The following is a 71,793-nucleotide window of genomic DNA, read 5'->3' on the forward strand; positions in this document are numbered from 1 at the left end:
CACATTCAGCTGTATTGTTTACAGCAAACAGTTCAACATGTGCTGGCACAAGTGGAGAAAATAAAACAAGACAAATGAATGGACTGGAACAGGAACTGCAGCCCTGACCCTGTGGCAGTGTGATACAATCCGTCCCGCGGTGTGTTTTTGCTGGATGGTTGTTGCCTCATTTTTGCCATCCTCGGTGGGACGTGCGAAGACCAAGCCACAGCAGCACTGAAGTCTCTTTTAACTCCAGAAATAAAAAAAAAAAAGGCGAGTTGCGGGAGGGCGCTTCTTTTAAAGCAGCATTTCTTGCGGCAAACCTCTCGCAGCATTTTACGCTGCCAGAAATCCTGTTCCGAGCGGCAGAAAAACGTGTACACGAAGGCACGGGGAGAGGCTATGGGGCCGGCCCCGGGGACCCGCGGGCAGGAGGGCAGACACCTCGCTTTCCTAAACACGTATTTTCTGCGGGAGAAGCCCCCGCTGGAGGTGACCGGGAGCTAGGAAGGTTGCCCCGGGTGCGGGGCCACCGGGGAGCGCTCCCGCCCCTCTCTCCGCAGCGGCGCCGGCGGGGGACGGCCGAGCGCCCCGGGCTTTTCCCACAGTGAAACGGGAAGGGAGGGCTTTTAACACTATTATTATTATTATTATTATTATTTTGAATTATTATTTTTAGCGAGAGGGAAGGAAGCTCGGCGGGAGCAATGCCGCTGCCAGAGAGGAAATCTGGGAATGCAGTGGAAGGGAAGCAGCAGCGGCCGGGGAGCGGGGGAGAGCGGCCGGGGAGGGGGCACCGGCGCAGGTACGGCGGCGGCAGGAAGCGGGGGCGGGCGGTGGGGCAGGGCGTGCCGGCCGGGCCGGGCTGGGGCTGGGGCTGGGGAGCCGAGGGGAGGGGAGGGGAGCGGAGGCGGGGCCGGCCGGGGGGTGGCCGTAAGGTGAAGGTTGTTGCAGTGGGTTCATTAAAAGACAGAGTTCAACCCCTCGCCATCGCAGAGCGCTGCTGGGAGGGTAGTTCGGCTGCGTGCGAAGGGGAAAAAGGAGGGGGAATTAAAAAAAAAAAAAAAAAAAATCAAGAAAGAGAGCAAACCCGCAGCTACTTAAAACAATTCTACGAGGAGCGGAGCAAGAGCGGCGTTGGAGACGGCGGGAATCAGGGGCAGGCTGCGCGCTCCCGAGGCCCGGCGAGGAGGAAGGATGATAAACGTGGTGGCCGTGTGGCTGGTGGCCCTTTGCTTCCAGGCTGCTGTCCCGGTGAGCCGAGCGGAGCGCGGCGGGAGCGGCGCACGTGGGGCGGCGGGGCCCGGGTGCGATGGGGGCCGGGGCGGCGGGGCAGGGTGGGCCGGGGCAGGGTGGGCTGGGGGGACCGCCCGGCTCTCCGCTTCCACGGGCTCCCGTAGGGGAGCGCAGCGGTGCCCAGCCCTGCCCGGGGTGCAGGGCTGCGGTGGCCTTTGTGCTGGCGGCGGGCTCCAGCCCGGCTTCTCCGGCAGCCTTAATTCAAACCAGACCCGCCGTGGCGGCTCCCGACCTGCCGGCGGCTCCGCCCCAGGGCGCCGCGGGGCGGGCGGGCGGCGCTCCCCGCACCCCCCGCCGGCCGCGGGACCCCTCGGGAGGGCCGGGGGGGGGCTGGATGCTGCCGCCGTCCCTCCGGTGTGTCGCGCCCCGGAGGCGGTGAGCGGCGGCTCCGGGCGAGCGCTGGCATGTCGCCTTTTGTGGTTCGGCTGTGGCCGAAGTCACGGGTGACTCTGAAGCGGGGCCGCTCCTGCCGTGCCCCGGCACGGCCCCGGGGAGCGCGGGTGGGCAGCTCCCCGCCGCCTTTGTGCCTGAGAGCCCCAGCCCTGTGCAGGGTGCGCCCGGCCTCTGCTTTCTGCCCGCCGAAGGAAAGGTGCCGGTGCTGCCCGGCTGGGGGCACGGCCGCCCCGGTGCCGGCGCTCGGAGCGCTCCCCGGAGCGCGGTGACCCCGCGGCAGCGAGGCCTGTCCCGGTGCCGTGTCCCGGTGCCGTGTCCCGGGAGCAGCTCTCGGGGCAGCCCGGGGCCGTGGGGCGCGCTGGTCCCGCAGCAGCAGCAGCCGCCAGGTGTCCTCCGCGGACAGGCCATGGCTCTGCTCCCGCCCAGCCTGCGGGCGCCTTGCCGCGGAAACCTGGCCCCGGAGTGCTGTGCTCGCTGCTTCAGGTCTGTGCTGGCAGCCTGGGCGCCGTCGAGCCCCGTGTGCGGTCGGAGGGTGCGGGGCAGGAGGCCTTGTGGCCGCCCCTGGAGGGGCACAAAGCCCCAGTCCCATCCCTTTCTTCTGAGAGGAGGGACGCGCTTCTTTGCTTCCCGTGTGCCCCGCGCCGGACCTGAGCGTGCACCGCTTGTGGAGTCCTCCCCTTTGGATGAGTTAGGAGGAAAAAGTGGGGCATGAGGCAGTTTGAGCAGGCAGGGCCATCAAAGTAAAACTGGCAGGTTTTTTTCTTTCTGAAACGATTGATTTAGAACTTGCCTAGGGATGAACTGCAGCACCAGTCGGATAAGGAGTGGCAGAACAAAGTGCACGGTGGGATCTGAGCTGCTCGAAATACCTCTGTTTTTGCTGTAGCATTCTGTCTGTGAACTTTGCCTGTAGCTCTGGACATAGACCCTCCTAGTCCACATGGCAGTGAGTCGTTATGAGATGGCTAAAAATTACGAACATGTGAGTGTAGTCAGCACTGTTCCATGGGAGGAGGGCTCTGCTCTCTACTTCTGAGTAAGCTTCTGCTTAATGAAGTGGGAAAACTGCAGTAAATTTGCAGCCTCTGCACTGTATTTGGATAAAATTCCCCTGTGATAAATATTCCTTACTAGAAATTATAAGGACATGAAGTAAATGCTTGTCTGGAGTTCTCCAGTGCCTGTGAGACACTCAGGCCTGGGTGGCACTGCAGATCGAGGGGTTTCAAGGGTGAGCACTCGGAGGGGCAGAAGTCCTCGGGGCTCTCCAGGGTGACTCAGCATTGAAGCCTTTTCCCTTCTGGTGATCACATGGCTTTTTTCCCCATGTCAGAATGTCAGTGACAGGGACTAATCTGCCTTTCCCACCCATCTGGAATAATTATGATTTTGCACTGAGTGGCTGAAAACCCCTTGTGTTGGACACAGAAGCAGACTGACTTTGCACAGTACTTTGAATCTGCTGGGCTGCAGTGCTGTGGGCATTGCCATGGTTGTGTTGGGTTCTTGGTGCTCTGATCATTGGGATGGATGCCACTGCTGCTGGCACATGGCTGGGCCCTTGGCTCTTGCTGTGTAACTTGACTCATCTATGCATATTGTCATTGGAATAATAAACAGGAGCAAGAAAGTGGCCAAACAATAGTTGTTTTCTTCCTGAGTACTCTTACCTGCAGGGATGATTGAGGAGGTTCCTGGTGTCCTTCAAGGTGACACTTTATTGCTTAAAACACTCTTTATAAGAGTAGTTGCCCTTTGTTATGGCGGGTGCATGGACTTCCTTGAAATAAGAAGTCTGATACATCTTACCATTCTAACAGTTTAACCTTGTTATTCTCTCAAATGGAAACTTTTGCTCTGTAGCACTGCCAGGAAGCCAACTGAGCCAAGATGCACATCCTGCTGCAGGGGGGCAGTGTCAATCCAGCCCGTATGGTGAGAGGAGGGTTCTGGCTGTTTCATCTGGTGTAGGTGCATACTGGTGGTTGACACAAACTTAGCAGAGCAGGCCAAACCTTTTTCCAAGGGTGATGTAATTCCTATCTGAATGTAAACTAATTAGAAGAAATTAGGTAGTCCAGCTTGCTTGTTAAACACGCAGGCAGAGCATAAGGAGGAGACACGTTCTTCTATGGTATGCACAGAGCAGTGTGACAATATTCATCTAGCACTGTAAACAGAGCTTCTGCATCTGAACACTGACTTGCTGGTGGCCACCTCCTGGTGAAATGGTGACTGCCGTGTCTGGCCAGCTCTGAGTAGAGCAGCAGCAAAAGAGCTGGAGTTTGTATGGTATAAGGGGGCTCTGCTGCAATTTTGTAGCCTTTGTTCCAGGTTTCTCTCAGTTTCAAGTGGTGAGAAGAGCTAACATTTTTAATGGCAGCACTCTGAAATTTCTGGAAACAAACAATCCTCTCTAACAACCTGAGACAAGTTACAGCAAGTGAAAGAAACCTGTAAGCCTTCTAAAATTAAGTTAGTGCACAAACCTGAAATGTAGGCTGCTGTTTTAGCAGCAAAATCAGTCCATTTTAAGTATGTGTTTTGCATTGCCTGTACTCAGAAGTCTCCAGGTGGCCTGTATACCTGTGCTTTGTCCTAACCTTGTTTGAAGTGATTCCTGTGTCCAAGAACCATACTAATACCCCTGAGACGGACATTCCACATTTGTTTCTGGCATCTGAGGACCTGGGGTTTTAGGCCCTCCTTACAAGGAGGAGGGAGCTTCTTGGGAGAGAGAAGATAGGGTAGAAGATACTTTTCCTGAGTAGGTGCTGCCAATTATAAAATTGCAGTGCTTCAGCACTGCAGCGTTACTGTTTTCATCCTAATAGCTTTGAGATAATACAGAGTAGAAGACGTCTAATACAGCACTCCATGACAGCTGAGGATTGATGGGCTTGCTGTGTTCAAATGGCACTAGTCCCTCAGGACAGCGTTCAGCTGATGCTGAGGCACCTAAATGTAGGTGTCTGTGTGTGCTGGGTGCTTAAGCCCTCATTAGAGTCAAGGCAATGTAATCAGTGGAGCCAAGAGAGTGATTATCTGACCAGTCCCTGCACGTCTACTCCAAGGTGAGTTGCTTTGTCAGGGCTTTTTTGGCTAGATCTCAAGTTGCCTATAAGAGGAGCACAAACACCTTTATTCTGGTGCCTTTATCTGAGAGCGATTTGGCTCAAAGTGATGGACTTTTTATCTGTGGAAATTTATGGTAACTCTTTCCATAAACAAACAGACTGGACAGGTGTTGTTCCTGCCAAGAAAACTAGCGAAGCAGTGGGGAACATCAGCTGCTGGCTAGAACAGCAGCTCTCTCATGTCCTAGTGTGACTGTAGTCTTGCTCTGCTAAAGGTTGTGGAAGAAATTAGGGATTATAGGTGGGTCCTGTATCAGCATTCTGAAGTGAGCAGAATATATACAAAGATAAAGTGTTTGTATTTGTGTGGGGGGGGGATGGTTGTGAGTTGTTCAGTAGGCATCAGAGTGCTGTAATATTTAAAGACACTGTTTATTTGTGGATTAGATGTGAGGAACTTTTGTTACTCCCTAGACTTTGATATAGACAGTGGACTTACAGCAGGGAAGTTTTTTTGACAACAGTGCAAGGACTTGTGATGTTTCTTACAGGTTCATGACTAAGCTGAGAAGATACTCTTAAATGCAGAAGGCATGTGGTGCCTCCTTTGGGGTGCTGAGTGTCAGCTTTGTTAACAGGTCTCTAAGTTAGGGCTGACGAGTGTACTTCACTTGAACTGCTGGCTGCTGGTGTACCACAGCAAGGAGCCTTATCTGGCCTGGCTAGAAACCTGGGAGAGTGCACTTTCTACTGTGGGGATGCTAATGGAAAAGTTACTGCTCTGTGAAGCCTCACCTTAAGGTGAGATAACATTTGGACCTCCTACAAGCAACTCTTGTGGGGCAACATCTGCTAATGTGGTGGTTTCCCAAGCTCTCTGTTTCTCAAGCAGTGCTTGGCTGCAGTTGGCGTTCTGGGTCTTGTGGAACCGGCACGGGTCCAATGGAGTCTGTTAGCTTGGGCTCCTTGCCATGCTCCACTGTAATGTTTGTATCTTGCTGCTGAGACCAGTCTCACCAGTGAGGCTTGCTTTGCTGGATGGGAACCAGTGTGTTAGTGGGATTTGGATGGAGTTGGCAATAGAACTTCCCGTTGAGTCACTGGAGCTGCAGTAATAACTGAGTCATGGAGGTGTTGTAAGCCACGGCTTTCCCTGCTAGGCTTCTAGTTAGAAACTCCTTGGGGTATTATCAGTTGAAGAGCTCATGATGCTTCACCTCTGTGTCTTGTTGCTCTGCTCTCTGGCAGAACTATCTTCTCCATAGCCCATGTTTTTGCAACATGATTCTCTTTAATGTCCACTCATTTTGTGTCATGGCTTGAACACTCATCTTCTTCAGGCTTTTCTGTCTGAAAGGTCTTCTGGATTGGTGTTGCAGAATGACTCCTGACTAAATCAGGGGTGCTGATATAACATAGGAAACTGCCTGTCAACCAGCTAAAAATACTCATGGGTATCCTGCCTTGCATGGGGGCTCTGTATTGTCATACTCCACTGGGTAGCTTTTCTACACTGCCTCTGCAGTAATGTCAATGTTTTGGTTGCCAGTCATAGAAGCAAAGGCTGACAGTCTGGATTTTTGGCTGTGGGCAGTCCCAGGCACACACTCCTGTCAGCCAGCCTTCTTCAAAGTACAGCCAGTTCACACAACAACTCCTCAGAGTGCACTGGCTCATCACCTGAGCACACACAAACCATAGCTGGAGATTGGGGGTTGCTCTTTGTCTGCCTCTGCCATGTGATGAGGAGCTTATTCCTCCTTTTAAATGTAAGGAAACCTGAACTCCATTCCACTTGGAAGGGGAGCATGCTGAATGCTTTCTGGGCAGCATTGCAGACCATGATTGTTCTGTGCTGTACACAGGAAAGCTCTTGCTAATTAGTTTCTAATGCTGGTGGCTGTACACATCCTGGTCAGAGGCAGGCAGCAGCTCTGGTCCAGCCCCTTGCATATGGGGATTACTGGAGGAGCAGACTGTAGATGGAAGCCAGAGGTGGGCAGGGGTGAGTGGAGCCAGTCTGCTTTCTAGAGAGCAAGTGGTGATTAACATAACGAGTTCCAGATGAGAGCTCTTGTGAAGCTCCATGTCGTAGCAGTGGTGCTGCTGTGGCTGTGCTGGTAGGAAGCCTTTGTATGTTCTCTGGGGATCAGAGCTGGCAGCTGCAGTGCTGTAGGAAGAGACTACATGGCTCTTTCCTGTCCCAGAACAGGATCCCATGCTTCTTTTTTCTATGCTTTGAGACCTGAAGAGTGGAGAAATACAAATATAGGTATGTGTGTATTTATAGAGAGAGATGTCTATACCTGTCATGTGCTCCTTGTTATCCAGCTGGCAGCAGAGTTTGGACTCTGTGCCATGCCCTGGCCCTAGCATGGTGATCTGGGAGGTTTGATACCTATGCTCTGCACAGCCACAGGAGCTCAGAGCAGCCTGCTGATCTACCAAAACAGCAGTCTCTGGTAAAAACATCTGCAGAGGAGAGAACCTGTTATCCCATTGACCAGCTTAACAGGGATCTTCTTTAGGGACAGAGTCCAGGCTTTCTTCAGTCAGGAAGCTGATGGGTAAAAGCCCAAACTAGGGGAACAATAAAGCTTGCTTGAATTCGTGTCTAATACAGATGTTAATATAGGTGATATTCTTCACTCACTTGCTGTGCTCTGTTGCTTATGAAGCTGTGATAGAGACTCTCACACCAGCAGATTTGATGGACAAGTGAGATTTGTCCACTTCACTGGCTCCAACAGCATGTAAGTAGCACCTACATGCAGTGGAAAAGTGGTGGTGAGGCTTGCATCGAAACTTGCCTAACAGCCTGCAGCTAGACAGCTTTGACTTCTAAATCTCTTTCTGTCCTAACGGAGGAATCATCTAGATCGTGACTACTTTCCCATCAGTGAACAAAGCACGGAACAAAAGAGGCTGACTCTGGCATGTCTGGGCAGTGGCAAGGAGTGCTGTGCTATCGTGTGCTCACATCGACTGACTCATGGCCTGCAGAAGAAAGCTGCTGGCTTAATCCTGCAGCAGCACCGGCTCCCTCTGAAGTGTGTTTAACCTGCAAAAAGTTCCCCAGTCTGCATCTATAGTTGCAGTGAGCTGTGAAACACTGGTGAGCTTCTTTCTACACAAGCTGGAAGATGTGATTATGAATAATTAGAAGTTATTGCTCTAGTAGCTCAAAAATGCTAAATGCTCAGTGTGCCCTCCCCCCACCCAGCATGCAGCCATAAGGGGTTAAAAATGATTCACTAAATCTTCCTACACTGGTGCTTGTAAGTAAATGTGATGGGTCGACCCTGGCAGGGCACCAGGTACCCACTTAAGTTGCTCTGTCACTGCCCTTGTCAGCTGGGCAGGGAGAGAAAATATAAGAAAACTGGGTTGAGATAAGGACAGGGAGGGATCCCTCACCAGTGACCATCACAGGCAAAATGGACTCAGCTTGGGCAAATTAATTTATTACAAATCAGCTCAGAGTAGGATAATGAGAAGTAAACCAAATCTTAAAAACACCCCATTTTGCCCTCCTTTTTTGGCTTTAATCCAAATTCTGCAGCTTTTCCCCCCAGGAGTTCAAGGAGATGGGGATTGGGGACTGTGGTTGGTTCATCACACGTTGTCTCTGCTGCTCCTTCCTCCTCAGGGTCTCCTCAGTCTTCCCCTGCTCCAGTGTGGGGTCCCTTGCACAAGAGATAGTCTCCACAAACTTCTCCAATGTGAGTCCTTCCCATGGGCTGCAGATCTAAACCAACTGCTCCAGTCTGGATCCCTTCCATGGGGTGCAGTCCTTCAGGAATAGGCTGCTCCAGCTTGAGTCCCCCACAGGGTCGCAGGTCCTGTCAGCAAACCTGGTCTACTGTAGGCTCCTCTCCAATGGGGGGCTGCTGATCCTGCCAGGAGCTTCTTCCAACATGGGGTCACAGCCTCCTTTGGGTATCCCCCTGCTCTGTTGTGGGATCATCCACAGGCTGCAGGAGGATCCCCCATGGACCTCCCTGGGCTGCAGGGGCACAGCTGCCTCAGCAGGGGCTGCAGGGGAATTTCTGCTCTGGGGCCTGGAGTGCCTTCTGCACTGACCTTGGTCTGCAGGGCTGCTACCCTCGCATATTCTCACTCCTCTCTTCTCTGGCTGCAGTTACTCCTGTGCAATAACTTCTTTCCCCTTCTTGACTTGTGTTATCCCAGAGGCACTGCTGCTGTCACTGGTGGTCTCAGCCTTAGCCAGTGGTGGGTCTGTCCTGGCTGGCTGGTGCTGGCTCTGTTGGGCATGGGGGAAGTTCTGTCTTGTCAGAGAAGCCACTCCTGTAGTCCCCCTGCTACCAAAACCGGTACAGTAAAGCCCATTAGACACAAGGTGTCTTGTGACCAACTTAAATGCTGGAGTCACAGTTGTATAGGAAATTGAGTTTTCTGGCCTATTCTGTAAAGCAACCCCCTCACCAGACTGCTAAGAACATTCCTGTGCTTATTTGGGGGCATACTGGTTGGCAAGGCTCAAAACTATGCCATAAATCATTCTAATAATATGATGGTATTGGTTGTGTGCTAGTGCCTGGGGATGTTCTCTGATATTATTTAATTTACTAGTATAATGTAGCCAGTGGGTCTCTGGCTGCAGGCCCAGAATGTTATGAAGTTGAGAAAACTGCAGTATCCAGTAAAAGAAAGTGAAAGTTCACAATAGAGGATCACGATTCTTCTGTTGGAAATGGAACCTGTTTTGGGTACTTCAGAGAGGTGAGCAAGTACAGTTGTGTGAGAAGTCCTGTATAATCCATCAGCTGAGGACTGTGAGGTGAATTCTACACACCTGAGACAGCATTCAGTGTTGTTGTCATAGTTCTGGTACCTGCCAGTGCTTCAGCCTGTGCTTTTAGACTTGGCCCATAAAGTCATCCTTCAGCATTCTGTGCTCTGCTTTATTTAGAGGGACAGTGTGCTGGCTAGAGTTGGTACTCAGTGAGTAGACCCAGAAGTTTATTCAGATGCATGAAATATCTTTGACTTAGTGAGGTTTGAACAGTGTCCTACAAGTTTGGTCTGTTGTTATGTCACATCTTGGCTATGCTGATGGTACCTCTTGACAGGAACTGGTCTGAACTAGGGGACATGCTGTGCTAGGAGTAACTTGGTAGTAAAGCATTCACCTTGCCTTGCAATTTTAGCACTGTTTTATTGACTTGTTGTGGTGCTTGTTGATCTATCAGCAGTGGCATTAGTGGTATCTCTTGTCTCTTCAGTATAGATGTGTAAAACAGGGATGTCCAAATCACAAGTTAAAATGTTACAGTTGCCCATGTGAGGCAGGAGAGCATCCAGAGAGCACAAACGTGGTAGCATCTCCTGCTGAACTCAAACCTCCCTGTCGGATTTGGTGGCTGCTCTGAAAGGAGGCCATGGGGAAGACAGGTGAACCAGCTGTATACCCAAAAATGACAGCATGAGGTGCGACTTGGATAACAGTGAGATCAAAAGGAAGCTCTGCTTTGTCTTGCCTTTGTAACAGTCCCTTTTTGAGGGCTCTGCTGTACAGATGTGGTACCAAACAGTGTAACTGGGTGACTGGGTCAGAGTTCACTTAATCCAGTAGGTGTTTGGTCAAGAAATGCCTGATGTCCATTAATTAAAGGAGTGGAACAATAGGTGACTGGAGCACAATTACAGCAGCAGATTTTTTTAAGACTGTTTCTGATGGGAGGATTTCATTTGGTGCTTCATCACTGAAATGATACTTCAACACCCTCATGACTCAGCATGGAAGTACACCAGTCAGCTCTCATAACCTCACTGAGGCGTTGCATAATTTAGCAGTGAATGGGGCAACTGCTGTCAGTAAGCAACTACTGTGAGAACTTTGTCGTATGTGCAGGATTAGCAGTGCTTTTGTAAACCTGAGCACAGAGACCATTAGTGTCCTAGGAGGAAGCACTGTGAGCTTGATCTGTGCCATTGCATATGGGTAGATCCTGACTGTGTGCTCCAGTGGCTGTGAGCCTGTATGCTTCTCAAAGGGAGCCCGTGCAGTCTGAACTGTGTTCTACCTTAGAATAACTCAGTGAAATGTGGTCGAGCCTGGGCCCAAAGACCACCTGAGTTACTGCTGTATATGCCAAGGAGACCGGTAGCACCCAAAACATGTGATTGCATGATGCTTTTCTTCAGGAGCTGCTAGGATTGTTGTGGAAGGAGGGGGTAATGGTGAAAGTGTCTCTTTGAGAAGACTTGGGATAGGGGAACAGGGTATTCCTGATCTGACATGTTTCAGTCCTTTAGTGAATGGCTTAGTCATGGTGGTGTAACTGCATCTGTTAGCAGGGATGACTTCTGCATTATAAACAACCTTGGCTGAGTTAACACTGAGATCCTGTGGATAAGACAAATGTGATAGCATGCTTCGTAATGTAGGGAAAGACTTGATTTCATCAGATCTAAGCTGGCAATGGTGAGCCATAGAAACAAACATAAAAAGAACACCAAGAACCTTGGAATATACTCAGTTGGAGCTCCACAAGGATCACTGAGTCCACTGTGTGCCGGTGTTAAGACCTGCCAAGATGCAGGAACTGTCCTGCATTGGGTCAAACCCAAAATGTAAATCTGCCTATGTGGTCTGTTTGAGTCCAGCCACTGGCTGTTGACTGAGACTCGTGAGTTCATTCTTAACAGACTGGTGCTGAGTGCTGTGAGCCCTGCTGTGGAAGAACAGAGTCCCGTAGAACTCGTTGGAGCTTAGCTATGACCAAATCAGAAGGGTGTTGTGGAATGCCAACTCTTGGCTCATTTTGCTGTCCAAGTTTTGCTTCTGTAGCTCCCTTGTCAAGGTCTTCTGTACCTTGTCCTATAGTCAAGGTCTTCTGCACCAGACTGACAAGTAACAGCACCAAGGCTCAGGTTTAGGGATGTTCCTGGTCCTGCCATCAGGCATGCACATGTGAGAGAGAGATTGCATTGATGCTTGTTCAAACCAGGCAGCTTCTTCTGGGTGCTTCCAGTCCCCTGATCCATCAGCTCTTCTGTGGGGGTTGTGGTTGAAAGGGCTGGTGGTGATGCTGCAGTGTGAGATTTATAGTGAAATACAGCATTCCAAGGGAACACACATCCAGGATGTGTGTATGGAAAACACAGATTGTGAGCAAAAAATAATTTCACAAGCGTTGAAGACTTCATTGTGCATCCCTCTGAAGAAAATGTGGAATTTCCACAAAAGCAATCAAGAAGACCTTGTCTTGGGTTGTTGAGGCTTGGGCTGTTGTTGTGATATGAAGGACCTGATATAAGTTCTGTAAGTTAGACTGAGCAGATCAGCTGGGAAGATAAAGCAGAGTTTGATAGCAACAGGCCTTGCAGCTGGCAGGTGTTTCTGTCACTGAAGTGTAAGCAAATAGAAGGTAACTTTTGTTGTCTTGTGCATATCCGGTTACTGCAGGATTATATCCTCTTATAAAGCATTATCTGTTCCACTGTAACTGTAATTAACTGGAATACCTGGTCAGCTTTTTTGCTGTTGTAAGTCCAAGTATTTGTAAGTTTAAATAGTCTCACTTAAGTTTACCAATGTCTTTAGCTGAGACCTTTGGTACTCCAGGGTTGCAAGTTTTATCTTTCTGCTGAGGTTTAAACAACATCCTAGCTGCTAGGAGCCACAAGTCCTGCCCTAAGTACAAGCTCTTAGTTTGGTACACTAGGGATTTTTATCTGAAACATGGATTTCACTGATTTAATATAGCACTGCAAGCAATTTGCTCAAATTAGAAACGTGTCTGTATCAGTAACAGACTTAAAATGCTTCTGTGATCCTTCAAGAAATCTTAGAGCTTTGTCTCCTGGCTTCTTGGCATATCTCACATTAGGTAATTGCTGGACTTCATGGTGGAGAAGAGGGAAACTCTTGAGATGAGAACCCAAACATTTTCCTGTTGCATTTACTCTTGTCTGACAGTTGTTCCTAGCTGCATGTTGGTTTCCCTTCCTCAGGTGAAGCAGAACAGCTTCTTTCCCCCTCAGAACAGTGTGTAGCATAGTGATGAGGTGGTTTTTGGCTTCTGGGACCACATCTGCCCAGGTCAGAACACTTGTGCAGCTGTAGCACTGCATGTGGTAGTTTGCTGATGACATAAAAGCTGTCATGGAGCTAATTTGAAATGGGTAGTAGTTCCACCAGCCAAATTGCACAGCATTTCTCTCCAGGAAACAGGCTTCCCTGGGCCAGAGGCACACGTATTCTGGTGCTGCTGAGAGCCATCAGCACCACCCTAACTGGAAGACCTGAGATGCCACAGACCACATCTTTCTTTCCTATGTCATAATTCTGATTTCTGAGCTGGGTCTTCCTGAGCTGAGTGGCTGAAGATGACAAGAGCAAATTGTGCTGCTGTGGGACCAAAGTCCCTGAGCAGTCTGTGCCGTGTCCTGATGCTGGTGTGCTGCAGGTTTGTGCTCTGTCCTGTCTGCCAGGAGGAGCGTGCAGGGTGGCTGAGAGCCCCAGGCTGACCATGTGGAGCTCACAGAGCTGCTGGGAGAAGCCAGTCCCGAATGGAACAAATGGGGGCACTCGCTGCTCACAGCTCTTCCCTCAAACCCAGCCTCAAACTCCTGTCAGCAGCCTCAGGGCTGTAATGCCAACTGGTCCTGCTTCACTGGGAGCTGGCTGGTTTCTTAGGTGTGTGGAGAGAGCAGACTGGTGTCTCCAGCCCACACATGCTGCTAAGGAACAATCAGGCAATCTGAAGCCCACTGTTGCACTTGTCAGAAACTCTAGTTCTGTAGCAAGTTTAACTGCAAGGACAGTCCTCAGTGCTGATCACTAAACAGGGTGAGTGCGTGTCAAGAGATGGGGCAAGGAAAGGAATTTGCCTCCACCACAGGTCAGCTGGTTGGGAATAATTGGCAAAGAATGCTGAAGACATAAGCTCAGTGTGTTTATATGTGCTGGAGGCAACACTGCAAAGTCCAGTCTTTTATTTAAGGAGGCTGTGGCTGCTGATGCCTTGTGTGAGGTGAGTTGCTCTTTCTCACCTGAACTCCACAGCAGAGGCTGCATGTGTGTAGGAGGAGGAGGCAGCAGGTATTTAGATACTGTCACTTCTAATTTCTTCCACTGGCAGGAGGGTCACATTTATCTGTGCTGTAGTTACCAGTATGTGTGGGTAATGTGGTTTGGGTGCTGGAGTCCTCTGCTGGATAGGTTTCCATTTAATAAAGATTTTCTGCCTGCCAGCATGTTTTTAGCCTTATGTTGTCAGGTTTCAGGGATTGATGGCCCACCTTTAGCCTCTGCTGAAACAAAGCAATTCTTGGTCTGTTCCTTTCTAAACAGATGAAGTGGCTTTTGCTGTGAGAATGAATCTTCTCTGCTGGTTTTGCTACATTAGGAAGTGCTGGTGACTTTCAGTCAGAGGCTTTTAAGACAAGCTAGGTTTGCCTAGTCTTGACTTAGGCAGCTCACTGCTCATCTCTCAAGGCAGCTAAAGTAGACTGAAATTAATTTCCCAGGATGGATGGCCTCAGTGAGCTGCACCTACTTTGCAGAATCTTTTGAGTTTATAGATTGGCTGTGGCTTTCTTGTGCTAGCTCAAGAAACAAATGCCTGAACTATCAAGTATGTTAAAGAGCTGCAGGGAAGGATCTTTAAGAAAAAGTGTTTTATAACATAAAATCAAACTGGCTGCTTCTCATGAGATTAGCTGCAGGGAAATGAGCTTTCTCATTAGACTTCATCTTCAAAGCTTGGGCTGCCTGGAAACGTGAGAGACAAAAGGGACTCCACTTTGGCCCTGTTGTGACAGCCTGTCACTGATACACAGTTAAGCTGTGTGCCACCTCTGTGGATGTGTTGGTCTGCGGTGAGATGCAGTTTTGGCCCGGACTGCATTGCTTGAGTGGCAGGAGCAGGTTGGTGTGAGTGAAAGCAGTGTGCACAACTTGTGTGATATATTGTCCAGGTGAAACAGCAGGAGCACAGGCTGTAACTTGCTTCTCTACTGCTGAGGGACTGAGCAGACTTGTAGTGGAGCTGGCTGAGAGGGAGCTGAGGGGCAGCTGAACTCTTCTGCACCAGATGTGGCACGGTGCCCTGTGCCCTCCTGGCACAGCTGGTGTGCTGTCCCTGCTGCCATGTGCACGGCCATGAGCTTGCCCTGCTGAGGAATCCATAGCCCTCTCTGATGAAGGATGTTCAATGTACTCTTTGTCCAGGAATGAATGGCAATTGCACTGGGTCTCCTGTAAAGTTCAGGTGGCCCAGGATGAAAATGGAGCTGTGCTCCCGTTTTAGCAAGACTAAGACTTAAGTAGCAAGTGTAACCTTTGCTACTGCATATTCCTACTCCCAGCAGGACTGGGGGCACTCAAAAGCCCTGCTGTCAGACCTCGGAACAAACACTATCCATCGTGAGCAAACACTGCAGAAGAGAACTCTCCCTACAGCCCCTGTCCTTGCTCATTTTTGTATGAACCTGTGTGGCCCTCTGAGTCAGCCTGTGATTTGTGTGTTGCCTGCAGTCTGGTGATGTGCATTTCCATAATGCATGGCGGGCTGGGGAATGAGTGTCAGCATCCCAGAGCACGGGCTGTGAGTCTGTGTGTGTGCTTAAGCAGCCCTGGCTGCCACGCTCTGCCCTGTGCCAACACAAACACTTGTGCATTCATTCAGGCACCGAGTAGGATTTGGAAACTGGTCCTGCTGGAAAATTCTTTGCATGATATTTTATCCTCTTTCTACTTTCTTTGTTGTTTTTTATTTATTTGTTTTGTTGGGTTTTTTGGTTTGGTTTTAGAGTTTTTTTTGGTTTTTTCTTGGTTTTGTTTTGGTTTTTTTGTTATTTGCTTTTTTTCTTTTTCTTTTTTTTTTTTTTTCTTTTGTTTAGTTTAACAAGACCAGTTCCCTGATCTGGTTCACTATGAGAGTGCACAAACAGACATGGAGGGGATGGTCCAGGAAGCATGAAGTGACATGCTCTTGTGGGAGGTGGGAGTTAAAGAGCCCTGCTGTACAGTGTGAAACTCAACCTGATGGCGACAGGCTGGCTCTTGGCATGTTGATTACTGTGTTTCTGCCCTACTTAATTAAAAAAGTTGCCCTGTCACTCTAAGGAGAAAATGTAAAGCTGATTGGGCAATAGTGTGGAGCCTCTAGAAGCATTGGGACACTGGCTGCTCTGCCTGTGGAGCAGCTGGATGCTCTTCCTTGGCCACTGCATCTTGTGCAAAGGATCAGGGTATGCTCCTGCAGCTTGAAGAAAAGGAGGATCAAAGCCTAGTGAACAGTGGGCAGTCTGCAGTCTGTTTAGTTCTGCCCATAGTGGAATAGATCCTAAGAGCTCTCATCCTGTTTTGAGCAGCTGCTGGAAGGAGTTTTGCTGCCTTTGAGAGCCGAGTGCCAAGAGGAAACTACTGTGTGATGATCAGGGAGTTCAAACACAACCAGGACTTCTTCCTCAAAGACAGTTGTTCTCTCAAGTCACCAGGCAAAAACAGAAGAGGAGGCCAGTAAGAATGCAATTAACCAAGATTTTCCATATTTCTTTACACTAATAACGATCTGATAGACAAGCAGCCAGATTAAGTGGCTTGCTTAACCCTTCCTGCTAAAATGGTGCTTGCCTTGCTGAGCAAAAGAGCAGCCTTTGCTTTCCATTTGCTTCTCGTTGGAAGGAGCACCCTCTGAGCCACTCACCACCCTTGCTGCAGGTGACACAGATTGATGGATGGAAGGGTGGGGATGCTGAAGCTTGTTGACACCCATCAAAAGGTTGTTGAGGCCGCAGGGGAACACCACCATCTGAAACAGGGAGGGCACTAGGAAGTAAGAAGTGGTGGTGACTTAGTTCGTAGAATCATAGAAGGGTTTAGGTTGGAAGGGACCATAAACATCACCTAGTTCCAAAGCTCCTGCCATCAAGGCAGTCCTTGATTGGAGCACTAGCAGGGGATAAAATACTGCTTAAATGTAGACTGCCCAGCCCCTGGGCTGTTTGTGGGGTGGTTTGTAGCTGTCATTGCCCTCCTTGGCCTGTGCTGTTTGTCTGCATCTTTGGCTCCTCTAGGAAGAGAAATATTTCATTACCCCACATGATCACCAAGGAGCACCAGGGTTTATTTTGAGCAGTGGAGTAGCAGGAGAAACAACTGCAGAAGAATTTAGGTGAGGTGGTGCGGCACTGTTGCTGAGTTCAGATGTAACAGACTTGTGTGCAAGCTTCACTCTCGACTTGCTGTAGAAAAGCAGCAGCTCTCTTTCTGCTATATAGAATTTATAGCTGACTGTTAAAGGAGGTGGTCTGCATGGTCAACTTAATTCCAAAGTCTGTATGTCTGTAAAAGAAGGGGGATAGGTGAGGATGCTGGTGGTGGTTTTTATGTTGTTGGTTGATTGGTGGGGGTTTTTTTTTTGGTGATTGGGTGTTTTTCTTTTTAATTTTTTTTCCCCCCTTAGTAATTTAAGCTGTCTCCCGACAATGAACATCTGGGATTGGAGTTAATTGTGCGTGGGCTATTAACTGCAGAATATCAAGGTTTAACAAAGCTAAAGTTTCCTTCAGCAGGTGGTTTTGTCTTCCCCCCACACTAATACCAGTATTACTTTAATGTTAGAAGCTCTTCAGGTTGCTCTGCCTCAGATAGCCTCTCTTCAGTGTATAGGAAAAGGTGAAAGACAAACCTTTCTGTTTGAGTTTATTTAAGAATTAATTGTTCAAATCCTTGTGAAAGTATTCTTCATGATGCTCTATTGTAGCCAAATTAAAGGGCAAATGCTCATCCTGCTCTTGTGTATCTCTTAAACAAGAGCAAACTATTGGTTTTCCTTCCCATGCAGTTGGAGTGCTCTCACAGGATGGTTAGGGAGGTGTTTGAGGTGGGAGAGCTCATTACAGTTCATTCTTTTTCAGCTGAGTAAGAAGGATTTGTTATGAGAAATAAATGTGCAAATTTAACAGCTTTATTCAGATAATGGAGGATTTCAAGTGTTTTTGACACTGCAGATCACTAACTGGATTAATAAGAGTTGGATACAAGTCATCCTTAATCTAGTTAAGGGCTTGTAGCAGCTTGTGGCAAAGCCAGTGGTTTTGCTTACCTCAAAGGGCAATTTGAAAAAAGCTCTTTCGTTTTGCATGTATCAAATTAAATAAATGTGGTTCCCAGTTGGGGCAGGGTTAGATCAACTAATCACCTACAAATCTCCCTCTCATCATGAGAGAGTGCTTCAGATCTCTGCTGTAGCAGGAGGGAGCTCTGTAGCAGCTGATGGGATAAGCCCAGAAAGACTCGTGTTTTGAGACTCTGACCAAGATGAAGACTGAAGAATAGTTAAAAATGATACTTTAAAAAAGGGAAAAAAGTCTGGACTATGTCAGCCTTCTGGATCCAATAATACTGCTAATGAGTTGTGAAAGCCTGGCCCATTGTTGATTAAATTGAAGATGCCACTAAGCAGCTTTCTGGTTGTCCCAGCAGAACTGAATAACTATTGTTCTGCAACAATGCAGTGCTCAGCAAGAGCAGAAGCTAACAGTCACCCCGGGGTTTCCCCTAAACAGGCTGCTTTGATCCCTGCGGAAGAGGGTCTTCCACTGGTTAATGAGAACTGGTTAAAGCATATCAAAAACATGGTTAAAATTTTTACCCCTCATGTGCAACTCTGACAGCAAATCAAAAGGACTGGACAAGTATTTCTAACCAGTTGTCTGAACTGCTAATAAAACCCCAACAAAACCATACAAGTTTCTTAAATGGTGAAAAAGCAACATGTTGTATGTGCTCAGTAAGAATGTAAAGATTTTTTGACTAGGGTACATGAGATACCATCAGAGAGCCTTCAAAGGATCCACTGTCTGACAGGCAGAGTAAGCTTGTTTTAAGCTGGAATTATTTTCAGCTCTTTTGTATGATAGCATAACCCAGTGTTCTGTGCCCCTAATCCTGTTGGCTAATCAAAACCTTTCCCATTGGTGTAAGTCAGCTTCAATAAAAGGTCATGGAAAAACCTTGACCATGAGGTGTTTGTTGTTTGAACAGCATGGTCTGTCTTCCTGATGCAAACCCAAATTAGTTCAGTCCCTTCCAATGCTGTCCTGAGTCACACAGGCTGTGTGACAAGGTTTTCTAACCTTGCTGTGTCTGAAATCCTTCAGCAGCAGATCATTATAGAAGCTTGGCCTTTCTGCAGTACTTATATTTTGTGGGGAGGTTGCCATCTTTAATGCCCATTGAAGCTGTAATTTAAGGAGCAAGAAATGTAGTCTTTATATAACCATAAGGTTACATAAATTGGGCAAATGTTCTTTAATGCTCATGTGTCGTGAAATTGGATGATGTCATGAAATTACAGTACTTTGTGGGTATTCTGACTGCTATCCACATGTGCATAATCCTATACTGTCCCTTGAGTATTTGGGCCAAAGAAAGTCCCTCTCAGATTCCAAGCTGCAAAGTGCCTGGTCAAAGGGAGGTGCCACAATGCCCAGAGGAGCAGCTGGGGACAGGACCCTTTGGGGCATATAACTTCACTGAGTTCTCATACAAAACTCTGGAAAGCAGGCTTTACTGATCCTGATTCATGTTTTCTGTTACTCTCTTAAGTGCAGCAGCCAGCCTCAGGGGACTCAGACTGGTCTGAGTCTGCCGCTGTGTTTGGAGGGAGGGTGCTGAGCAGCTGCTGGACAGCTCTGCCCTGGAAACACCATTGGGTGTCCTCTGCTGTCGCCCTGAAAACTCAGCTTCTGAGCTTGCTGACATGGTTTTCTAAGGACTCTCCCAAGACAGTAACTATAAACATAGATATGTGTACATTCTTTCTGTTACACGTCTTGTGATGGACATCTCTCATGGCCAGTGCTGTGAGAAAGTGTTACCTTGACCATCCAATCCCTGGCTGTGGTCAGGAGCCTATAAATCCTGGGGGGAAAAATAAACTCTGCTCTTCTTTTCACCACACCTTGACCTATGCCCATGTGATCTATTCATCTTCAGCGGTAACACTCTGCCTCAGACCAGGCTGCACTGGGCTTCTCCCCTCTGGGCAGACCCTCACTATCCCTGCTCAGATACAGAGGTCAAGCTAGGAGTCACGGGTATGTAACAAAGGCTGTGGAGAAGCAGAGCTTGCAGCAGCCTGGGAAGAGGCTCAGAGCTCAGGTGTGAGGGAGGGTGGCTGGACACACTCCGAAGGAAGTGTGGCACAACTGAACAAGCCTCACCTATTAACCCCTCAAGGGGAAGGGGTGCAGGCTCAATATTCAAGATCAAGAGTTGCCATTTTATTTCTTGACAATCTGTGATCCTTTCAGGAGGATTGTTGAGGTCTGCAGACAATCAGTCTGTCCAGGTGTTGTTGGAAATCTCTATGAGCTACCCCTGAATATTCAGATTTGGGGGGAAGGTAGCCTCGATCCTAGCTGAAGGTGTATGGTGACTCAACCTTAAGCTGTATTGACAGTCCCTTACTTCAATAAAAAGCTGGAGAATTTGCTTTCTAGCTCCTTCAAGGAAGTCTTCCCACTGAGAGGAGAATGCAACCCCCACCTTCAGCAGCAGGTTCCCCTTTCGCACTCAGCCAGGCTGAGTGAAAGAACAAAGGGTTGTGTTTGCCACTGCTGGTGTGAGAAGTGAGGGAGAGAAATGGTCCCCAACCCCCCATCAACAAAAATGGTGCGATTTCTGAGGCCTCACTTATCTTCTGAACGTACTGGAAAGGGCATGCAAGGGAGCTGAGTTTGGGCAGCCTGGCAGTTCTTTCTTTATTCTTTATGCACCAATAGTTTGTACTCTTTAATATTTGAAGTGTAGTGAGATCAGCCTGTGTGAGTCACCACCCTTCGACACAAGAAGGAAAACACACGGGAAGTACTTATCTGACCTACTTTTCATGGAAGGGTGCAAAAGCACAGTGCAAACAAGCAGGGACAAATCTAAAATTCAAAATTACCTCGTGACTTGCAGTTAAGCAAGAGATCGAAGGGCAATTCACTCTAGAAATATGCTTGCAGAAGCTTAAGGAATAGTGCTTTGGGGGTTTATTTTCAGTAGGGAAGAAAAGAGCTAAAAATATTTATGCCTGTATGAGGCGTTTTTGTTCCTAGTTTCTTGTTATTAAAAAAAAATAAAAAAATCATACAACTACAATAATTGCCTACAAGGAGTATGATCTTGGGGCTGAATAGGCTGGTGGCAGCTCGGTTACTTGTCTTCAGAGAGGTGGAATCTACTGGGCGAGTTAACCACCTTGGAAACTAGTTCTGTGGAAATGTGGAGAATGGATAAAGTATTATGGATGGAAGAGAAAACTGGATAAACCTGATATCTTAAGAATAAGAAGGAGATAGGACCAATAAACACATCCATTGTAGGTAATAAAGTAACAGCTATGGAGCAGAATTGTTTTGACAGTACATACTGGTGCTGGCTAACTTCTTCCTGGGATGAGGATGAATGTTACATAAATTTTTAAGTGGCACTATGTTAATGCAACCTAGAGAAGTACAGTGGGCCTGGCTGCAAATCTGGCAAGAATATGTGTCGTTTTTTTTTTTTACATAATAAAATGAGACTTTGCACTTCTTGGGATCATAGGGATCCCACAGCTTGGATGATGCAATGTGACATCTAAACTTGCAGATGGCAGTGCTGGAAAGGGGTGACAAAGGTGACTTGAGGATGGGATAGAAGTCAAAATTTGTGAAAGCGGGGAAGGTAGTTGGATGTCAAAAAGATGAAATTTGGAAGAAGTGACTTTATAGGGCTTTGGTTTGAAATCTGAGAAGGGAAAATAACTGGTTAGGTAATGGTAGCCCTGCAGAAATTAACCTGAGGCTAGTCATGAGCTGAGAGTCAGGCATGCTGGTGATAGCAGCAGTCAGTGCATACAGCACAGGCCAATGAGATGCATGCAATAATCATTCTGTAATTAGTAAACACTAAAAGAGTGTTGTCATCTTTGGGGATCCTGAATAGCTTTGAGTGTTGTATGCTCTGACAAACAAGTGCCATAGAATGAGGGTTTAGCCTCTTGTTTCAGCAACTGAATTTCAGTGCTGGTTAGTGCACCCCTTGGAGCATAAATGGAAAAATCTCAGGGCTTATTCTCCAACATGAAGGCTGGCTCTGGACTTCTTTTGGGTGCCCACACTTAATAAAAAGGGACTTTGATTCTCCTTCCAGCTGGGTGCTGTAGTTTCAGATATGTGAGCAGTATTTGAGTCAGAAAGGGAAAGAAGACAAAACGACTTTGCCTCCCCTTCTGCTCCTTAGAATTAGTGCAGTGGTTTGCAGATGGAGTGGCTGGTAGATAAGGAAGACACAAACAGCAGCTAAAACAGGCTGGTAAGGACTGAGAATTGCCTGCTACCAGGATACAGCACTGAATGGATTCCTTGCTTTCTTCTTTCCCAAAGCAGCTACAGCCTGGAAGCAGTGCAGAGAAGGGAGACAGCAAGACTGACCTTTCCAACACCAAACTTTCTAACCAGAGCTACTCTTTTGGGAAGGGGAGCTCTAATGAGGGAAGATGAAAAAATGCAATCTGAACAAAACAAGTTTATGTGACCTCTAGGAACCCCTAGAGGATTCTGTGCAAACAGCCTGATCACTTCAATCTCATCACTGACACATCTTTTTGCTCTTCTCTTTAAAGCAAACTACAAATCTGAACCTTCCCCCTGAAGACCTTGATTCTTCTGGTGATGAAGACGATGCGTTCTCAGGTTCAGGTGCAGGTGAGTTATTAGCACTTGTGCTGGCAGTGCTTGATCCTTCCAGGATGTGGCAGCTGAGATCTCAGTGAGCACCCGAGTGAAAGGGAGTAGGGGGAGGAGTCCCCATACACACCTCCACCCCAGAATATGAGAGCTGGGAACTAATCTATTGATCTTGTATTCCTTGAGATACTAACAATTATTAGAAAATGAGCTGTAGGAGACCTGAAAGGGAGCAGAAGCAGAGGAAGGGTCCATGCAACTGCTAATGTGAGATGCTGTGTGAAGAATGTTATGAAACTGGAGTGATTCTTCACTCATGGGGAAGAGAGATCATAACAAGGCTCTTTATGAGCAGGTAGGAGATAATGTTTGAGGGTGTGTAAACCCCAGCCTACCAACCATACCATGTATCAAGTGCAAACTTTATCTGTCATCAGGTGTGCCATGTTACCATGGGCCATAGTTTTTTATAAGTGATAAAGGGGATTTAGGGTAGTGGAAAAATTCCATAAAAATGATTGCTAAACTCCATGAGAGAGATCCTTGGCATTCAGTACTGAAGTTGAGGGGACACTAGAGAGAAAAGAGCAAGCTATTGAAAGCTGAAGCATGTTATCCTTCTGCTTTCTTCCAGACACAAGCTTGTATTTTAGATTAAACTCTGCAGAAATTAAGATCCTGAAATCAGTGCCAAATGTGGTAAAGACTGAAGGTGTGACTGCTCTGAATCAAATAAGAGTGTTTATGGAAAAAGACTCAGATAACCACCCTGAGGAACCAGTGTACTGAAAGCAGATTTCCCTTGTCAACCTCATCACAAACAGACAGGCACTTTTGCCTTGGGGAGAAGCAGATGACTAAAAATTGCTGAGTAGCACATTGCTCTGTCCCTTCCTTATTCCACTGAAAAGGATGAGGAATCACAAGCTGAACTGCTGTTATTATAAGAATTTATTGTGAAGGTTAAGCATCCTCCTTAGACCAGTGTCCTAGAGATACTATTAATGGCCTCTCAACTGGCCAAGGATGAATTTGCTTGTTTGTTTTGCAGGTCCCCTGACCGACCAGTCTCGCACCTGGAGAATCCCAGGAGACTCAACTAATTCCTCAGTACTGGTAGCACCAGTGGATTTCAGTGAACAGCCATTTCCTGGGATTGAGAGCAGAACTGAAAAGGAAGTAATATCTCCTTCTGCAACCAGTAACCTAGTGACAGAGGAACCAGTTGTAGCTGTGAAGGACGAAGTACCCCTCCTGGGCTCGCCTGATGAGAAACCAACAAGCCACGTAGTCACAACAACAGTGAGAAGCCCCACTGCTCACTTCCCTTCTGTGGTTCATGTGACTCCTTCAGAAGCCTCTGCTGTGGTCCATGAACCCAAAATCCCCAGCTCTGATGTGCCAGACACCAAGGATGTGCCTGAGCCCCACTCTACTGTCCATCCTGAGGGAGACAGCGCTGCCACCCCTGCGGCCACAGCTCCAAAGGATGTCGTTCCTACACATGAGGAGGTTTCTGAAGATGGCTCTGGAGACCCGGTGAGGACTAATAGTTCTGACACCCTTTCCAGGGAGATGTCTTTAGCAGCATGTTTAGTTGGTTTGGTGGGAATGGGTGTTAATTTGTCAAAAACAGTGATTGGTTTAAGGGGTTCTGTTGGTGTAAGGTTTTAGATTGGAAAAACAGCGCACTGGAAGGTCTCCAGAATGATGAGAAACATGAATAACCTGCCTTGTATGTCCCAACAGGGAGACTTCATCTTGACTAAAGAAGAGGATTTTGTCCCCACGCAGAACTCAGAAGTACTGCCTGACTCTGAGAGGAATGCCAAAGCAGCAGGAGCCTCGGGAATTATGGACAGAAAAGAAGTTCTTGGAGGTACCAGATATTTTGGATTTCTAGTTGATAAAAGCAGATTCTTGTAGGAGTCTCCAGGCAGTTGTGTGTTCTAAGCAAGGAAGCCAACCTTTTATGTTAGACCTCTGAAATGAGAGTGATGATTCTGTGTTGTCATAACCCTAACAGGGGCAAATATTTGTCTGCTAATAGCAGCTAGCAGTGGCTGCTTTATCTGCAACTTTGTTTAAACCTCTTCCTTCACTCCTCTGAAAAATTACAGTACAATTTCTCTGTTGCTGCCTCAGTCAAATTACCAGGGTTGAACACCATAGGCTTGTGTGCTTTTGCAGCATAGCCCAGTGGGAGATCCATGTCCCTAGGACTGGCTGCTGTATTTGAGCAGGTGCTTGGTTTGGGAGGGGACAGAAGGAGAGATTAATTTGAGTCATTTAGCCAGGGACAAGTAAGGAACAATTTGGAATTTATCATAGTAGCACTATCTGGTATGGCATCTAGAGTAATCTGTGTCTTTTTCTCCCCTTCCAGGTGTTATTGCTGGAGGACTTGTAGGCTTGGTGTTTGCTGTGTTTCTAGTTGCATTTATGCTGTACAGAATGAAGAAAAAAGATGAAGGCAGCTATTCACTGGATGAACCAAAACAGTCTAATGGAGGATACCAAAAACCACACAAACAAGAGGAATTCTATGCATAAACACTGATCTTCAGGACACTTCTTATTCCATCTTTCTTGGACTCTTCTCTCCCTGCACGTGGACCTCCTAGTGTGCTTTGCATTAAACTTAAGCCATATGATCATTGGGTTATTTGCCCTTACCACTTTGCCATTGGAAATTTTATAACTACAAAGTATATCTGGATTCATTGGACATTCCCTGCTTTCTTGCACAACTGTTTTTTTTGTTTGTTTTTTTTTTTTTCTCTCTCTCTCTCAACATAATTGGAACTACAAGTTCCTAAACTCACTTTGGTTTATCTAAAGACTGCTGGGACAGGCGGTGGGGAGAAGATAAGGGAGCACTGTATGTATAAAACTCTTGATATTTAGGGAAAGGGCTAGCAAGAATAACCAATTGTCAGTGCTCAAATTCTGTATAGCAGGGATCCTTCCTATTTAACTCATAGATGTGTTTTGAGTGTAACAAGTGGCTGTGCTGGGCAGACATTTGGTACTACACTGCTATCCTCTAGCTCTTTCTGACAGCTGTATTTGGAGCACTTAATACCTATGAAACATCAAGATGAACTTGATCCCTTGCCAAAAGGAGGTGTGAGGGGCAGGGTAAACAAATGACTGTCACGTGGTTTAAAATAACTTATATTTTGGAAGCATTATCCCATACTCAGAACCAGCTCCTAAGCAGTTGGTACATACACTAGCAAAAAAACAAACCCCAAGAACCCCAAAACTAAGCGGAGAGTTAATTTTACCAATAGTGTTGGGCTGTCCCACTACCATCTCTCTCTTTCTCTCTCTCTCTCTCTAAAGGCTTAGGTAAGAAGTAGATTTTCCAAGCAGTCTCATCTCAGACATTCCCTTTCCTAGGTGCTGTCCTGCTGTAGATGGTCTTACCCCGTGCAGTACCAGCTGACCGGGGGCATGTTGTGGCACCTCCGGTCACCGCGGTTGTCTCGGAACGCGGTCTGCCCTCTGTGCCACAGGGTGCCGTGGCACACAGGGGTGGGAGGTGGCAAGCAGCACATCATGACTGCAGCTAAGGAGTAGAGAAGCATCTGAAATGAGCCTGGGGGAGGCTGAGTGCAAGTGGCCTTAAACAGATGCAACAGTTGGCGTGCTTGACTCTCGCTACTCCAGAGCGGCTCCTCGGGAGCTGTTCCTGCACTTGGGAGAGAAGCCACTCCAGGGATGTCAGTCTAGGGCAGAAAAGCACCTCCCGTGCAAAGTCAGGATGCCTGAAGCTGTGTATGGTCAGTGTGCTGTCAGATGTCAGGCACTGGGGCCTCACTGGGGGTCTGGAGTTCTCCAGACTGTCTCAAAGCGAGCGAACACAAGTGTGGTGTTCTGTACAAGCCTTACTTCTGCTCTGCCTTTGGGTAGCTTCTTGCCACTTCAGTTCCTCGTCACTCAGTGCAGAAGGTATGGGGTGGGTGGAGGAGTGTTTACAACTGATGTAAATATTTGTACTGTTGAGCCGGAGGGAATGATGGGAGTATATTGGACAATATTGCAACAGTTGGTACAAATGTTGCACGTTAAAAGACAAACTTAAAAACCTGTGTAATTTAAATGAAGTATAAAACACTCCTGAGCTGCCATGCAGCTAAAATTGGTGCCTTCTCTTCAAACACTAGAAAAAAAACCCCAAAATGTCTTGATTCCAAACTCTTCTTTATGCACATGGAGAACTTGTGCATATGTGTAGCTGGCTGGTTTTTTAAGTAAAGTTGCAACAACCATTATGTTTTTTTTAGGGTTGTTTTGTTTTCAGTTGGTGTTTGTTTTGTTTTTGTTCTTTTTTGTTTAGATTTTTTTTTAAATGAATAATTTTTATAGGTTAATGCAATGACCAGATGGTGTTAATTTCAGCTGTAATTCTTTGCTTTGTATAGGAATGTAGAAATGTTTGATAGGTCTATCTATGAAAAGGTTCTTGTAAAGCACAGAAAGATAAAGTAGTAAAATTCAGTTGTACCTCACAACCTTGTTAGGGAGAAAGGAAAAAAAACTGTATATTTTGGTAGTCTTAACTGACAGTTTGTGAAACAAACATGACATTCTGTGTTATTTAAGTGGTACAAATGAAATATGAGTTCTGACAGAACATGCAACATTGGGTTATCTGTATGCCATGTAAAGGTATACTGCAATAAATGGCATTTTGGCAAGAATGTGTCTGACACAATCTGTCTGTGAACATTGATGTATATAATACTTCAAAAACTAGATGTTATTTTTAAGACTGCCTAGGTCTTTACAGAATTTGGGTTACAGAACTGTGAATTTCGGGGCTAAAGACACAGAGATTCAGTTCAGCATTTGAAGGGTAAGAGTGGCCTGCCTTCCCTCCCACCCTGCCTTGGGTGTCCTGATTGCAGTGAGCTGCTCTTGCTGGAGGCACTGGTGTGGGATACAAATGGGCTCCAGTGGAGACTTGAATGAAATGGCTTTGTTAGAGCCCTGCAACATTTCATGCTGGTTCTGATTTGGGGACCTCTCCTTGTGCAGAATCCTCAAAACAGTGATAAGAGTTGCAAATCTTCCCCAGGGTTTCCTCTTGTCTTCTGCCCTCAGGAGTTTGAGAGCAGAGAGGGCTGTAGGAGGGCAGCCCCAAGCCTTCTGTTAAGAAGGCTTTCCAAGATGAATTGGAGATTGTGCCCCCAAGGAAGGAGAACAGAGCAGGCTTGTCCTCAGTATTCTGTGCAGCATCAATTACTCTGGGGTGCTATGGCTTTTGTGGGAGGAGATGGAGCAACACAGAGGTAGAGGAAAATGTCCTTCACAAAACAGGGAAGTCAGGATCTGCTGTCTGTCAGGGTAGGTCTTACTGCAGCTTTACAATTATTTTCTTTTGTAAGGTTTTGAACTGCAAGAAATGAATTTTTTATTCTGTAAACTGGCCACTGTATTTTGAGTTTGTTTATGCTGGAACAATGGGGGCTATTTTACAAAAAAAAATACAAAACCATTTGTAGGAATCTTGGTAATCAGAAAGTTTTGAGATCAGGCAAAAGAATTGATGGATTGAATTTAGAGGACTTATTTCCACAGCTAATTACAGCTGAAAAGTGCTTTTTAACTTGATGCCAACTTTGCCAGTCCCTTAAACCTGGTAAAGACTTGTGTAAGAACAGAGTTGGCTGGTTTGCATTGCAGGGCCTTACCAGCTGTGAATTCACTTCCTTAGGGGCCACCAAGACTTTTGCTTCCCCTTTTCCAGTCAGTGATAATGTGTGAAGTTAAGGCAGCAGGGAGGGAATAAAATGAAGTGCTACGGGAAGTGGGAAATTCCTGTGTGAAAATCCTTGCAAGTGCAACACTTGTCTGATCCTCAGTGTGCACTTGAGAGAAATTTTGTTGTACCAAGAGAGAATTATTTACAGGAGGGCCTCTGTACTTTGGCACTGGGTTTTCCTGAGTCACATCTCTGTTCCCTATGCTTCCTGACTTTCTTCTTCATCCATGCTGGAGCAATTATCACATTTGCTCTTGTTCACAAGTAAGATGCAAAGAATGTGGCTGGCAGAAAAATTTGACCTCTTCTTTGTTCTGGGAAAATGAGCTGGAGGGTGTAAATGCACTGAATGTCAAAGAAGGCAAACTATGAGAGAAGGAGGACTTTTCACAATTCTCACTTTGTCAGGTTGTATTAGAGCCTATAAAGGAAGCTAAAGCAAACCTAAAAGGCTGTATAAGCTTGTAATTGAAATAGAGAACAGGAGAAAAAAGAGGGCCACTCTACAGGGGTGCTGAGAAGAAAAACTATGTCAGGCATTTCATAAATGCCTTATCTGAGTCTTCATCAGGACTAGTGTGTATATGGATGAAAATGAGTAGTGGAATGAAGGTGCAGGGTGCAATTCACTCCATTTGAAATAGCTGCAAAACAAAAAACAAAACCCAAGAACTTAAATATGCAAGAGGTGAGGCAGAGGCTCAAAACCAAATAGTCACTTAGCATTCTGGGGTAGTGTTTAGGTCATAAAACTGCAAGCCTGATGGACAGAATTTTTAATAAGTTTGTCAAGTTAGAGGACAGGAATTTTACTGCAGAAAATGAAATACAGTGTCTTCACTAAGGAAAGAGGACAGGAAAAGGTGCAGCCTCAGCAGTATGCAGGGTCTTACAAAAGGATCTGATGGATAGAGAAATTAAAAGGTTGGATGATGATATACAGCACAAAATAGGTTCATCAAAAGTAGATTGTGCCTGACTAATCAGGTATCTTGCTTTTTGATAGCAGTTTTTTTTCAGTCAAAGGCAATCTTTTCTAATTGAACTTCACTAAAGCAGGTTATCAGTGCCACAAAGAAAATGAATAATCAAAATGAGGAAGCTAGGGATTAGTGGAAGAATTGTAAAGTGTGGTGAGGAGTGAGCTAAGGAGCAGCAGGCTCTGCAAGGCAGAGAGTTAGTAGGGAGAGACCTCATTTTGGGGAGATCTTTCTAAGTACTGACTGACATAGAAGGAAATACACAGAATTACATTTGCTATTGGGAATTTGGGCACTCTAGAAAGTTTAGAGTGTGAAGGATACATTGATATTCTGACAAGTAACATTCAGGGTCAACTTCAACACAAGGTCAGGCACAAAAGGGATAGCAAAAGGAATTTCTGCTCCTACCTGGGAATAAAAGGGGAAGAAAAGGCTAAGGTGAATTAGTCAATTTTAGAATAATTATGTGTTGTGTAATTGTAAGAAATTAAAAAATAAGTTAATACAGGATGCAGTAGCCAGCAAATATTTCCAGCAAGTAGAGGGAATTGTTGGCACCATGGGTATCACTATAGAATTAGTGAGCCCTTTGCTTACCATCACCTACATGGTCTAGGGTTAGCTCATGCTGGGAAAGAACAGAGGAAAAACATTAAAATTATGTGGGAGAAGAGAATCTTTTCCCACAGTAAACTAATGGTATTTGGTTTGTCCAGCTGAGGAAAACAGAATGACAGGTTGTACAGTTGCTGTCTGCATGCTTGTCGTGGTACAGGACAGTACCAAGGATGGGGATGAGCAGTTTAGGCAAAAGAAAAATATGGGAACAAGAAAAAAAGAAAAAATAAATTGGCAAGTATAAACATTTAAAAAATTAAAAACTTTGAGAATCATTCCATTAATAGTGATCCAAATGTACTGAACACAAAGCTGGATGCTGAGGATGATTACAGTAAAAAATGTTCCCGAGCCAGTGGGATGTCCTTCAGCCAATAGTCTGTGCAAAGAACACAGAGACCAGTTAAAAACCCTTCCTCTTTCTTACCCAGATGTTTTAGGTTGTTTTGTTGTTGTTGTTTTTGACTGGTTGGCTGGTTTGTTTCATTTTTTTATTTACTCTGGCTTATTGCTCTCCTCCAGTTCCAGTTTAACATGGAAAAGCAGATGGGCAGCCTCTGGAGCATTCTTTGAGATGATTACAAACGGTGACTTGGACCAATGTACTCTGCTTTGTGCACACACTCATGTATACATGGACATGTGATTATGTGTATGCATCTGCATGGACACACTACTATGTGCTAATGAGAAATTAAAATAGGAACAAGGGAAAGGCAATCACTAAATCACTAAACTTTGAAGAGTCAGAAAATATTAGATGCTTTTAAAAGTAGAAAATCCTACTTCAAAATGACATAGAGCAAAAGATAAATAGGTGTGATTTAAAAATAAAGATTAGGATTTGGATAGATACTGGACCCCAGAGCACAGCTGTTCCAGTTTAACCAAAGCCACGTGACACTGTTGTACAAAAATGTCCTCAGCATGAACCCCTACTTGTCTGAGCCAACCATCACAGCATTCCTGGCCCCTGAGAACCTGTGTGGGAGAGAGTGGTATGCTTAAAACGTGCCACAAAGCATGGGGTCCCCAAAGTGTGGCACCCCTCTGATATGCAATGCATTTGAAAATACTGTGCAGAGAAAAAGAATCACAAAACCCCAAGCCTCAAAAAATCCACCACTAAAACCTAACTCACCTGCCCTACCTCTGGAAGTCTTAGGCAGGAGCCAGCTGGATTCCTCTTGTACACAGAGCTGGGGCTACTGCAGGTGACGGAGGTGAGGGCATTGAGGAAAGGAGTGGGGCAGCCTGGAAGAAACTTATGCTGATGCCACCAGTGCATCTCTCTCTCTAAACAAAGCCTGAGAACCTGTGTCTTGGGAGGCTGGACAGCTGCTTCCTTCATGTGGCAAACCTTCTGGAAGGAGGAGGTTTGAGTGCCAGCAGAAACTCAGCAGGAGCTGAGAAATGCAGGTTCTACATGAGACACCTCTCTTTTCTGGCACCTGACTCCCATCAGGTTTGGAAGCAGCACATGCTGAGAGCAAGGGGCTGCTCCTCTGGAGGTGCTCCCTAAACATGAGCACATGCTGTTCATGAACCTACTGCTGTGCTTAGGGGATGTGCTGGGTGCCAGTGTGTGACCTGTGTGTGACCACAAGGAATCACGTAATTTGTTATTCTAGCAGACACACACAGACTGCCTTACACAAAAGCTTAGCTGAGGAAAGCTTATCCGCATTGAAGCTTAGGATGTCTGTGCAAAACAAAATCAAACCAATCAAAATTGAGGCTGAAATGATTTCAAAAGGCCATTAAAGAACGTTGTATTTTAAAAACCCTCCCCCCACCTCAACCAGACTAGAACCCCTCAAAATAAAACAAAAAAAAGAAAGAGTTGGCATGTATCTAAACAAGGGAGCAGCTCATCTAATTGCTTATCTGTCCACACCTGGAGAAGATCTGAAAAGCTGACTTTGCTGGCAATCAAAAATCATCTCATTCATGGTCAGAAGCCTTCAAAGCCCACCTCTGAATGGACACCAGGGCCTGTCCAGCCCTTCAGGGACTGTCACATAGAGAGTAGAACTGTACATGCAGCTACAGGCAGCACATAGCCCTGATGTCATTCCTCATTCAGTACATCCAGGCCTGAAGCTGCCTTCATGAATAACTTGATAAAACAGTTGAGTTTTCAGTCTTCATAACACAGAGCAATGGTTCAAGAACTTCTAGGAGTTTTATTGTTCTCAGGGTGGCACTGAGAAAAAATATGGCTGTTTTGGAGCAACATTACTCGCCTTTTATTCAGACTGAAATTGTGCTTTATTATTATTATTGTTATTAGTGTACTACTGGAGGAAAAGAGAGTTTGCAAATGCTCTTGAAAGTGCTGGTTGAGTCTGCTCTTCCTGCTCAAATAGTGCTGTTAATGTTTGATAGCAGCTGCCTGAGAACACAAGCCTTTGAACTGTTTATTGTTCTCAGAGGTGGTTTGTCTTTTTTGTTATACATATATATATATATATATATACACACTGGAGCCTGGCTGCAAGTTTCTCAGGCATGACATAAATGATTAGAGCCCTGCTCAGAAGTGTTGTCAGTTTTAAGTATTCTGTTCAGATGTTACCATCTCTGCTTCCGACCCAAACCCGCCGTGCGCTCGCGCCGCTCTAAGGAGTGGTTGTGTGGTTACTGCACAGTGAGGATTAGTCACACATTAACCACAGCTGTAAAAACACATCTATGGGGAAATCACAGCAAACACTGAGGCCTTTGAGGCTGCTGCTCATTTCCAAAGAGGTGGGTTTCTCTTCAATTTTGCTCCAGCATTGTGCAACAGATTGTTCACTGGCATGTTCACTTTGCTGTTGAGGGGCATTGTAGCTTTTCCTCTGGCACTCGCCTTCCTTCTCCACTTCCATGGACCAGGGTGGACAGAGGTCTTACAGTAGAGTCGAGTCAGCCAGTGTCTCTAAACCAGCAGGTCCTGGCAGGGTACTCACACTGTTCCAGTGTTAAGCCACATGATTCCAGTGCTACCTGAGGCAAAGCAGGTGATGTCAAAAGATGACTTAGGGCTAGAAACTTTGGGTCTGGGAGGAACAAGGGCACCCTTGCTCATTGCCAAGATGACAACTAAAGGCTGTGGCAAGTTCTCTTGCTTTTTTTTTGCTCAACAGGAAATCCCCATTCATCACTGTTGTCCTTCTCTCAACATGACTCATTCTGCACAGTTCTCAGCAAAGTATAGATCCTGCACTCAGTTTCCAAGTCCTCCTCTTCACATTTTCTCTGAGGTAGAAAAGTTGGAGAGCTTAGAGAAGAAGGAGAAGTAGGACAGCAGCATACCCCCCAGGAACATGTGACTTGTTAGAGCATTCTGCATCGAGCTTTGGCCTTTGAATACTGCTGGTGTCACAGTACACAAGTCGAGGTTTCCAGGAAAGCATCCCAGATCATCATCCACCAACCATGGATTCTGTTATCTCCCACTGTTGTTGGATTCCATGGCAAGAATGACAAACCTTCTTAATAGGAATATTTTTTGAGGGGAACAAAAAGGCAGTGCAAATGAGAAATACATAATTAGGAATGCTTTCTCCAAAGCTGCTTTGGGCAAACAAAGAAAAGCTGCACTCATGGAGAACATGTAATTACCATGTCCTCTGCTCCACCCTTGCCTTCTCAAAAGAAAATTTCTGTATTTACTGATTTGCTTCGGGCCTGTGTCACATGTCCCATTGCAATTCAGCAACCAACAAAGTCCCTTTCACATAAATAAATGAGGTTGCTTTAGATTTTTATTGAGTACATAAAGGACAACAAGGCAGTCCAGCTTCCTGGCGTTTCTGAAAGTGATGTCCCTATGTTTGGGAACTGAAACTGGGAATCCTCAGCCAGTTTCTGTGGTTCCATTAGGATTTCTGAAGCCATGTCCTCACCCTGGCTCCTGCCAGAAGAGGGAATTTAGGCTGAGGTATACATATGGTATAATACCGTAATGTGAGAAGTTGTATTGTTCTGAGAAAGTGTGTGTTTTCTATGCATTGTTTCCCTCCTTACCAAGCACCACTGCCTGCTCCAGTTTGTTTTCCTGTTACCCAGCAGCACATTTCAGACCTTGCCTCCCCTTCTCTACCTGCAGTAATAGAAGTTACCTGGGGCTTCTCTGAATGAGGCAGCGCAAACTCCAACTTTGCTTTGAGCATGGAGGCATTACTATTGATCTAGGACAGAAAAGGAGGATCTGGAATTATTTCATGCAGAGGATTCCTACACTGATCCCCAGTTTCATAAATGGGAAAATAAATCCTGCACAACACAATCCTCTGGCCAATTAGGGCACTTTGCATGTTATTTAGCACTGCCCCTTGAGGAGGTTGCTTGTCTTCCCATCAATTCTCCAGCTCCTTTCCATTGCACTCATCCATGTTAAACGAGGTATGAGCAATGAGAAACACCATGGGACAAACTTCACAGGGCACATTTCCCCTCCAGAGGCGGCTACATAGCCTTCTGTGCTATGTCTCCTTCAGGTACACAAGGACTGAAAGGGGCCTGAAAAGTGTGCTGAAGTTTCAGGAATAAGTGTTTAAACCCTGTCTTCCCTCACCCACTGTAATACTAATGACAATATTGGACTCAAATATTCTCTTGTTTATTACAGAGAACGAATATATGTTTTCAGAAGTTCTTGTACTGCATAGTAAAGAAAGGCATCTGCAGGCTGGTCCCTGCAGCCTGGAGATGGTGGCAGAGCTGGGGCTCTCTAAATCACATACTCCTCTTGCTGCTGCAAGAGAAAGAGCATGGTCATATTCTGAGGGCTGGGCTGCTCCTTGCACTCCCAACTAGCAGCTAGCTTGGGGACAGACTACCCATGGGCAAGAGAAGCTGTTGTCAAAACCTGCAAGAAAGGGTTCTCCAGGTATGTCAACAGCAAGAGGAAACAGAAAGAAAATACTGACATGCTATCCAACAGGAGAGCTGAATTAGTCACCAATAACACTGGAAAGGCAGAGGTTCTCAACACTTTCTTCACTCCTGTCTTTACCAGCTCACAGTCGGTGAGGGAAGAGCTGGTCTGTGAACTACCAGAGGAGCTTGGCCCTGCACACCGATGGGCTCTGACAGCATCCACCCCAGGGTGTCAAGAGCTGATGTCATGGTTGAGGTCACCATCCAGTCACAATCTCTGAGGAGTCATGAAGACTGAAGGACATCCCTGAAGACTGGAAGAAGGTTAAGGTCACCTCCGTCTTCAAGAAAGGCTTAAAGAAGGACCCAGAAAATTATAGACCCATCTCTCTTACTTCATTCCCTGGGAAAGTTGTGGAGTGAATCCTCCTGGAGGCTATCACAAGTCAGATAAAACATATTATTGGGAAAAGCCAGTACAGATTCACCACAGGCAAATTGTGCTTGAAAAACCTGGCTGCCTTCTACAATAAAGTAACCTGCTTGGTTGATGTGGGGTGAGCAGTGGACATTGTTTATCCAGATTTCTCAGAAGCTTTTGATCCAGTTTCCCACAGCCTCCTCCTAGAGGAGCTGGTGTGTTACAGTCTGGACAAGCCTTTGGAATAATCTCCCCAGGAAAGCTGAATTCCTCAGCACTGGACACTTCTGAGATTCAGCTCAACAGGGTAGAGGGCCATCTGGCCTAGACCATGCTTTTGCTAAGAAGGGCTGGACCAGATGAACCTTGAGGTCCCTCCCAACCTGATATTCTACGATTCTCTGATACACAACTTATCTACTTTGGATCTTGTATGTAGCAAAGATGCTCTCCACCAAAGTCATCATCTGTGTTTTAATATCTTTCTCTGTTAAGGGAAAAAAATGTTGCCTCACAGTAGTGATTGAAAAGTTAGTAGAGAGAAGGCTGAAAACTTTTTGTGATCCTACAGCAAAAGTCTGTATATATGCATATAATTGATAAAATAAATTTGTTTGAAAGAATCTGTGCTCAATCCTAAATACAGTCTCAGCAGCTGGCATCACTGCTGAAGCAAAAAAGGGTGTGAGTGCATTTCCACAAGGATTATTCTTCAGTTTCCAGTCCCACATCTGTGGTCAGTGTGAAACCAACAGCTGGGTTTTGGTGGTGTTTTCTTCCTGCCTTTTCTCCTGCCTACAACACTGTGAGGTGCTTGGCCATCCCTAGGGATGGGTGGCTTTGAATGGAATGAGGCATCTTTCAGGTGCCCATCTTGTATGACCTCAGAGCGGGAAAGAGCCTCAGACCTTGAAAATCATATTTATGTTGAAAAAGAAGTTCAGCTAAACCCTGACTGGTGCTTCCATGAGGTACACAGATAATAAGGAAGACCTTATAAATACAGAGATGAAGGTATACACATCAGGACAAAAGTTTCATAGAACTTAATAAACCTGAACCAAATGTCATTTTCTTTTCTTGAGAAATTACCAAATATCAATTGTGATAGGCCATAAGCAAGAGAAAGAAATAACAACACCTGAGATCAGTCATACTCTGCTTGCAGTGCTTTTCCTTTGGCTTCTTTGGATGAAGCCTTGTGCTCTTTCATGCACCCAGTGAGCATCACCTGTGGTGTGAGGTCTGACCCCATTCAGACATAGCTAATGCTCACTTGTTGGGAAACATCACATACCACCAGGATCTGCCAGTTCTTGCTGATTGTGTTGCTAAAAAATGAAGCAGTTTTACAATAATTTTTGCAAAACAGAGGGTGTCTGACTAAAGGGAAAAGAAAAAACAATAACTGAAGTTCAGGATGGAGCTCCTCCTCTGAAACAGCTTACCAGGGCCACCAGGCAGGACAGTGCATGAAGATGTGAGCAGCTGGTGGTGGTGAATCAGAAACAGGCAGGAAGGAATCTGCTGAGGGGGCAGGAGTGCAGCCTCATGCCAGCAGCCACTGTGGTTGGTGGAATTTCCTGTCTGTCTGTCTGTCCTGTGGTCAATGTCACTGTGTGGCTTTTGAAGTCCGGAGAGCTCAGACTGAAGGATCCTGTCCCATGCAGGTTCTCATGTTCCTGTTGTTCTTGCATGGTCTGCTTGTGCAAGGGAGGAAGGCCAAAGGGCTGCCCAAAGTCTTTCAGGAGCAAGAATCCTGGTGAAATTCAACACCAGCTCTGAATGTCTTAATTGCTGAAACCTGGGCCTTTGTATACTTCCCAAGGAACAGAATTCAGGAGGCAAAAGCTGGCTGATGGAGCTTCCTGTGTGCCTGCCTTCCTGATGGAAAGCCAGTCTGGGGGAAAAGCCAGCTGGACTGTAAGCATATCAAAATAACCGGGAAAGAGAGGGCTCTGGGGAGATCTTATAGCACCTTCCAGTACCAAAAAGGGCTTCAAGAGAGCTGAAGAGGGAGCTTTTACAAGGATGTGGAGTGATTGGACATGGGGGAGTGGCTTTAAACTGAGAGAGGGTAGGTTTTGGTTAGATATTAAGAAGAAATTCTTTCCTGTGGGGATAGTGAAACACTGGAACAGGTTGTGCAGAGAAGCTGTGGATGCCCCATGCCTGGAAGTGCTCAAGGCCAGGTTGGATGGGGCTTTGAGGAACCTGGGATAGTGGAAGGTGTCCCTGCCCTCGGCAGGACAGTAACTGTATGTAACTAGATGTCTTTAAGGCCCCTTCCAATCCAAACCATTCTGTGATTTTGTGTGTGCAAAATAGGTTTACATCAACCAAATTTCAGCAGCAATTATTTGCAGGACATCTGTAACCATTTCAGGATTTTAGTACATTTAGCAGCTCTTCTATGCACTCCTGGCTGCTGACATCAGATGAATACTGTGTGTGCTTGTCAGGTACAGGAGCACTTTGAGACATCCTCCTACACTGACCAAGATTAGAAGTATGGTAAAATGGATTAAATTAACACGATTAAACAATACTCCCTTCCTAGGGAAGAGACCCTGACATTTCTGATAACCCAGTGTCGATGAGCTGAGTCAAGTACAACACCTACACAAACCCTGCTCTCACAGGACAGTTGGGATGGTAGGAGGACATTGCAAAGGTCTTTATTTTCCACTGGTTTCACAGAAATACGAAAAGAAAGCCGAGTCCACCAGTGCCTGACTGAGGGAGAGGCTGCAGAGTTCAGCCCACGTTAGATAACTGAATGAAGAGAGAAAGAGCTTTGTAATGAAGGCTCCCCGCACAGGAAACGACCAATTAGTCCCGCTGCTCACAGGGTGACTTGTTTTTCCTGTCAGTGCTCGGAAGACTCCTAACAGGGAGTGACAGGAGCGGTCTGTAAAGGTCAGATAAAACCCGCGGGCATGCTCGGCTCCAGCGCTGCTGCCCACCCGGAGAGGGCAGTCCCCATGGCCCAGGTGAGCCCTGCCCCGTGTCCCCCAGCCCAGAGGTGACATGGCCTCTGACACGGGTACGTGGTGTGTTTGTGGCAGCTTGTGGCAGCACACGGAGCTCCTGAAGCCCCCAGATATTTCTTGACCCTCGGCCTGGAAAGCGGGAGTTTGACAGGGTGTGCGATCCCTGGGGAACCCACCTGGGAAACAGGGGTGGCTCATCGCTCACCTCCTCTGCCAGATGTGGCAGGCCTCATTTGAGCTAATAAATCAAAAGTTTAAAGTTGAATTCTGGGGCTAAAATATTGTCATCTTAGTTCAAACTAGTACGACCAGGCTAGAGATGGTAATTTTTTTCACTGGAACAGGGATGAACAGGTTCAGAATTCAATGGAATACATTGTGAATTACACGAAATGTAATCTGACTCCTCATTGTTTTTGCTAGAAAATTAAATAAAGTACATTAATGCCTGCTTTGCCCCCAGTGTACAATGTATTTGTTCTGTGAGATGACACCCATAATACAACCGTGTAAATTCAATAAAGCCATCTTTCTTTTTGTGAAAGAGAATTATGAAGGTAATGACAGATAATAAATACCTCTCCAAGCTTTCAGCCCTAGCAATTCTTGAGTCCTAAAAATGGTTGCACATAAGAACTAATGGAGACACACTCGAGGCTTCCAGTGCCTGGTGCTTGCCTCGGGAGCAATGCAGCTGCTTAATTGCTTGCCAGGCCACAGGTGACTAAATCCCGTGGAAAAGGTTTTAAACAGAGTAGTGTTTCATTTCTACTTTGCAAAGCTCTTCCTCAGAGCCAGGCAAAAAGCTTTACAGTGCTGTTACCATAGGAACCTGCCCCTGGGCTTTGGCTGAGCAGGGGATGCCTGGAAAACCACCTGTCCACACTCCCATTCACACCATGGCTAAACTATCCAAGACATGAAGGTGTTTAGTGAAGAATAAATAGCAAAGTCATGGTCTTTGTGGACTTTATTTCTTCCTGAAAATGTATCAAGTTTATCTAGTCCTGTTAAAGAAATCCTTGTGATCCTTGACCACTGAAGGATGAAAATTAACTTTCGTGTTCTCCAGGATGTCGACAGGATCACTTAGGAAACTTAAAAAATTTTGTCTATGATTCTGTTTGGTGAAAGCATGAGTGTCTGTGTGGGTGTTACATTTCAGAATGATTTTTGTTTTGTCAGGTTTTCCTAGACCTTGTACTCTGGGTGTGCTCTGTCCCTGAGCCATCTGCCTGTGTATTTCTTCTGACTTTCTCACCTTAGGAGATGCAGTCTTTAAGCTTTTACAGGCCACGTTTGCAGAGCCTGAGACCCTGCTTGGCCATAGCCATGAAGTTCCTGAGTTGAAAATTAATGAGATAAATAATGGTATAAATTAAGTAAAATTGTCAACTTTTTTTCCATCCATGCTATTTAGGAGCATATGCTACAAATATCTAGAAGGTATCAGGATTTGGAGAACTAAACTGGGATTTATTAATTCTGCTTGGTTTTCCCTCAGCCAGAGCTCACAGGGGCAGGAGCAGAGCTCAGCCTTGTGCATGGGAGCTGCACTGTGCAGCTGTGCCCCAGAGCAAGCAAATGGTCCCTGGCCTATTTTATTTATTAATGAAGATTGAAGAGAGATGTAAAACCTGGATACACTCTGTTAAGTGATTTTAAAATTGAAGAAGCTTGTAAGTGTGTGTCGTGGTTAAAGCTGGAAATTGAGCCCCATGGAGCCGCTCCCTTCCCCCCATCCCATCTAGTGAGAGACAAATTCTGAGCTGAGATGAGGACAATATACTAGAAACAGCAATGAGATAAGAAAACAAGCAGTAACAGCACCAGCAACAATATTAGTAACAAAAGTATACAAAAAGAGGGCGATTTCCATACAAAAATCATTCTCACTGACTCACTGACCTGAGCCGATGCCACACAGCTCCTGAGACAAGAACAAAAATTGTCCCATAGATCCTCTGCATGCACCTTTTCCTTCCTGACTGCAAGCCATCCCCTTTTCCACTTGGAAGTGAGAATTCCATAGTTCTACCCCTTTCAGTGTAGAATAACAACCCAGGCATGCCCACGCTGCTCCAGGCTCCACCTTCCTCACGGCCTTGGCCAAAACTAGGACAATTGGGAAACTGGGAACTTAAAAAATACTAAGTGTGAATTATTTCCACCCTACAGACATGATGAAGGAACTGGGGTGAGCACACTCGTGCCATGTTTTGACAGAGGACAAGCACACCAGGGGTAAATGTTGAGAACACAAAGCTCCCGAGCCATCCTTTCATTTGGTGCCTGGACTCATGAAATCTGAGTCCCTGGCAGAGCAGGTCATGGAGCACTGCAGAGTCCTGTCCCTTGCTGTGATGATGGGGCAGCAGCTGGATGGTGGCACAGTTTCCCTCTGGAGTCCCCACTGCCCCTCCTTCCACTGGGAGCCAGGACAGTTCCATCTTGGCCCAGGAGTTCAGGAGCTATCAAAGGGGCATTGAGTGAATTTTTACAGCAAAGATAGAGTTTTCCTTTTAAAAATATTTTTCCTTCTGTGGTGGCTGTTGAGGGACTTTTTATTTGTACTCCAGCAGCCAGACTGCAGAACACATGCTGGGCTTGCTTATCTGCCCTTGTATCTTCCATAATAAATGCAAGCCTCACCTTTCCAGCAGCATTGTTTGGAAGAGGTTTTTCTTTCACAAAACTCAGTTAAACATCTTTCAACTAAGCATCTTTCAACAGACACAGTTTTGCCCCTCAATATGTGCATGAAGAAAAATATGTGCCTTCAATCTGTGATGTGCCAGCAGATAGACTGGTGTTTAGCATGGAAAAAAACATTAGGTGGGAAGGCTCAGAAAAGAGCGACAACAAGCCTGAGGGCTGATATCTTTGCCCAGACACTTTTAGTAAGGCAGCAAAGAGGAAAGAAAATAATTTATTCTTTTTTATGCACTTCAATCCCTGCACAATTCAGAGGGATTTGAACTTCCAAAGTTCAAGAAGCGTTTGGACAGCTCTCTCAGGCATATGGTGTGACTCTTGTGTTGGTCCTGTGCAGAGCCAGGAGTTGGATTAGATAATCCTTGTGGCTCCTTTTCAACCCAGGTTATTCTGAGATTTTATTCCATCTCTGCAGCACCAGCTTGAGGCATGTCCCAGTGAGGTGCAGTTTTCTGGGACCACTGCTCAACCCCTCCTCATGCTGGGATCTCAGCCATGAGGATGGGTGTTTCCCCAGGGCAGGAGCTGGTTCCCCAGAGGAGTTTCTGTGGTCCAAGGAGTGAGCAACAGGAAGGCTTGGGCAGGCAATGGGCCCTGTGGGTTGCTGCATGTGAAGCTGTGGGCTTGGGACAGAAGGGTACAAATACACAGATGTATTTGTATTTCAGTCCAGCCTGGGGTTCCAAACCACCATGCAGAAGAAAGGAGGGAGATGGCAGACCTGAGATCACATTTTATGCTATTTCCTGTGCCAAATCATGAATCTTCTTCTAATTCCAGTGGGGTTCAGGCCCCTGGGGTGCTTGTGCTGCAGCCAGGCCAGTTTGCAAAAACACAGCCCAAAGGGCTCCCAGAGTGAATGTCAGTAACCATCCAGCCTTGGCGGAACTTTGTTCCCAGGAAGTTGCAAAACCTGCCTGGGAAGACAGGCAAGTAACCAGACTCCAGGCAGTCCAAGTGCTTCCTTAAAAGGCTTCTGGAACTGATCCATGAGTGTTGTCACACATGGGATTTTATGAAGTGCTCATCTCCATCCCTGAGCCTTCCCCTTTTGCAGTCAGTGGTGAGATTTCACTGAGGGTATGGCAAAACCCAGGAGTGAAGCACACACACCCTATGCGTAAAATTTCATGGCCTATGAGCTGTTATTATATGGCCCAGACGTTCCTGCAGCCTGAAGAAGCCTCACGGTTCCCTGGAGGACTCCTTGCCTCAGCACTGGAAGCAGAGCTGGGAGCTCTTTGTCCTCCACCTCTTCTTCCTCCTCGTTTCATGTAACACACTGAGCATTGCAAGGGGTGAACTCTAGAAATTACATCTGCAGTCAAAACAGAAAATAACAGCCTATTCTTTATTATTTATTGCTAGCCTGCTGTTTGTCTGCGTTAGTGGGATAATCAACTGCTGATGGACTTGGTCAGTGACATTCAGTTAGCACAGGTTTGCACAGTGATGTTTTTTAAGACCTCAGAGAGTAAAGGTGCAAGGTGTATCATCAATACAGTTCTGACAATGTATAGACTGCACTATTTTATATATGGTGCAACAGATTATGAAGGATGCTGCATTTTATGGTACCTATGGAGGCAGGATTGAGGCAGGACTTCCAAGCTCACTCTCAGATTTTCACATCAAGAAATCTCTCCTCCACAGCTGCATTGTTTCTAGCTGTGTGTAGAGACTGGCACCAGAGATCATTTTGACCATTAACAAACAGCACCTCTTTTGGAAATGCAGCCAAGTCCTGAACTGAGAAAGCAAACATCAGCAGTGTATAATCAGGCTCCCAGCAGCTCAGGAGAGGAAATAATAAATAACTTGCCTACCTGGAACTGCAGGAGGAACCCAGCAGGTTGCATGCAAGGACCCATCTGGGCATTAGAAAGGAAGCTCAAGTGAGTTCTTCTGGTGCAAGAAATAGGCTTGGGTGCTCCTGTGGACACAACGCCTGGGCAAAACGTTCATGTTTTTTTCCTGAACCTTTCCCTTTGGCAAAACTTTCATGATTTGTCCCTTTGTTACTGACACAGACAAATAATTTCCAGCCAAGCCTGGGTTTCTTAGGTAATTTGTGCTGAAATCAAGCAGATATTTTCCAATCAAGCAGGTGTTTTCCCAGGAATTGGGCACCAAGAAGAGCTGTGATGAGTCCAGGTGTGGAAGAAAACACGTGATGTATGTGTCTGCTTGCCTTTTAGAGTGCAGGGAGAGGCTGGGATCTCTTGCACAGGTGGCACCACGTCTCAGACCTGGAGATGATACTCTGAACTCAGACCAAATCTGCTTTTGGGTAGCTTTGTTTATCTCCAGAAGTCTCACATCCCAGGACTGGGGATCTGAACTACATCTTTTAAAAAGACTTCACTGACTGCCTACTGGGGTAGGAACTCAATGATGGGAGCTTGCCACTCGCAAATGCACATTCCACCTTTATAGTATACAAATGTGCCTGTGCTTAATGTGTTGTGCTTCCTTGTTGCCTCAACTTCAATAAAATATTTATTGCTTATAATAATACTTAATCTGTAACATGAATGAAATTTACATGACTGTTTTATTTCTAACTTAAAATAATGGTGAAACATTTTTAATAAAGTATATATTACATTCTCATATACTATATACACTATACTTACCTTTAAAATTGTTTTGTCATGTTACTATACACACTTTTTTCATTGGAAGTTTTAGCATAGTAAATTATTAAAGATACTGCAAATCCATAGGTGCCACTAATTGGTAGAATCACTTGTGTTCAATATCTCTTAGGACTTAGATTTCAGAGATTATGCAGTACATTTGTGAAATTATTATCAAACATTGGCTTGCTCTTATTCCTTTTAACTTCAATGAAAGTATGACTGACAACTGTATAGTTATGTGTCAATATGTTTCATTGATAAAAAACATTATGTTCAAAATTCCTTCCTTATTTGTAGCTGGGAGCTCAGTTTTTGTATTGTTTGCAGAGCTGAAAAGCAGTGTAGTGTCAGAGTGACTCATGAATGGAAGTTAAATAGATTACAATGGCTGATAATGCAGCCTGCAAAAGGCTGGGTAAATATAACCCCCAGAAGGAAAATTTACTGTATTTTTTCAATGAAAGATCAGCTGAACTTTGTGTTTATCACTCAGGAACGTAACAAGTTCTGGCTAGCTCCCGTGGTTTAGAAACTTTTCACCTTGCAATTTTGATGCTTTATTTCCAAGCTCCATGGGAGAATGTAATTTAAATTTTGACTCTCCATTTAGCTTCTTCAGGTAGAACAAAATCAGATGTTTTATTCCAATGTTCTGAAATTTTGCTTTTGTTTTTTTTTTTTCCATGAAGAAATCACACAATGGAAGTGTAGCTCCAAAGTATTACTTCTCAGAGCTGCACAGTGCTTCACATCTGCCCTGACTTGCATAACCTTCTCTCTGCATTGAATAACCACCTTTAATGAGGGAGCTGTTAAAATGTGCTCTGTTCTGTACTGAGACACGTGGGCAAGGAAAGAAAAGATTTTCAATTGCCATTAAGAGAACTCTGGCTTCCTCTGACTTACTTTTTTTACCTTTTAAATTTTATATAATAAATTACATTGGCTGCTTTTAGGAAAACAGCTCACATACCCATTCCCTGTCATTTTATTTCCATACATCGCTACGACTGCCTGATTAAAAACATCTTCTGTAGGAAGGGAACAAAAGAAACATGTAGATTCTTGCACTAGGGTCACTTTTGGTCAGAGGTTTCTCCCATCCAGAGAACATCCACCACATTTATTTTCCTGCGTGTGCTGTGGTACTCTGTGTGTTTATTCAGGTAGTGTATGTCATCCCCAGAAACCCTCCTCAGGGAAAGTTTTCACTCTTCAGGGGAAAACTACACTTGGATTATCTGTGTGCATCTGTAAAAGCTGTTGCATTTATTTTCCTTTTCTGTTGCAGTCAATCTTCAAACACCCCTTGAATCCTCTGTGAAGGGTGAAGAAACTTAACTTGGAAGCATGGAAGAGGTTGGAAAATTGGTGCTACTTACAGCTTGCCAGACATTATGTGTAAGAAAATATAAAAAGCAAAAGAAACCTCATAATGGATGAATAATTGCATTCATCCTTCCTGGACAGTTAGCTGCAAATAATAAAATTGTCTGTAATCATATCTGGTAAAATGCTACTGTTTGTCCTTCCTCATGTGTTACAATGGGCTTTACAAGAATACTGATGCAAAGGCCACAATTCACATTCCAAGGGGCTTTTCCCCCCTTTTTGGGGAAATAAACCAATCAAAGGTATTTCAGGGTCTTTGTGGTATAACAGAGAACACTTTATATTGAGGCATGACTGCTGTCTTCAGGTGTCAATTTTGGAATCAGAGTTTCAGGGAATTATTGAAAAAACCACTTAGTAACAAGCACTGGAGATTTCAGCCTGAACCCTGCAAAGAGCAGGGTCACCTTCAGAGCTAGATGAGATTGCCTACAGGATTTTTCCAGACAAATTTTCAAAAGTCTCTAAGGATACAGGCTCCACAGAACCTTCACTTACCCAGGTTTTAAGTTCTGGAGACAAAAAAATCCTGTGATTACCACAGAGAAACATTTGGAAAAATATGTACTCTCATGTGTACTGCATATTATGTATGGCATAATGTCTAGTTTTTTTACAGAAATGTGTTGAATTACAGTCTGTTTGCGCTCATAAAGGTAAATGCATGAAAAAACATGAAGAGGTTTGATGTATGGTTGAGATAAGCTGGGAGAACAGGGGGCACCTGTGAACTTCACCCCCACCCAGCAGATGGGTGATGTTTTTCAGGAGAAATCTGTTTCTTCTTCCTTTTCTCTCTGCTGAGCAAGGTTAGATTTAGATCTTACCTAATGCAGGCTCGGTGTGGCTTCAATGACACTGGGTTCTCAGCGCAATTATAAAAAGGGTTTATTTCTTTGTGCATTAAAAATCAGCAGGAAAGGGAGTAACGTCTGCTGCTACATGATAATTTAATACTGGGGATAATACTGGTATATTGATGAAAACCAATCCAAATGTAAATGGCATTATGGAAGCATTACGAAAAGAAATGCTGGATGAGAATGCAGATTTATAATTATTTATTGTAGCAATGCAATCAGATATCTACACTTAATTATTCCATGGTCAAGAGAATAGTTTCAGCCAGAAAGGTTAAGGGAATGTCATTCCAGCTGTACAGGATGATGGTGCATTTACCTGAGGGGAAGAGAGTAGGGTTCAGCTGAACAAAGCCATTTACCTGTGAAATAAGTTTCCATGTTCCTTGAAGAGGAAAACTTCCCTTGTCACTGCACAAGAGGCAGGCACAGCACTGTTTGGAAACTACTTGGGAAAAGTAGTAAAGTGCTGCCACCTCAGCATTCCCATGAAGAGTGCACCTCTAATCCATATATACAGACATACATATAAATAAATAAAAAAATATATTTACATATATATTTGCATGCTCTGTAACCAGACATCACAGCCTCTCTTTCACAGGAGTCCACTAAAGGTTGGAAATAATCTTGATATCTTCCATGATAACAAAAAATTCCATTTGTTCCCAGATGCCAATCCGCTGCAAACACTTCTCACAATCTCTGAGTACTCAAAACCTTTTTGGTACTTTAAGTACATTCCAGCTACTGTAAGTTATCCTCAAATACCACATGCAAATGTTTACATTTATGGAAACTCAAGTTTCTGCTTTTTCTTTCTTCCTATCTTGGTCTCACAACGACCAAATTCTTGTGCAGTTTTTGATAGCACTCATTAACATCAACAGTTTTATTCTGAGCCCACGGCTAGAAAACCTGTGATAAATCCTACACTGGTCCCTGCTGCCTTCTGTGCTTTGACATGGGTAAGAAATGTCAGGTTAAGCTCAGCCCACCAGCCTGAGCTGGGCAGGGCAGCGGTGGTTTCGTGTGGTTATTCATAGCGTGGGGTGCAGCTTCAGTGGGCAGCGTTTTAATAATGTAAGCCAAAAGTGAAAGGGTAATGTTTACCAAACCTGTTTCAAAATGGCTGATTAATCAAATAAATGGGTGTTTATTGAGGCTGTTGCTAGGTACTTACTGTTATTGAGATAATTGTGTGACTCAGCTAAGCCAGACAAAGAGTTCTACTGTTGCTCTAAAGTACCAACTGGCCAAGTTTGCATCTTACACCAGAGTGAGACTTTGCTGTTTCTGCTTAGCTTTTTCACAAAGCTAATCACTTAGTTAATTTATCTGACACATCATCCCCTTTCACAGCCAGCTTAAAATGCCTTCTTCCCGTAAACCCCACAAACACTGACCCTTCTGCAGAACCCCTTCATTTTCATTACTGACACCAAGGTGAGGACAGATTATATTATATTATATTATATTATATTATATTATATTATATTATATTATATTATATTATATTATATTATATTATATTATATTATATTATATTATATTATATTATATTATATTATATTATATTATATTATATTATATTATATTATATTATATTATATTATATTATATTATATTATATTATATTATATTATATTATATTATATTATATTATATTATATTATATTATATTATATTATATTATATTATATTATATTATATTATACTATATTATATTATATTATATCATATCATATCATATCATATCATATCATATCATATCATATCATATCATATATCATTACATTACATTACATTATTATATTTCCTATATCATATCAAATATAGTATTTTTCAATAGTATTTTTCATACCTTTTTCTGGTAAAAAAATGTATAAACCATAAAGTCATCACCATTCAAAGCACTTGTTTACTAAATAAATGAGTATTTGATTAGTCAGGCTGTTAATGGAGATTTTATGATAGAAGTTGCATAATACAACTCATGGCTTATGTTTTTCATCTAAAAAATTGAAACATTTTTTTAAGACAGCTACTAATGAGTATAATGATAGAAAACTCTCCTTGTTTCTCAGAAGACATATCTGTCTTCTCCTTGTTTCTCAGAAGACAGCATGGAGTACACGAAGTCTGAGGTAGAGGAAGAGATTTATACCTCTGATTGGGGGGAACACTAAGAACCTTTACCTGCCCTCCAACTAAATTCTTTTTCACTTATATCTTGGTTTTACTATTTTCATGTAACAGGCCTTTTGTCATTCCAAAGAAGCATGTCTGTGTTCTGCTGATGGTAGTTTGCATTCCTCAGTGAGTGGTAAAGGGCATTTGAAATCACAGGGACATGTTCTTCAAGACATCAGCCTCAAATTTGGAGTAATGTTACCAGCAGTAGTGTTATGATCAGATTTGCATTGATACATCTGAGAGGAGAATTTAACCCTTGCCAGTCATATTCTGTAGAAGATTTGTTTGGTTCTTTTTAATCTTCACCAAGGTAAATGACATATTATAAAGAAGCAGTATATTGCTTGCTCAAGATTGTATTTTGATTAGAAAATTTTCTGGTGTATGTTAGAGACATTGCTGCATTTTAGCAATAAACACTTTCACTTCCTGGAAATGCTAAATATTTATTTAAAATGTTCCACTAACATTTTCTTTACTGTAACGTCCAGGCATAACTGAGAAATTTAGGTCTTGTAACAAATTCTGGAGGTTTATAGATCGAGGTCTGAACCAGGCTTTGAACCAGGAAGCGGGCTCTGTTTGAACCCTTGCTTTTGATTTCTCAAATTAATGTTTTACCAGAAGGGTTTTCACTGGAGGAAGAGAGCAATTCTGCAGCTGATCTAACACTTACTACACTCACAAATATGTTATTGAAAAGAAATGTGTGCCTATGATGGCTCTTTTCCTTTTACTGGTCATGAGCATAAATCACATTGAGCCTGTACTGGAGTCTGGAGCCAGCCTCTGAGATATGACAATTTATTAATGGTCTTTGTGGATATCCAGAGTGGGAAAATCCCCATAGCAAGCCAGTGTACAGAGGCAGGTTAGTGAGAGATTAGTGAGTGTTAAAGGAAAGTACGTGAAGGGTGGAGCAGAAATCCCCTCCAAGTTCTGTACATGGCCCAGGGGAATATGGGCCATGACCCCAACTTTCTCTGTCAACTCCCTCCAACCTCTCAGACATCACCTCTAGCTCTCACACTGGTACAATCAAAAAACACTTTTTCCTCACATCATCGTTCTGAAGGTGGATGGTACTGCCACCCCAACAGGTGGTACAGGATTGTGTCTGCTGGGATTGTTGGTGTCAGCAAGGCAGGAAGCACAGTGGGAAAACTTGAAGAAGGTCTAGATGCAAGGTTCAATCATTTTCTGATTTTCTCCATAGGGCAGAAGCCATTGGCTGAAGTCAGCTTTTTTTCCAGAAACATCTGTCAGGTGGCCACCAGTGGAAGATGATAATGGTGTTAAGTCAGAAAGATATTTTTAATACAAGAAAAGGATAAGAGGCAACAGTTCTTCCTTGGCTGTTCCTTAACATGTCTCAGAATTGGGAAGTTCATTTTCCTGCTGAGAGGGCAGCAAGAGCCTTTTCAGGGTCCCTTATTCCATGTCCCTGCTGTGGGGAACAGCAATGGTGAGCTCCTTTCTCCTTGCAGCTTTGGGCAGGGGAGAAAAACATCAGCCTTTTTGATAACAAATTATTTTGCAGGCTAGATACCAAAGATATGTAACCCACCTACCCAGTGGCTGCTAACAACCTCTTCTGACAATGGAAAATGCAATTTACTAGCAAGTTCAATAGCAACAAACCACCCTTCAAAACACTTCCCCTCAGGTAGAAACCTGGATTTTTAACTCAATTATTCTGAAGGGAGTCTAGATACTGAAAATACTTAGTTTTTCAGTCCCTTGAGGCTTGGAAAAAAATGGCGTACTTCAACTGATAGCTGTTTCCTCTTTTAAATTTCCAAGGTAATTTTTGGTTTTGGGGTTATTTTTTCTTCTTTTATTTCCCTCTGCTTGCAAGCAGAGAGAAAGCAGCTTTAAAAAAAAAAAAAAAAAAAAAAAAATTTAAAAGTTTCAGCTGTCCCAGCTAAATGCTTGCTTTTGCCTTCTATACGGTCCAGCCAGACCCTGCTTACAGACTGCAAATCCTCAAGGGATTAATTCTATCAGAAGACACGATTCCTTTCATTCCTTTTACATTACCCGTTCCTTGGACAATGCTAAACAGAGCTGGGAATGCTGCTCCACCCTTGGTCCTCCTAATGTAACATTTTCCCAAGGGAGAAGCGGCCTGCTGGAAGGTGGCAGCAGCACTGCCACCTCCAACCTGAGCAAGCACGACTGGCTGGACTGGTGAAATGCTTTTGGATTCGGGCGGCCTTGCAGCAGCCTCATTATGCCACACCTAGGTCATGTGCAATATGAACTGTCTTGATGAAGGACAAATCGTTTATTTTTGTTTTAACCCTGTAATTGGTTTATGCATTTGCACAGTTTCAAGCAGTGGGTGGGAAGGAGGGAATGCATGAAGGCAAAGCTGTGTCTGAACTTTGCCGCTGCTGACCGAGTTGTTTGTTGAATCTATTTACCAGAAATTATGGCAGTCATATGAAAACAAAAGCCAAAACATCTGACATTTGGTGCCATCTGATGCATAAGATGAGGCTGGAAAGGTGTTTGTGTGGTTTTCTCTCAAGGTGGTGTATATATGTTGTTTGGACTATATTTGGATCATTAAGCATCTCACCTGGGAAGCAGAGAGCAGCTCTCAGTGGCACCAAGCTGTTCAGACACCTCTGCACTGCAGGGACAGCTGCACACACAGGGCATGGGCTGGGGGCAGGATCAGTGCCTGGGAACAGCCTCGAGAAGGTCGAAGGTTGTGTGCTCAGGGTCTGCCTCGCTCACTCCTGTAGCACCAAACCAGACCCGTGAGTGGAGACCCCCTGACCCTGCCTGAAGAGCCCGTCCAGATCTTCCCCCAGACAGAGCAGATAAGGCAGGGACGTGATCCTGATGCCACTGGAGGGTTTCTTTATCTGCAACAGGACCTCTGCATGTACTCCTCACACTGTAGCACAAAGGGATGCCCTGAGCTAACACAATTTGCAATATGCATGTCCTTCACTGGGACAGTGTCTTTGTTTACGGCTCTAAACTTCTCTCTCTGGCTGGATCCTCATGTCTCCCTGCAGTTGCATCAGTTTGTCTTTGTTAACCCTCACCTATGAATAACAGTCTGAGCTGCTGTGCAGAGTACATAGCACAGTGAACTGTGGGGCAAAGTTTGCAATTTGTCCTCATTTCAACTTTAAAATACTAACCTCTTAAATAAAACCAGCTGCACAGAGCAATTAGCAGGCATGAAAATTTGGAAAAGCTTAACAATTTGATTTGGGAAGCCTCTAAAGACTCTGTCCTCCTCTTCCTGGGAACTACAGCTTTACAAGTTCAGTCAATAAATTACTTTCTTTTTTCCCTCCTTATCTAGGCACAATTTTTTTTTTTTTCATATAAGAAGATTTAAAAATAAATATTAGAGGGTCACATATGCATGCACAAAAGCACACACGTGCTTACATGTCCCAATTAGACTGGCACTGCTTTAGCTGTAGGCAGATGCATTTTGAAACTGGACAGTCTGTTTTACTTAAGAGATACAGGAAACACTTTGGGAAAGTGTTAAAGAGCATCTAAGTTGCATGCTGGAGCAATATAGTGCTAAGGCACTTTCCTGTAGCAGAACTAGTGCCACTTTATTTATAATGGCAGTGCTTGCATTAGAGACTCTGGGTTTTTTAGGTAACTTGCAGAAGTAATGGGAAGAGAGTTCTTCTTGGGAATTTCACTACGTTTATTTTTCCCGTCCAGAGGCAAATCCAATTCCCCCTCGAGCTGGCAAAGAAGGAGCATGCTGAGACATCCTTATCACCTTTCAATTGAACACAGGGGTTTTCTACATCCATCTAGGACTTGACACCACTGTCTGGAGTGCTGCTGCTTTTGCAGCTCCTTTGCTGTTACTGTGGAGGTGTCACTGTGTCCCTACTATCACAACCTGTCCAAGGACTAGGGGCCAAGCCTGTCTGCTGGTTTTCCATCACACCACTGTGTGTTTCATGGTGGAGAACTTTGGGGGTGGATATAGGGACAGACTGGTGCTTGCTGCTCCCCTCCTTCCTCCCTCCTGCCTCTTCTGTTCTCTTAAATTAAGAATTCAAATAGTTGTATTAAGTAGACACCCAGGGAAGAGCAAAAACTCACTGAGTGTACACAGTGTGTTTCCAAGTACTTTCCCAGCCTCCAGCTACTCCAGAATCAGGGATTTTCTGAGTCTGTTCAGCAAAGCTCTGTTTTAAGCCTCTCCATAAAGCCACATGGCACATCAGCACATCAAACTAACTCAGAATGATGGAATCCTCCTGGAAGAGCTGTTCCTCAATCCAGCCAGGCCAGACTCAGCCACAGGAGATTCCTCACACAAGTTTTCAGACCCCTGGGAAACCAAATGACATCTCCATATTGATGGTCACTGACGCTTGCCCTCATCCTTGATCCTGAAGGTTGAAAACCAGCTGCATTTTGCTGGGGAATGCTCAGCCCACTGCCTGACCCCAGCTGGGTACCAGAGCTTTACTGCTGCCACAGAAGAAGCAACCACAGGAAGGCCCCAGCTGCTACTCCCACAGCTCTGAGTCCTCTGAGCTCTCCAAAACTGCCATTTACTCTCCTAAACTACCTCCACCAGTTTACACTTGGTGCCTGATGGTGAGTCTGCATCACCTTCAGCCCTGCACCTCAGCTCCAGACACAGCCACAGGTCAGCCTGCAATGGCTCTGCTCTGCAGGGGGATGAGCCAGGTTTCAGCAGAGGCCTCGCTGCAACAGACTCTCCTGAGCAGAGCCCTCCCATCCCTGCCTCTTCCCGTGTTTTATTTCTCCCCCATGCTCCTCTGCCCCATAGCTGCAGGCTACAATTACTGATAGTAACCAATAAAGCAGCAGAGCAGCTCCAGGTGAACCCGGAGAGCTCAGCCTGAAAGCAGCGGTTTAAGAGCAGCCAGAAAGAAATTGTCCAAGAGCAGCCAAAAATCAATTATACTCCAGCTAACATTACCCCTCCACAAAAATAACTCCTCCTGACTTCTCCAGGCCTTTGATTTGCTCTGTTTGAGGAGCTCTGCTGCTGCTGCTGTCCCCCTGGCAGGTCTCACCCCTCTCTCTGCACTTGTTTGGGCTGGGATTGCACCTCTGCCCACACCAGTTCACCTGGAGCAAGTGACCTGAACAGTGTCTGCCCTCCCATAGGCTCCTGGCAGTTCCATGTGATGTGGGCTCCTCAGTGCTCTGCAGCATCCCTTCAATACTCCTAGGATTATTTTTACCTTTTCCTTTGGGCTTGTAAATGTAGAAATTGTGTTTTGATGCTTTAAAAGCTCATGTTTGGTATCTACAAAGAGGAGCTTTGCCAATTTTTTCCAAGAATGCTGTAGAAGAAGGGGCCACTCAGCAGGTACTTGAACAAGGTGCCTTTAAGCCAAAACCCCCCACCATTTCCATGTGATCATATGAATGTTAAGCCTTCACATGATTCCAAACAAGTAGCTGAATGAATTCATAGCAGACAAAAGCCCATGTGTGTATGAAATGCAAAGTCCCTCCCTCTGGTGCAGAAGGCACTGTGCTTTGAGTGAGAGAGGCTGGGAGACCGCTGTGGGTAGGCTGGATATCTGTTTGCCCCATTGCCATGGCCTGTCTGGCCCAGATGGGACAGGGATGGGACTCTGGGCTGGGTAGGTGTCTCATCCCACCTGGCTGTGTGCAACCATCCCTGTGCTCTCTGGTAGTGAGCAGTAAGACTGCAGGGGCAAAAATTTCAGCTGATTTTACATGATAATTAGTATATTTGTAAGGGAAATTGCATAATGTGGTGGCTACAGTGAAGCCTCCTCATCTTTTAGGCTCCTTCCAGCCTTTTCCTTCTCACTTCAGTCACAGCCATTTCCAAGTGTCTGATTTGAAGGCCTGATCCATGTTCTATCAAATAAAAGATCAAACCCCTTGTTTTTCCAGGAGCAGGGCCAAAAGTGAAACTCCTATGTTTTGTCTGGATTCAACCCCAGTTTCTTGCTGATATTAGAGATACCTGTAATGTGGCCCACATGGTTTAAAAATCTCAGGAGCTCTGAGGAAAGTGGGAAAGCACTGTCAGATTTTTGACAAAAGTATATGCTGGGGAAAAACCTTCATGTTTTAATTGAAGTTCACAAAATTACCCCTGTTCTGGATGAATCATAATAAATCCTTTATCCTAATTGTACTCAGGATTTCATCACAGAGCTCTCTGCAGAGATTATGACTTAAGAAGAGGAAAAGAAAATGGTTGCAAAATATGGGAAACGCGAAAGTGACTTTTGCATACCCTTAATCTCTGTAACAATGAACCAGCGTTGTTCAGGTCCCAAATAAATATTCAGAGCATTTTATAAACACAAGAAGGATTGTGAGTTAATGAGAACACAATACCTGGGTGCTGCAAAGCATTTGTACTAATTAGAAGAATATCCTTTACCCAAACACAAGGATGAAATGTCACATAAGAGAAGCAGCAATGAAAATGTTGCAAATGAATGCCTAAGTATAGATTTTGCTTATATAGCAAGAGTGAAAGTCTGTTGTTTGGTCTTCAGAAAAGGTGTCAATAAGCAGTGTTGTTTCCCAGCATGTTTGAAATTCAGAACACTGTTTAAATACCTCACTGTGGAATTAAGAGTCTGTTTAAGTTCTTGCTATTGATGTTTCACCTGGTAAATATTTGAAAAATTTGCAATAAATATTTTTTTCCACATTTTTTCTCAGTTGCGTATGAGTCAATAAGTCCTGTGAATTTTTAAAGGCAGATTTGTGTTGCTCCCTGCTGCACAGTATATAGGAACTGCAGGTATTTTATAGAAAAATACAGAAACTATCAAGACTTGCATGTGAGTTGTTGCTATTTTATGCTAAAACATGTTAGTTAGGTGTTAATATTCTGATCTCACAAATATTTATGCCAATAAATAACTTGAGTCAAAGGGGAAACATTGCTTACATGTGTGACATTAGTTACAATCACAAAAATGTACAGGACTGGGGTCATCTTGTAAACCTTATTTGCTGAAATTAAAATCATAAGAAGTCATGTTATTTTAAGCAGCATACATTTTGACAATATCTTTTGGATATTTTATCTCATAGGGCGCCATCCACAATTTATTGGTTTATTATTGGAGTGACTCTATTGCAACCAGGTGATAGGACTGTTTGTACCTTCTACATGCAGGAATACGGGGTCACCCTTCTGACACAATGTCCCTTGTGTTTCACTGCAGCTGCCCAGAGCTGATCTGGGATCTCAGCAGCAAAAGTCTTTTCACCAGGAAATGTCAAAACACAAAATCCATTTTTAAAAAAAAAAATAAATATGTTTGGTTTGATCAAACTCACTTTGAGAGTTGCTTTTAAGAGCAAAAAACAAAGAAAATAAAAATTTCTGATTAAATTTAGAGCGGCCCACTGCAGACTAACAGACCAGAGAAACATCTACCAGCTTTCAGGAGCCCTATATCTATTAGCTGGTTTGGCTTGGGCAGAGTAGAGACTTAAACCTTGTTCCCACACATTGGCAGCCTGGGGTTTGGTTTACCTTACTCCTCACTTTCTGCATTTCCCAGCCAGTCCCAAGGGGGATGTGCACTCCTGGCACATTAGTACATGCTGGCAATTACAGCAAAAGCATGGACTACTGCAAGCTCTTTAGAAGGGCAGCAGCACCACACCATGAGTGTATCCGTGCCCTGGGACTGAGTAAGGTAAACAGTAAAGCAGCAAAAGAACAAAATTATACAAAACGCAAGCCATCGATAAACACATTTTCATGCTGGGAACTCTGAAATGGTGACCTTTTGTTTTCTAAAGGGAATCTATCCAACTGCTTACCAGGTTATTACAGCATCAACATTGCATCACCCCCAAGAACACTACAGACAGCACCAATATAAAGGCATCAGAACAATGAAAGATGACTGTGACAATTACTATGTGGGATGTAGCTCTTGCCTTATTAAGCAATCTGTTTCCCACTCCTTTAGGGCAACCTGAATATGCTTTCAGCAGTCTTGCTTAATTCCCTGGCAGGACAAAGATTACAAGGCTTTTAGAAAAGAGCCTGAGAGGGGAGAACCCTCTTAAAACTATTTAGGGACTAGCTCAGTCCCTTGAGAAATTTTGTTTTAGGTAAAGACAACGTAAAACCAGATCAACAGGAAATTCTTGTCAAGGTCTTAGAAACAAACAACTGCTGCACAGAGCATCCTAACTTCAAACACCTTAATGCAATAATTTGTTTTTAATCATCCATGAGATGGAAAATATGAGGAAAATGTAATATAAATGTCCAAGAATAACAGCGGTTAGTTGTTTGGATTTAAAATCAAAGGCGGTTTCCGTGCTGCTGAAGGTTTCCATACCGATGGGCCTGGGGGAGCTCAGGCTGCAGTAGGCTTCCATCTGCTGAGGACAGGAATAAGCTGCACTTGTCCTCCCCATATCCTCCTGCAGCCCCATATGCTGGGAGAGCACTGCAAGGGGCTGTGCTGATGGGGCAGTGTGGCTTAGCCAGCACTCCCTGGGGGCGGCTGAGCCCAGCTGGAATCGTTCCTCCTGTGGAGATCCTTACCTGGTGCCAAAGTTTCGCTCCAGCGACGCCTGGCAGCCTCCTCACCCGGACCCTTGGAGTGTCTGCCAGCACTGGGACCCTGCCAAGCTCTCAGAGAGGTCTAGAAACAAAGTAGTTAGAGGTCCACCTTGGAAAGACCCCTCTTATTTCCATGGTGATCAAAATAAAATGTTTCTACCCTCTTTCCAGGGGCTCTCAATCCTGGTTTGGGATAGAAAGGAAATAAATTTTTATCGTGGGGAAATGGAACACAGAAAATCTTTGACGCACCTGTCTGCCTCTTTTGGTGCCTAAATACCTTTGAAAGTCCTGCCTTGAGTGCCAAAGTGATGATGGATCACACAGTATTTCCTTTTCATTATTGCACTGCATCCTTTGGGCCTCACATTAACATAATTAGGGCCATATGGCACCAGAATCTTTGTTGGTTCAAACTGATGCAGCTCCTTTGAAGTCAGAAAGCCTGTGCCAGTTTATACCTGCTGAAGATTTGGTTTATGGTCTGGGAAATAAGAGAGAGAGGGGGGAAAAGGGACCCAGGCACTTTTTGTAGTTAATTAAGAACTACATAGATGTATTTGTGCCCCGCTGCTGCTGTCCACCAGGAGCAGTGCCTGAAGTGCCTTCATGGCTGCAATATCCTTCGTGTGATTACCTCTCACTGTCAGCCGCTGTGCCTCTCCTTGTGACTCACAGGGTTTCAGTGGCTGCAGGTAAAACTGCATGCAGTGAGTCAGAGCCAGCCAGCCACCTCTGGATAGCAACCAAAAACATCCCATTCCCATCCACTAGGTCCTAAGGAGGGAAAGAATTGCTTGAGTGATGGTAGTCACTGTGCAAAAGATTTACTCTCACTTTTTCCCCCTTGAATTTACTGTGAAAACACTTGACACTTACAAGTAAATAAATTCTGCTGGGTAACACCAAAAAGATAATGAAATGTAGAGAAGGTAAGTAATGTAAGTCCAAAGCATGAGGCCATGGAATTAGAACCAGGGTGCAGAGAAATATCGTGACTGTGTCTTGGTTTAGAAACCGCTAACAGACTGGATGAAGCTTCAAAGCTCAGGATCAAAATTCACACTCCTGAACCCCTTTACAAGGCACCCAGAAAAAAGCAAATTATACTGTCAGAAATGTTGCAGCTGGAGTCACTGAAAGCTCTGAGTTGTCAGAACCTGGAAAACTCTGGTAATTGGCCACTTGGAAAGTAGAATCATGTCTTTTGAGAAACTGAAATGTGAATTTGTGCATCCACATTCTGCCTAGTTCCTGTAATGATCCTAAAATGATGTTCCAATTCCAATTCCCTGTTTTGAAGCAGTTCACATTCACATCTAACCAAGGCTGGTCCTCAGTGGATCAGGCACCCACGTCCTGCAGCCAGCCATGGTCTGACCCAGAGGGCTGGCTGTCCCCACCCCCTCCCCAGCTCACACCCAGGACTCAGACCCATCCTGGGATGCAGCAGCCCAGGTCCCCAATACACATGAAATACATTCCTGGAAGTCCCCCAACAGCTCCAGTTAGCACCAGAATGGGGCCAATAAAAAGCTTTTTGCTTTGCAGTGCTGTAGGTCACATGGAGAGAATGATAATCCAAGTGCACAGCTGTGGGCAGCAAATACTCAAGCTAAGTCTGGAACCCAAACATGCCTTGGCCACTTTGCAAATGCCGCACCTTACCTGTCAGCTGAGCCACTCTGTGGCCACTGCCTTTTAAACAACCCCTTTTAATCATAGAACCACATAATATGAGGAGTTGGAAGAGTCGTTGAGTCCAACTCCTAATGAAGGAAGGCGGATTTCAGTCTCAGAAGGTCCTTGAGATGTGCAGAAAAGGGGGTCTGAGAGTGCCAAAGAGGGGGTCTGTCTGCTTATTTCAGCTCTCTCAGTTTGCCTAAGAACTTTAAACATAAAACCATTTAAAGTGTATTGCCACTCCATGCAACATGAGCTCTTCCTGTGTCCCTGGGTGAGAGCAGCAGCACTGTGACCTCTGCCAACTCAGGCACCAGGATGTGGCTGGGGGAATTTATATGTCACAGGCACATCCATGACAGTGGAAGCTGTCCCTGCCCGTGGTAAGGGGTTGGAACTGTATGATGTCTAAGGTCCCTTCCAACACAAACCATTCTATGGTTACGTGATTCAATCAGATGTAAAGGCAGCTCCTGAGAAAAGGGAAAAATCAGCTCTTCCCATGTGCCAGCAGGGAGAGAGCAGCAGCAGGACAAGGTGCAGAGGTGCCAGGCAGAGCCCTTGCCTGCCAGGCACGGTGTTCCAGATGTTGCCAGAGTCAGGGATGCTGGGTAGAGGTCTGTGTTTGCTCTAGGTGTAGCTGATTTTCTAGATCACATCTGTTCTTAATCTGCTACTATGCACAGTTCAATATTTCACAGTGGTTTTATCAGCCAGCTCTCAGCTGGGACTAGGAGCTGGTTATTCTGAGGAATTTCCTGCTTTTAAATTAGACTGTCAAAGGGCAGAGAGGGCTCATCTCTAACCACAGCTTCAACTCATGAGGACTCCTTCCATATCTCCTTGGATGGCAAAGTGATTTTATGTGGCCATTACCTCTTGGTAGTAATAATGAAGATCAGCAGCCTTTTGTTAGATGTTCACGTAACCAACACAGTGTTAACATTTGAACAGATTAAAGAATGTGGATTTAGACAATGAGACCAAAATTTGGTCTGTGTGAGAAAGTTACTTGCCCAAAAGAAATTTTAAACCCCTCCATCATCTCATATCTCACCAATGCATTGCAATCTAATCCAAATATGGAAAGATTTTACCACTGAGATGAAAAGACTGCAAAAAGACTTATCTAGATATGAGGATCTCTAAGAAGGGGGGTAGTGTAGGTGGTCAGGGATGGCTGTTTAGAGGCAGTCAATACAATATGGGATCATTCCGTCCCTCATTCATGGGAAGAGGGAAAACTGGCTCAGGCAGGTTGGTGGAATGAGGGACAGTGGTTTACTCCATCCTCTTCCTCTCTGTGATGCAGAAAAAGTGGAGAATTGTGTTCTAAATAACAACATAAAGAGTAATTATCAAACTGCAGTGACTGTTCTGCCATAAAAATCAGCAATCGATTCATTGTCTGCATATGCAGTAATGTGAGTCAAATTCTTATCCCTTTTTGACTATCCCAGCTTGAAAATTCATGACTTATCTTCAGTGTTTTGGTGTTGATGCCACTGTTTTAATGTTTAATGTTTAAGGTTACATAACTGACAGCAATTAAAATAATTTCATTAAACTTGTTTTGCAGGTTACATATCACTTTATACTTCACAAGTGTCCTCCATCAAATCATCTTTGTACTTTTGGTAAGCATTCATCGTGTCTCTTGACAGTCCAGCAAGGTATGTCAGCAGTGTCATAGTCAAATTGATTTGGCAGTGCCAAGTCAAGCACCTGCAGGTGCTGGAAGAGATCAAGATTGTTTTGGGGGGGTTCAAAACTGCATAATTCACACTTCTTTAGCCCTATCCCAAACCAACATGGAGTTAGGACAGTGGAAGATACTGAGCTTTGGCCTTCAAAAACCTTTGTGCATTCAGGTTTCAGAGCAGGGCACTTCCCTTAACAGGGATGAGTAGCAGAATAGGGATAATGCTGCTTAAAATGTAAGTGTTGGTGAAACAGGAGTGAGAGGTGTTTTGCTTGGCTGCAGCAAGCCAAAACACTGGAACTCAACCCTCCTCTCTCCTGGTCTAACTTTATGTTTTGCCTAAAGCTGCAATGACACAAAGTGCTCCTGGCAAGGGGAAGACATGAGTTTCCATCTGCCCATGGTGAGGACAAGTCTGGTTACCCCTTGCTGGGAATGCTCCCCAAAGTTGTGGTATTTCTGCATGCATAGGTGTTGAGGAAGCCACTGTGGCTTCTCTGGATCTCTCTGGCCTTTGTGCCCTGCGTTAGGGGCAGGAAAATGACCACCCCCTGAAGCAGAGCATGGCTTGAGAGGAGGCTACTGGACAAGAGGAGGGATACCAGGAGAAATGTGAGAAATGGTTGATGATAAGAAATAAGCTGTGTAGGGAACAATATTCATAGTCTCACATAAAGCTTTTCCTGGCTGGCAGGGGAACGGGTATGTCCTGGAGCATATCACCAAGCTGGTGCCTATGCCAAGTTGGCAGAATTGGCCACCTGCCAGTTCATCACGGCCTGGTTCTGTCCAAATCCATCACAGACACCATCACCAGCAGTCCTGACCTCACTCTGTGCTGTTTGCTCTTCCTCCCACTCCCCTTTTCTGTCTTACACCAGATAAAAGTATGTACCCAAGTGTTTCTGAAAGGCATTGAGTCCCAGCAGTGTCCACCTCCAGGTGACCAGAAGCCCAAAAATAAACTGTTCCAAATTATTTCTCACTTGGGTCCAAGCATGCCACCACTGACTCTATTAGCATAATTTGGTCACCTCCCCTCAGGGCCCAGGTCCCTGTCATCTAACTTCAGAACCAGGCAGAGGAGCACAAGGTTGGAGCAAACCTTTACCTCCTCTGGGAAGCATGACAGGAGGGTAAAGAATCAAACCCCTTTGGACCTCACATCCCTGGTGTAATACTATTAACTGACTTGGCAGGACTAGCATAAGGCTTAATTAGTAGCTATTTGTAAAGAGCATAAAGATAATTTGAAGTGCAAGATGATGTATTAACCTGAAGGATTAGTCTAATTAAATGCTTGAAATTGCTAGTAGATACCTAACATTATTAGAGCAGGAGTTTTATATCAATAGTGTAATGCAAGCATAGTTTTGATTTTCTGTTTTGAAAAATACTGCCGTAGATTTAATTATGGGCTGGTTAATTATTTTATCCTCATTAAGAGTAGTCATATGTTAAAATAACGTTGGATTCTCTATGCTTTTCATGCAGATGCAGCTAACAATGTTTTTTGTTCCTTATAAATTAATGCCAGAGCTGAAAACACAGGAAAAGATCCATCTTTTTCTCAACGTCATCTTTTAAAGGACTATAATATGCAAATTTGGTTCCACAGTGAAGTGATATGGACAGAGGTGTAAACTCTCCATCCAGGCAGATTCAGAGTTTTCTGGGATAAAGTGTTCATTATGCAGAGTCAAACTAACAGCAGCTCATGAAAAGTGTACTCCTGTTCCCCTTTCCCATCCCTCCTGCTGTTCCTTGGAGCAGTAAGAGTACTCTGGCCTCACTGGGAACCATGCTGTGGTGCTAACCCTTGGAAACCATAACCCCACAATATACAAAACAATTTATGGGGGACCAAATCCCTGAATCAAACTACTGTCGAGTAAGACGAGTGGCAGAGCAGAGGAGAGGTGGCAAGAGACTCTGCAGCCAAGGATGGAGGAGAAAGCAAAGCAATAGCACTGTTTTAAGCACCAGCTCCTTCCAAAATGGCTTTATTTGTAACACAAAGCCATGCTGTTGGAATGAGAGGCAGCCACCCTGGCACACTTCTGCCAAGCAAGGAGAAAACAATTAATAGCATTGCACAGCAGTTGTGATCAGAGATGCAGCTGATCTCAGGCCTGCTGCAATATAGATTTGCCAAGGACAGGAGCCAGGAAGAAGAGCAGTTCCACCAAAATCTCTCTCCTGCTTCCCATCCATGCAGTACCATAAGGAGGTGGGTCAGTAGACTGTCCGAAGGTCTAGTGCTGACACCACTGAGCAGATGTGCACCTTCCCTGCACAAAGATAGAAAACATTTGTGCCAGCTCCAACCAAAGGCTTAGGCAGCTCATAATCATGCTGCCAACAGGGATCAAAAATGAGCACCTGGGGAAATACGTAAGAAAAATGCAGATGTAGAGTGACACTTGCCCCGTGTACTCTGTCAGCCTACATGTGCCCACAGCTTATGGGCTCAGGCACTGTGTAAAGAAGCATTTCATTCTGTGAGTTTTGAATTTGCATCTCTTATCTTTGTTTTCATCTTGTAGTGACAGTAAAAGCAGGCAGTTCTTCTCAGCTGGCCCTTTTCAAGATTTTACAGACCTGTGTGTCTAAGTCCTCAGCTGCCTCTCGTGGCGGATGAATTGAGGCACACATGGGTCTTCCTCATGTAGTGATCATCCTCTGCCTCCTCTCCTCCATGCTGGCCTTCTTGGGTATTCCCTTTCTGTGTGTGGGAAGCTGGATCCTTGATGGATTGGACAAAGGACAATATTCTGAAGATGAAATGTGACAAGCAGGATATAAAAAGAGGAGAACCAATACCATAAAAATAGTGGTCACTCAACTCCCAGAGGAGATAAAAGTGAGAAGACCAGGGATCCTACACATGTTCCTTTTCTGTATCAAGGTCTCTCAGTGAGCTACCCTTCAATCTTCTAGGAAAAAACTACTATTAGCTTTTTCCTGGTATAAATAAGACTAAGGAAAATTCTAGTGTTCCTTTTAATAACCAAATACCTTGAAGATGGTCCATACAGTCATGAATAGTCACTACTGACACATCCCATCTACACTGCCCTCAGAGTTGCACACCATGCCCACTGTAAGACCTCTAGGGGAATTGTTTAAAATGTATTTAAGTGAATCCTTTTAAAGAGGTACTCCATGTGCTTAAGGTCAGATGTTTTAAGGGCCTAAATGTGCAGGGAGAGGTTTACCAGAATTTGAATGTAAGGGCCACGTGTACATCACACACCTAAGCACTACAGAAAACTGCACTAGAGCTGAAATGTCCATGAAAGTCACATTACAACCCTAAGATACTATAGAGAATTTGGAAATCACAGTCTATTTTTTATTTTATTGGTATTTTTGCTTTACTTTTGCTTTTCTTTCCATTTCCTCACTGTCTCCATGCCATAAGAAGAGTCAAAAATGCATGAAATAAGGCATTCAAGAGAGGGACACACCAAGTGAAGTATCATCAGCAAAAAAAGAAAAAAAAGAAAAAAAAAGAAAAAAAAAAGGAAATATCAATATTGTTTAGCAAAGCCTCAATAAGACCTCATTTGGTCATCCTAAGGTAAGGAAAGAAGGATTCAAACTGGAGCAAGCTCAGAGAAGAGTAACTCCCATAGCTGGAAGAACTGGGAGTCTATTAGACATGGAGAAACAAAAACACCTTTGCTCCTTAACCAATCCCATCCAAGATTATGTTGTATCATATGACTGTTATACAATATCAGGGTACCTGTGAGACATGGAAAAGATGCTTAGGGAAAAGAAAAACGTTGGTGCAGTAAATTATTAATAAGCTAGCAGTGAATGAATTTAAACTGGAAATTGGAAAGAAGTTTCTTCCAGAGGAATGTCACTCTGGGCCTTTCCCAGGGAAACAAATAAACCAGTCACTTCTAAGCTTAAACAGTTTGTGAAAGGGATTATATCATAAGGCCACAAGATTATATCACAGCAAGTCTCTGCCAGTCCTATTTGCCAACATCCTCATACCCAGATAGAGCTGAGCCAGACAAAAACAGCCTACGTGAATGGGGGAGCTTGGCACAGGGACCAGACTGCAAAACTTCCTTGTAAAACTGCAATCAGAAACCTCCTTTTGGGAGATCCACTGAAGAAAGCAAAATCATTCAGTAAGTATTTCTGTATTGGCAAGAAACAGAACAGTGTGTTTCTATGGCTTCCCAGTCCATTAACAGCACAATGGTGAACATGTTGGAGAATCAACAGGTCCAGGTAACCTGAACTCCAGAGCCACAAAGGAGTTAGGGGAGGGAGACTTGGTGCACTGATGATAAACATTGCAGAAGCTAGAAAGTTCAAGAGGGAAGAAATGGTCTCATGCAAAAGCAGTCACACATGGAAATCAAGATTGTTTGCATAACTACAGGCCAGGTATCCCACTGCTCTCATACAAGGTAATGGGAATAATTCCACTAGCAAGATTAATTCCTCAAAGAAGTCACCAATAAGAACATAATTTATGGCTTGCTGTCTTATTCAGACTGGTTTGATTTTAATTATTGGGGGGACTGAACAGCTGAGTGCTGATGGTAAATAGGGCTTCTCAGAGCTTGGCACACCTGTAGCATTGCAATTACAAAGACTTGCATAAACTGCCAGTAAAGCACACATTAATTGGACTGTGAACATGTTAATTGATAGGTCTCAAACAGTGACTGTCAGTAGGGAATCATCTAGTGATGAACTGCAGGGATCAGTGTATAATCAATGCTGCTCAAAATTTTCTGCATTGTTCTGGGAGCAAATAAAAGGAACACTGCTGAGATAGCTTGCTGTAGGTGACACAAAGCTTGACAGGATGATAAATAATGATGAAGATAAGGCTGTCATACAGAATCAGCTGAAGAGAGAGCTAAATTGAGCTGATTCAAATAATATGTATTTTAAATTAGAGAGCTGGAAAATGACATTTCATAGCAAAGAGAAATGACCATCTGCAGAGTGAGGCTGCCTCTGAAAAGTCATTACAGTGGAAGGATTGAGGGATCTTTTCTGTCAAGAACCATAATATGAACTCCCCAAGTGACAGAAGAGGATAAAGCAATTTCTGTCTGTACAAGCAAGGAAGTTATTTAGTAGCAGTAGAGATCACAGTTTGCTTCTCTAATTGTCTAAATCTGATCCTGAAAAAAAATAAATTCTTGCAATTCTGGTGCCCTTTTTAAAACACTCTGGCAAACAGGAGAAGTCAAGAAAAGTGTCATGGGAATTAGTTGAGCAAAGCACTTCTAATGAGAAATACAGACTCAGCCTCCTCGAATTATCAAAAACAAGATTGAAAGGAGTTTGACCACAGTATATGCATTTGTTTTGCAAAACTGAAACCTGAAAAACAGAAAGGGATAATAAAAGTCATGGCTGCACATTGTACCAGGTGAATTTTGAGGAAAAAAGGCAGTTTTCTAACAGCACATGTGCTGCAGTATCAGAAACCACAACCTGTGTGGTGTGTACACCCAGGGAGCACTGCACACCTCGGCAGCCACAGGTGAGCTGCAGGGCTCTGAGGAGGGAAATGTGTAGTTGCATTAATTTCTAATTCCCCACTGCAGCTTGGAGAGTGCTGCTGCTGTGTATAGTGGGACAGGAGCTTTCACTGGACTGCTGGTGGACAGCACGGGATATGCCTGCCCCATGGTGTGCATGAAGCCACTGAGCATATGCCCTTCAAACACTCATGAAATTGGGCTTGTTTCTGCCTGCAATCCATTGTGGGGTGGAAAGAAACAATTTGTGAGTTGGGTCACATAGCAGGACAATGCATAACAATAATAATTGACCCTGACAGTACAACACTCTAAATGCTGATGAGTTCAAGCATTTCAAAGCGTGGGCCAACATCCTCATTACAGCCAGAGCTCGGTGCTGATTGAAATCTGACATTTTGTGCTCATGGAGTGCTTGGGGCTATGAACATCCCTCCCAGCCACCACACTGGCAGCAGAAACTGTTTGGTCTCATCCTGGTCCAGCCCATCTATGGGAAGCTTGTGTCAGATCTGCCTCTTGTGTGAGAGGGTGAGTAGCCCAAAAATAGTCAGGCTGAGAATGGAGAAGCAGGTATGGGAGGGCCTGCTCTGGCAGCTCTGGAAGGGTTGCCACTGACCACAGGGTGACAGGATGCTGGAGAACACATGGCTAAAGCCTCTGCAGCAGCTCCCCAGCACAGGGAGGGGGATGTCAGCCTGGCTGTGAAACCAGAAAGCTGTGATGGAGGTTGAGCAAAAGCTCCTGGCCAGAATATCTTCCCCAGCCTTTGTTTAATTTAACTCTGAGAGGTCTTTTAGGAAACCAGGAGTGTCAAAAGCCCAAAGTAAGCACAGAGAAAGGCACTGATAACAGGAATTTGATAGATCCCAGTGAGGACATTTTTCCATGGATCATGTGGAGCCTGGATGTGCAAACAGAGCAGTGGGTGAGCCTGTGGCTGAGAAGCAGAGACACACGGATCTTAAACTGCAAGAGAGGCAGGCAGACAGCCTGTGAAATCAAAGACATGTGTTGCTGGGCAGAGCAGGAAGGAGAGAAAACCTGGGAAAAGCTCACATAGTTTGGGAACTGTGATTCAAAGAAAGCCAGTTCTGCATGAATAGTAACTTGTTGCTCCTGTCTTCAGGGAAGTAGGACTTTGTATTTTCTGACAAAGCAGCTGTATAAAAATCTTTGAACTCATCTTCAGCTTTCTCTCTGTAACTGTATTTCTTTTACAAAATCCTGAATTTTAGTGAGCTACTTCGTTTAAAAGGTTCAATGGATGTTTTGAGAGTTTCTCTGTGCGTGTGTGTGTGTGTGTGTGTGTGTGTGTGTGTGTGTGTGTGAATGTGAGTTTAGGCACCCCAAATTATGTTTCAGCTTCCAATTGACGCTAGCAACTTTCTCTGCAATGTCAGCAGCCTGACTGGAAGAGCATGTTTCTAATGAGGGAAATGCAAAGTATAGCCAGAGAGAATTTAGGAGACAGACTAGAAAAAGACAACTTCAAAATATTGTTAGAAATGATCTCATTAAATGCACATGTTTTGATCTCTGCATCCCACACAGTACAAAGGGTCCACTGGCTGCATATCAGGGGGGGTGGAAGGATCAATTCCTATCAAGGACATCAGCAGAAGTATGCAAGGATTTAGGTGTCTTGTTTCACTCATGGTTTTTTAATCTTCTGCTTATGACTGCACTTCATTTTGAGCTTTGAACCCAAGAGCAAAGGTGCAGTGAGCGACAGATGTTGGGAGACTAAAGCAGGGCCAGGCAGCAGAGCCTCGGATGTCACAGCATGTAAATACGGGCCATAAACCCAGAGAATGGCAGGGTCACGGGCAGCAACACGAGCTGTGCAAGGAGACCCTGGATAAACATGGCAGGACATGCCTGAGCACAGGGGCTTGGCAGAAAGACTGAAGGAATTAGGTCCCTTCTCCTTGGAGAAGAGAAGGCCTAGGGGAAATCTCATCACAGTGTTCCAGGAGTTCTGGGGTGGCCATAGAGAGGGTGGAGAGTGTCTCCTCACAGGAGAAACACACAAGTGTGGCAGGGCTGTGAGCTACCCTCACAGAGAGGATGGGAGAAGGAGGATGCTCATGTGTGTGGAAACAGAGCAGGTCAGGGCATGAGACAACAGCAGAACTCTGGAATGGAGAAATTTGGGAAAGCAGCCCCCCTGCTTAGCAACACAGCAGTGCTGCATGGCAAATGTGACAGCTCAGGGAGGGGGCTTCAGTCCTCAGCTGCTCTAAGGGTGGAAAAGCAAAAAGGGTAAAAAAGGAATGGAAAACATCCATTCCTTCTTAAGGGTGGTGTGTATTATTGGCCATAAAATGCAGCATGAGACAGGCTGCTTTTCCAAGGGGAGAGAGACATTTTGGAGGTAAAGTCAGTATGGACATAAGGGAGATCCTCTTCTGCAGGAAAGTGTTCTGTGGAGAAAAAGGAACTGTTAACTTGGTAACTGACACTTTACTGGTTAAACTGGAATGAATCTCATGTGCTTCTGCTTCTGATCTCATTGTTTCCACTGGATTTCTTTGGGCTGAGCGTGGGAATCTCACTTCTGTTACCACACCCATAAAGATGATCCATGCTGGGAAGATGATGCCTTTGCTCCACTAATCATATTTATGGTGGAGCTGTTCTTGTACCAGCATTTGTAGGGAGCAATGTGGGAAAAGCAAACATGTCACTCTGATGGAGATAAGGGGATTGGATTAAATGAAGCGGATAGAGAGAGAGAGTCTGGGTAATTGGGAGTTTAGCTAGAGCATCTCAGTTAGTTGGCATGAGTTCCCTCCATCCTCTCCTGTTCCATCACATGTGACACAAACCCAAGAGCTCCTCTTATATGGCTTGTCTGCACCTTATCCATGGAAAACATTGAGTAAGAGGTGATGTGAGCCAGCCCATGTTAAATCAGGTCAGAGCTGCTAATGGGGTGCAGAAACCATCATGGTAATTTCCATGCTGCTCCACACACAAAGGACTTCAGTATATATTTCTACTTATATAATAAGGGAAATAAGTTATTAAATGGGATTGCAGCTGCAGATGTACATTTGTCATAAGAGAGGTCATTGACATGTAGATGAATCAAGGAAGATGACCAAGAATTTAAGAAATCTGGGCATGTATTATTTATGGAAAGAGAGGCTCAGCGAGGAGCTGTGTGGCAATTGCTGGGGGCGGAAAGACTCATGGTGTCTGGGTGAGGAATACTTTGTGTAATCTGTCTAGGAAGGGAGAAGTCATCTGATTCAAGAAAAGTATACAGATAACTAAAACAACCACAGGAGGTTGCTGCACGAAGGCTCCCAGAAAGGAACAGAAGGGACATGAGGATACATTTTGAGAAACATGTGAGCTCTGCATAGCACTGAGTTCACAGATGGATCTGAGGTTTCTTTTAAAGATTGTGTTCTCCACAGCTGAGGGAAAGGTCCAGTAACCATATGAGGTATCATCAAAAATTCAGCAAAATGGCATAACCCCCCTCCCCTGCCATGATACACAGGGTCAGCAGAAGTAAGTGCAGACATCCAGGACATCCAAGTTTGCTGCACCCTTAGCAGCAGGGAGAGATCCAGGGGTCAGCCCTGAAAAAGCAGAGATACTCTAAAACACAAGGGCCAGCAAAGTCTTAGAGAGCAAAATATCTCCTGTGTACATTTGGCAGCAATCTCTGCAAGGGGTAGGTTGGCATTAGGAGGAGGTTAACAGGTTTTTTTTACTTTCTGCACCTTCTGGGTTTTAGGGTGGGATCCTTATTTTGCAAACCTCTGTTTTCTCTCTTGTTCTTCCAGAGTGATCCCATCTCCCCTGGGTCCTCAGCTCTTCCCTCAGCCTTCAGCCTGCCATTGCCTCACCCCCTGGCAGGAGTTCAGTGATAATATAAATCCTCACTGAATTTGGTGGATTTAAGCCCAGCCTGCCTATCACTGTGCTTCCCTACAAGCAGACATATCAATGTTATGGGAAAATGAAAAAGAAACTTAAAATACAAACCCTTTTGTGGAGAGCTATTCCAGAACAAGTTTGAATCTGATCATATTTTATGGTTTAAATATAAATCCCTTTAAGGGGAAAAAGAAAAGCCAATAAACAAAAGAGATAATGTAATGGAAATAATGTTTCCCTGCCCAGGACAGAGCTGCCAGCCTGAGCCCTGGCTGGCATTCACACAGAGCTACCTCACACCTACTGGGTGAGGATGAGGCCCCACAGCCACGTTTTATTGACACATTGATGTAGTGCAAATAAAGTAGGGCTGGAGCTGTGGCTGCTACAGGCAAGAGGAAAGGAAATGAGCCAACTATGATGTCTTTGTATACTTGCAGACTATAGGAATGTGTTTTGCTGTCCTAATGGTAATCTGGACTTTGAACTCCCATTCATTCCCATTCCTCTCTCCCATGACATAAAGTAATTCCTCAGGACTGTCTATAACCCCCAAACTCCTTGGAGCTTTTCTGTGCAATGTTACACCACTGGGGCTCCTCACAGTATTGTGTAATGGGGTGAGATCACAGACGAGCTCAGCCCGTGTGGCTTGCGCTATCTTGCCCGCACGATGGTTAGCTGCACTTTAAAAACTAAAGAACCATTCCTGTAGGATTACAGTCATAATTCTTAATAGTGGCAGGAAATACAGACATGCAAGTGATCCAGACAATCAAGAAATCCATTGATGTGGAGAAGTTTTCTGCTTATGTCTATAAATTCATATGCTGTGGCCACAGTTTGGGAAATTCAACCTTTATTTGTCTTAGTGTGCTTTGCAAACACATATGGATGGGTAAATTGTGGAGTCTGGTACAGGGGCAAGGGCAAGAGCAGTGTCATGTTTTCAGATGTGGTCTTTGGCCCCAAAATGTTAAACAGGAACCTGAACAGTATTCATGGATTTAACCTCTCAGCAGATGTGCCCTGATGGTCAAAGTCTCTGAGAATGAGGAACTACCATGCCATGGTGGGATTTTCCTGTCAAGGGAGTCATTGGCCCTTGCCAAACTCTCATGTTAAAAGGCTATCAGCATGCAAGGCAGAGACCAGGCACTCCAATTTCCTGGAGTTTGCCTTCATTGAACAGTCAGGGGGTTTCTGCAGCCTTTTTTTTTACAAAGAGCCTCCGTAAAATGCAGCTTGAAAATGAGCCTGGTTTGCTGAACCGTATCCTGACTGGGAGGTCTGAGCAGCAGAGATGGAACTCAAAGCAGTGTCCTTGGTGACTTACTTAGCTTTCTAACCACAATTAAAATCTCAGTGCATCATCATGTAAAAAGTGAGTGCACTTGACAAAAAATAAGGTTATTTGGAAGCTTCAGACAGTGGTCTGATGGTTGCCACAGAATCATACATTTCTAGAATGGTTTGGGCTGACAGGGGCTTTAAAGATCACCAAGTTCCAACATCCCTGCCACAAGCAGGAACAACTTCCACTAGATCAGGCTGCTCAAAGACCCATCCAACCCAGCCTTGAACAGTTCCAGAGATGGGACATCCACAACTTCTCTTGGCAGCCTATACATATTTTATAGGTATTTTTATATATTTTATTCACTAAAATTAAAAGCATTAAAATTTGAAAAGCATATGGATGCGTGAATATGCTGATGCAGGACAGGAAAATAACACACAGTGTAGTCACTAAAAATGTTTAGGTCCTCTGGGGAGTGTAAAATCTGTCCTGGCTGAAGGGACAGGAGTGCCAGCAGCAGTCTGGCAGCTCACAGGATGTTTTGGTCTCCTCCTGGATCAGTGTTCATCCATCCTGCTGCTGCTTTCCTGATGTCTATTACCTGTTCTTCACTGTTGACTACATAGAGTTAATGGATAATGAAAATATGCTTTGGGAGAGATTTATACAACCACATTTTATCACTGGGTCATTTTCTGTTGGCCTGTGTGGCTATAAACTGGAGGGAATAGATTACTTTAAAATAAGCCCTTTGGTCATAGAGGATGAGCTGTGGCTGCAAAATGCCATTCACTGTCTAGAATAGGCTGAGAAGATTGCAAATGCCAGAGAGCTTAAACATTTACACTTGGAGGTAAAATAATGGCATTCAGTCACTCTGGAGCTGGTGTTGGCATTGGCACCTTGCCCTCAGATGGCTCTCTGGGCTGTTTTTCTGTAGCAATGCCATCCCAGACTGATTATAGACCAACCCCAAGCCAGACAGAGGACAGGACTGTGACTGTGGGTCTAGCCTGAGGACCACAAAATGAAGATTTGACAAGAAACTAGTTTCCTGTTTGCTTGATTAAATACAGATATAAAATTAAGATAGAACATATCCACAACCCACTGGAGGTGTGTTGTGAGATGCACCACTGAATGTTTGTAAAATGATTTGGAAGTGAAAAACACTGCAACAATGCAAAGCCCTGTCCTTATG

At 44.7% G+C, this 71,793-nt stretch overlaps 1 protein-coding gene across 1 annotated transcript; it reads left to right on the forward strand.

Annotated features, from left to right (window-relative positions):
- Positions 1-918: 918 nt before the first annotated feature.
- Positions 919-27,157, forward strand: SDC1 (syndecan 1). The gene is made up of 5 exons (XM_058836540.1): positions 919-1,236; positions 22,385-22,466; positions 23,500-23,987; positions 24,198-24,327; positions 24,835-27,157. The coding sequence occupies exons 1-5, from the start codon at positions 1,180-1,182 to the stop codon at positions 24,999-25,001; spliced, it is 924 nt and encodes a 307-aa protein (XP_058692523.1). The 5' UTR covers positions 919-1,179; the 3' UTR covers positions 25,002-27,157.
- The last annotated feature ends 44,636 nt before the right edge of the window (positions 27,158-71,793 follow it).

Source organism: Poecile atricapillus, chromosome 3, assembly GCF_030490865.1.
Source record: "Poecile atricapillus isolate bPoeAtr1 chromosome 3, bPoeAtr1.hap1, whole genome shotgun sequence".
Lineage (NCBI taxonomy): Eukaryota > Metazoa > Chordata > Aves > Passeriformes > Paridae > Poecile > Poecile atricapillus.

Excerpts from the sequence above, each read along its gene's own strand:
- SDC1 (XM_058836540.1), top strand. The coding sequence starts at position 1,180 with ATGATAAACGTGGTGGCCGTGTGGCTGGTGGCCCTTTGCTTCCAGGCT. Across the intron at positions 23,988-24,197 it reads AAGATGGCTCTGGAGACCCG|GGAGACTTCATCTTGACTAA; the intron begins GTGAGGACTAAT and ends ATGTCCCAACAG. Across the intron at positions 24,328-24,834 it reads CAGAAAAGAAGTTCTTGGAG|GTGTTATTGCTGGAGGACTT; the intron begins GTACCAGATATT and ends CTCCCCTTCCAG.